Genomic DNA, 72,089 nt, shown 5'->3' with positions numbered 1-72,089 from the left:
CCCTAATCCCCTCTGTGAGTGGCCCAGAGAATACCTGGGTCTTCTCATCTCATCGTTGCTAATCAGAGCCAAGGAGAGCCAGACCCTAGGACATGGATGCTGTCCTAGAGCAAAGTGTACCTGTTTTCTACCCACAGCATCTCGCCTAACTTCCACTGAGAAGACAGGGCTACATAGCTTGGCAAACTTTCCAAGCATCATCATTGAGCGCCAGATGGGGTCTCTGGTTCTCTTTGTCTTCATTCTGCTCCATTAAAACCCAAAGTCAATCTTAGATAATTCTCGGCTCTTCATTCACCTTCAAAACCATGAGGATGAATGCAGGAGATTTTCACTGATTGAACCTGGGAGCGAATAAGGTCCCTTCTCCCTTCTCCATCCTCACGGAGGCCCCAAGGACACCAGTTCCAAGCCAAGAAGAGCTCCTCTAGTCCAAGCCACTCCTCAGGCATCTGGAGTGACAGCATCCTTAGAGGACTGAACACACCTAGGTTGGGACTGAAGCCAGGATGTCAGCCCAGTGCAGGTTCCACTATCCTGCATTCGGTGATTTTCAACACGGGGCAAGCATTTCAGAGGTGCTCACCAAATACTGTGAACCATTTAAAACTATGTTTAGAGAAAAAGGAACCCAGCCCTTAAGCCAGAGGTCCCAAAACAGCACTCCCCCGAAATTGAGGAAGTAGCCTCAGTTCTGCATGACCCATGAGGGCAGATAACAAGGGGTGCTCCTTTGTAGGTTCATTTGCTAGCTGAGGACTTGGATAAGTCAGCTCAGGGAGAAGTAGGTTTGTTAAGCAGTCCAACACAACCCCTTTCCTCACCCCCAACTTCTGGTCTCGCAGCTGCATGGACACTGCTTTGAACCTCAGTCTTCTCAGGCTTAAAATGGGAGTAATTATTCCCTCCATCTTTGCAGGATTGCTGTCATTACCAACTGTGACATAAATGACAAAGTGCCATGTAACTGTAGGGGTGATCAACAATATTACAAAAATAATCCCCACTCATTCAGAATTCCCTGATTATCTAGATTCTTTCCCCACTTGCTGTCTGAATTTCTGCCATATTTTAGGGATGAAACAGTCAGATATTAACCTGAGTTTTTTCTGCTTTCATCCAACTCCTTAGAATCATGGACTCAAAACATCACATTTCCCTGGCATCATTTCTGGTGAAACCCTTCTTTAAAAATCCATCAGAGTAGTATATGGCTAAGAATAATGTATAACTTCTCTCCAAACCCATCAGAATCATACATGCCTCTAGTGATAGATGAAAAAGGAAGTTGTAAAACAACATGCAGCATGACCTCCTCTTTGAAGGAAAAACATCATATGTTCTTATTTATGCATATCTGAAGGTTGTACATCAAACTGTTTAGTGGAATTGTTGGGAGTGGGATTTAAGGATTGAGGGGGCGGATGGTAAACGAACTTTCATTTATTTTTCTGTTGTTTGAATTTTTAAAAGAAGTTGTCCATATTTTATTTTGTTTTTAATATTTACATATTTATTTATTTTTTTGGCTGCATTGGGTCTTAGTTGCAGCACATGGGACCTTTGTTGCAACCTGCAGGCTTCACTCTAGCACATTTGTTTATAAAAGTGCCTCTCTACAGGTTCCCTGATGCGATCTTCAAGATTGCATTAAAAGTCATGGACAGAAGTTTTAAATTTGTAATCAATATACACTTATACATACGATTTGATTTTCAGTTCAGTTCAGTCACTCAGTCTTGTCTGACTCTTTGCGACCCCATGGACACACCAGACTTCCCTGTCCATCACCAACTCCCGGAGAGCTTGCTCAAACTCATGTCCATTGAGTCGGTGATGCCATCCAACCATCTCATCTTCTGTCATCCCCTTCTCCTCCTGCCTTCAATCTTTCCCAGCATCAGGGTCTTTTCCAATGAGTCAGTTCTTCACATCAGGTGGCCAAAGTATTGGAGTTTCAGCTTCAGCATCAGTCCTTTCAATGAATATTCAGGACTGATTTCCTTTAGGATTGACTGGTTGGATTTCCTTGCTGTCCAAGAGACTCTCAAGAGTCTTCTCCAACACTACAGTTCAAAAGCATCAATTCTTCGGTCCTCAACTTTCTTTATAGTCCAATTCTCACATCCATATATGACTGTTGGAAAAACCACAGCTTTGACTAGACGGACCTTTGTTTGGTCAATTTGATTTTAACATACTCAATATAGCATGTTATCTCTCTTTTTCCAATGCTGACCCCCATCACCCCCAAATGATAATGGCCTAGGTAGATCTTAGGGTGCACTGTCCTTTACGTAAATGACATCTGAATGAAACTGCTGCAACTTAAGAATCTGTTCTAAACTCTTTCTCAAAGATTTATCAAATCCTGTAATTCTGTAGACTTATACCACCGCCATGAAACATGAAGTCCACTGACATGGGTTCAATCCCTGGGTTGATAAGATCCTCTGGAGGAGGGCATGGTAACCCACTCCAGTATTCTTGCTTGGAGAATCTCATGGACAGAGGACCCTGGCGGGCTATAGTCCGTGCGGGTCACAAAGAGTCAGATACACTGAAGCGACTTAGCATGCACAGACTCCCAAGAGCCTCACCCTGACATATCACTAGGGACCAAAGGATAGCATCTAGTGAGTCTGTTTGTTTCCCCAGGACTCAGTTCTCAAAGGAGTCTTCAGACTGGAAACGGAAGGTTTCCATGTTGCTCCAGAGAGTGAAACTTACAAGTGACAGGAGGCAGTGTCTGGGAATGGAATTCCCAGTCTTAACAATAGGAGAAAGAATTTGGTAACTAAAACTAGAATTTGGTAACTAGAACTGACAATGGATGGGGTTGTCTTAGTAGTAAGTACTGAGATGACTGTCACAGGATTCAGGCAGAGGTGAGTGGAGCATCAGACTTGCTATAGAAGGAATTTTTGTATAAAAATAAATTTTGTGATTCTTAATTGTATATCTTTATTTATTATTGGTAAGATTAACATGTGGCTTTAGGGGAAAACATCCTTAAAGTGATAAACTCTGTGATCTCAATTCACTGTGTATTTATAGTGTTGGGTTCGGAAACTGGTTAGTCTCTGAAAGCCTGGATTTTAAAGACCATCAATCAATTGTTTGGTCTTAATTAATTTTCCTTGAGAATGTCTGACAATGTTAACAGAAGCAGCAATTAAAATTGAATGGTGGTGTAATCACCATCTCAAATATTTAAACAATGTGATTATATAATATCTATCAACACAGTGGAAAAAAATACTCCCAGGGAAATAGATGTGAACAGAAAAGAAGTATTGCTTCAGGGTTTAGAAAATGTTATTTCTTCTCCTTATGCCTCCCAGATCTTCAAGCTACAAGACAACTAGACAAGCTCTTGCTGGCCCCTCATGCTGACTTCTGACAGCAGTAAGCCCCCACAGGCCCCACACCTTGGGTAGCTGGAGCTAAAATATGCCCTCCAGTTGTCTGCTTCGATCATAATCAGACAAAAGATGTTCTGTGTTTCCCCTTCAAGTCAGTCTGTGTGGGTTCATTCTAATCAGCCAATGAGCCTGGGGCAGAAGTGTTGGTGTGAGGGGTTCTTATTCAGCCCAGGACTGATTTATTGAGGTCCTACTATGTGCCAACTTAACCTTCCAGATTGCCATTTACATCTTCACCTTATTTCCTAAAAACCTATACCTATCTATTCAGTGCTTGCAGACCCCTCTTCCTAGAAATTCCAGAGATTCTTCACATGTATGGTATCCCAAACTGAACTCAATGTCTTCCCTTCAAGCTACTCCTCCTGCCAAATTCTCTCTTCCGGTAATGTTCCTATCACCTGTTACCCAGATCAGAAACCTGGGATTCAGGTTTCATTTATTTGTTTTTGGCTCTGCTGGGTCTTTGTTGCTGCAAGCGGACTTTCTTTAGTTGCTGTGAGTGAGGGTTGCTCTTCATGGCAGTGCTCTGGTTTCTCACTGCGGTGGCTTCTCGTGTTGCAGAGCACAGGCTCTAGGGCGAGGACTCAGTAGCTGAGGTGCACGGGCTTAGCTGCCCTGCCGCATGTGGAATCCCAGTTCCCAGACCAGGGATCAAACCCGTGTCCCCTGCATTGGCAGGCAAATTCTTAAGCACTGGACCACCAGATGAGCCCACGCCTCCTCCTTTTGAGTCATCTGGCATCTTTGCAGTGAGCTGATCTCGTTATTTCTACCTCCATCCAGGGCTTATAGAAGGCACCAGCATGTCCACACCCATTTTTCAAAGATGGAAACCCTTCCAATTCAGGTGGTAAAGAGCCTCAGAGCCGCACTCCCCAAGTGTCCCTCTGTTGACTATAGCAGCTCCTCCCTCCAGAGCCTGCAGTCCTTCCCACAATCCAGCCAACCAAGGGGTGAGTTCTGGCACAGTGGAAGGCTGAGGAGCCTTCAGGAGCTTGCTCTGGTTTTGATTGTATGGTAGCTGGGTGGGACTAATCATTACTATCTGACCACCCTGTTCACAGTCCATGACTGTCTTATCAGTTACAGCCCAGTAAAAGTCATGCCTGGGGCCCCCCAAAAGGCTTAAATTAATTTTTTTTTAATCAGAAGAAAAAGAATGAATATAATAATGACTGTCTAATGATGAATCATGCCTGGATTTACACTGATAATCACACAGCCAGAAAGTTTAATTTTGCAGTATTTTTCATGGATGAACCCTACAAGCCAACCCAGAATGCAGTTCCATTCCCCACTTCCTCATCCTTCTCTTATTGCCAGAATTCCAGATGATATTTCCTCAGATCTTCCTTCATCCACTGCCTTCCTCTTTTACTCCTCATTTGTGGACCACCTACTGGGTACCAGTGGCTTCCATGGCAGCTCAGCTGGTAAAGAATCTACCTGCAATGCAGGAGACCCGGGTTTGATCCCTCAGTCAGGAAGATCCCCTGGAGAAGGAAATGGCAAATCACACCAGTATCCTTGCCTAGAAAAATCTCATGGACAGAGGAGCCTGGCGGGCTGCATTCCATGGCGTCCCGAAGAGTCAGGCATGACTGAGAGAATATCACTTTCACTTTCAACTTACCGGGTACCAGTTCTGAGCATCTGGAAATGAGCAAGCCACATTGCCGGCCCTCAAGTTGTTCACAGTCCAGAGATGATGAAGATGAAGAAACCCCCAACTGGAGTACCATGTGGTAGATGATCCAGCAGGAGACCCAGAGCTCAGAGAGAGAGAGGCTTCTCCACTCAGGCGAGTTGGGACAGACCTGATGCTTGAGCTCTGAGGAATTTCCCTCTCACCTCAGAAAGCAGGGCACAGAACAAGGACCATCTGGGGGTTTGAACGTCTCTCCCAGCTGCTGCCAGGGCTTACGACCCTCGTCCCAGTGCTTGTCCACGATGGTCCCATGCAGACTAAGCTTTCAGAGGGTTGGCGAGGCTATGCTTGTGGCTTATCAGCCTGGGCTGTGGACAGTGTTGGGTCTGGATGGAGTCCAGCACTACAATGAGTCATCGCTCTAGAGAACCACCACCACCCACCTTGGAGGAGGGATTCCACGCCTCTGATGTAAGGCTGGTCTCCTAGGGGGAGTGGGGTGGGTGCAGCCAGCTGACCAGGGGAGCCAGCGGTGGTGGTGTGTTCCTTGTCTGTGGGGCCAAGTCATCTACCTTGATCTTGGCTGCTCTCACCTCTTCCCGGGCATTTCCTGCACTGGCATTTTGACCTTGGTCGGAGGGAAGGCTGGGATACAGGTGGCTGGCCAGGCATGATGGTGGCGCTTCCTGAGATCACCTTCCTGACCTGTCCCCCACCCCCCAGGGCAGCCCCAAAGGCTAGTCCTTCTCCAGGCCTTCTCTGTGCTTCCACACCTCTCACCCACCCTTTCTCTAGCTCTAAAGCCTCACGTGGCCATCAAAATCCTGGAAGCTCTACAGTGAAAATTCAATTTCACTCCTCCAGTTGGAACTTCTCCCTGTGTTCCCAAAATATATGGCAAACTCGTAAAGGGGCGTAACAGTCCTTAGAAGCTTTGGCAGGACTTGAAGTTCATTGCACGCGTGTGTCTTACTCACTAGCTGCACCTCTTTGAGAGCCGTGATCAAGCGTGATCTTCGAGCCCACAGAGGCCAGCACAAGCCCATCAGTGACCCTTGTCTCAGCAGATGCTTGTTAACGACCCGCTCCCACTGGGACTCGGAAGTGCCACGGCTCCTGGATTAGCTACTTACTCCTCATTGGCTAGGTCTGCCTGTATTTTGGCTGTTCTTCCTTAGAACAAACCAGAAGATCAGAAGTATGACTGAACCACAGGTATCTGGGACAAGTGTGTCCTTCTCATAATATCCCATAATTTAATCAAAGGAAAGCTAGTTTGGAGGAGACCTCACAGGCTGTAGGGAAGAATAGCATGTCTCCATCAGAAGCAGGTGTCTCCATCAGAAGCAGGTGAACGAGGAAGCTTGCTCTCCCCTTCTTTGGGTGTGCTAAGTCGCTTCAGTCATATCTGACTCTATGAAATCCTATGGACTGTAGCCTGCCAGGCTCTTCTGTCCATGGGATTCTCCAGGCAAGAATACTGGAGTGGGTTACCAAGCCCTCCTCCAGGAGATCTTGCCGACCCAGGGATCAAACCCACATCTCCTATAGCTCTTGCATTGCAGGTGATTCTTTACTGCTGAACCCCTGGGGGAAGCCCTTCCCCTCCATCATGGCCTGACAATGATGCCTCTCCCAAGATGCCCATCACTTTCCTGCTGAGAAATTGCTGTTCTCTGGAAGATCCATTGCAGACCTCAGCTCCTCTCTGCAGCCATCTCCAGCCTTCTGAGAAAGAATCCGTTGTTGCTTCCTCGGGGGTCCCATGATACCACCCTCTCACCTCTGTTAAGCTGTTTGGCACATTTATTGAAACTAGCCCCTGGCCGATTTGGCTTTTTTCACTGAGCCAAATACTCACGGTGGTTAATTCTGGGAGCAGTGATTTAAAAGGAGACAGATTACAAAATACCCAGAAGAGAGCAGAACAAAGGGCCTGGAAATCTGTGCCCCATGAGGTAACCCCACAGAGAGGTCAGCCTGGGAGACTCAGAGTTTAGCCTGTCTTCTCTGTGCAGTCGTTATTAATAGCAACCACTCACTCCCAAAACTGTCTTGGTTTGGTCCACAAAATATTTATCGAGTCACCCTATTTGAGGAATAAGTAAAGAAAACAAAGGTGTTCAATTCGAGGGAGGCTTGAGGAAGCACAGTGCGGTCCTCAGATATCTGAAGAGCCCCCTTTGGGGTGGGCTAGGGTGTTCTGTGTGGCCCCGGGGGAAACCTGGGACCCGTGAGCCAGGAGCATGCCCTGTCAGCCTTCCCACTAGCTGTTTTGTTTATTGCCGGGCACCAGGACTTGGCAGTGTTCCTGGACTCTATGAATCCCTTGATAAATATTTGTGGGAGGGAGGCAAGAGAGGGAATTTCCAGCAGGAGCGCTGGAGTGCCCATCAGAGGCTGAAAGGCCCTTTGTTAGGGAGGCGGGAAAGGTGTTATAGGCTGAATTGTGCCCCACCTCCTCCAATAAAAAGGGTGTGTGGTGCTCAAACCCACAGAGTGTGACCTTACCTGGAGGCAGGGCTGTTGCTGATGTCACCAGAGTTAAAATGAGGTCATGCTGGAGTAGAGGGGCCCCCGCAGCCAAAAAGACCAGAGTCCTTAGAAGAAAGAAGCCAAGTGAAGGCAGAGTCACACGAGAAAGGCAGAGTCACACGAGAAAGGCAAAGGTTGGAACCATGGGGCTGCAAACCAAGGAATCCTCGAAATTGCCAAGGAAGCCCCAGAAGCTCGAAGAGACAGGACGTCTTCTCCCCACCGCCTTCGGAGGGAGTGTGGCCTCGTCACTGCATGATTTCAGAGTTCCAGACTCCAGAACCAGCAGAGAATATGTTTCTGTTGTTTGAAGTCATGCTCTTTGCGGTACCATGATAGCGGCCTCGGGAAACTAAGACAGAAGGAGCTGTGCGCTGGGAGAGAGGATGAGTGTGATCTGCAGTCCGCAGGGTCTCTCAGAGGGTCCAGCTGGACGTCCCTCCAGCTCAGCCAGGCTGGCCGTGATGAGTTGGCCTGATCTCACTCTGAGTCCCGCCGTGTGTCCACCTAGCTCTGGACAGGCGGTCTGCACCAGGGAGCAATCTCCTCCGGGCTGACCGCAGCATCTGTGCCCTCACACCTCCTCTCTCTGTCTAGCTGGCCACGGGAGCCAAGATCTTTGATTCCTAGAAGGTCAGAACTTGAGGACGTTCAGAAAGGCAATCAAATCCACCACCACTGGCAGCAGGCATTCTAGACCCCGCAAGGAGTGGGGGTGTGTGGACCTCTATCCCCTTCTCTCTTCACACACATCAAGTTTATCCCCACTGAGGGTTTTGTACTCAAGTTTGTTCCACCCTGATGCCTCCTACTTTCGTCCCTTTCTACCCCCGCCCCTCCTCTGAACACGTATTTCCAGAGTGTCACCATACCTGGCTGCTCCTGATTCTCTGCCCTGCTCTCCTGTTCTGAGAACTCATTGGTAACAGCAGTTCTGTTCATGAGTGCTTGTTTCTTGACTGTCTCCCTGCTGGAATGTCACAGCACACTGTTTCGGTGTAGTGAGCACTCAGTCAGCCCTGAATGGATGAAAAAATGAGTGAATGAAATGACCAGGTGAGTCAGCCTGATGGAGAATGTTCCTGACAGAAGGAAGAGCGTTGAAAATGCTCAGAGATAGGACTGCATTGTCAAGAAAAAGTTGGAGGGAAAAGGTGAGAACGGGTCCTGGAGAGGAAAGCAGAGCTCCTGCAGGCCAGGTGCAGCTTGGGCCTCAGCCTGGGTCGGTGCCTGTTAAAGCAAGGATTTGTACTTCTGTTTCCTGCATCTTGGAGATGACATACCCACCTCCAATGACACCTGAAGAACAAGGATTAAAGGGGACAGAATTCTTCTACTTTAGGCTCATTGCTGTATCAGCTGCCTCAAAATATTCTTTGAATAAGACGGGCAAATATAAACATACAATAGTCACACAATGATGCAGGAATAATTGTACATCTTTGAGAAGGAGAAGAGAGACATAAGATTTATTTCAACAGCAAGGGCCAGCTTCTCTATTGCTGCAATATCCTTTAATCCTCAGAACAATCTCTTTGATGCAAGGCATACTCAGTCCATTTTACAGAGGGTAACACTGAGGCCAGAAGGAGCCAAGCAACTCCCCCAAGGTCACTGAGCTAGTGACCACGATTCAAACCCAGCTCTTCTGCCTCCAAAGCCTGTCTTCCATCTACTAGAATACACTATCCCTCCCTCTCAGATTTCTGGCTGAGAGGCCACGGAGGTGGGGGACAAAAAGAGCAATGGACTTGAAGGAGGCCTTCACCTTGGTGCTTGAGGGTGATCCTAAGCAAGTCAGGTAGCTTTTCTAACGTCTTTTATCTGACTTCTTTTATCTAAAATGGGACTGGTGAATCCAGTCCTGCCAACTTTACTAGCAGGAAAAATGTCTCTGAAAAAGCTTTGAGGACTAAGTGAATACATCTAGGATTTGACATCAAACTGTGCCCAAAAAAAGATGGTGTTTTTTCCCTGCACTTCTTTGTTTGTCTCAAAATCCTGCAATGCAGGTGGCTCTGGGACCCTCCCTTCTGCCCCATCCTATCCTATCCTTGGCATCATCCCAATCCTAAAGGAAATCCCCTGAGGGCAGGGCTGGAAGAACTCAGAGCCAGTTCTGAGAAGATGGGAAACGCACCAGCTGAGCACAGCTTTCCTGCAACGGAGAGCAGAGGGCTCAGGGCCAAGAGGCAGCCCTTTCCTGGGCCCGGACTGCCTGTCCTGCCAGTAGAGGTTCTGCCAGGGTCTGGGCTGCTGTGGCAGTTCTAGAATGTTCTAGAGTTCTTGGAGGGTGAAGGACCTTCCTAAGAAGCCAATCCAGGTGTCAGAGTGTAGACAGGACAGATTGTTGAAGCAGGCAGAGTCCGGCAGAGAATGGCTGCCTCGCCTGCACCCCATGGATCGTCTAGTGACTCAGTTATTTCTTCAACAGGTATGTGTCAAGCTTCTTCACTTCGTTAGACTCCATGATAGATGGAAAACCCTTGAACATGAAAATTGAAGGCCCTTCTGCCTGGCTTGGTTCTACCACCGTCTTGATAGGGTAGCTTAACCTAGCTGAGCCTCCGTCTCCCCTTCTAGACAACTGGGGTAATTTTAGCATCCTTCTACCTGCTGCAGATGTAACAAGAATGTAATGTCTGCACAGGGCCTGGCCCCAAATAGGCAGTGAAGGGTGGTCATTACCATTCATAATTACCACCCTATGGGCCACTTTGTAGGTACTCAATAGAAATGTAAGGAATGAAAAATAAGCTCCTAGTACTCCCTTCAGTTCCCTTTTGAATTCCACCCAGAGCCGGGGGTGGGAAGAAATCCAGCAGATCGTGGTGGCTAGAAACGTGACATCCAAAAATGTCTGTTTTCAAGTCACATTTCTTTCTTTCCTGCAGCTGTCAGAGGCTAGAATTACTTTAGAAACTGTGGCCAGCTTTTTGGGAGGTGGGTCTGTGTAGGAGAGAGATCTGCTCAGATGAAGAAAAGATAACACACCACACAAGAGGCCCCGGCCAGTGATGATGTCATTTAGCCTGGCAGCCTGAGTGAGGAGGAATTTCCCTTGTACCTGACAATAACATTTTTTTCAAAATAAAATATGTTGAGGTTGAGAAGTTTATCTTGGCGGAGCATTGTACCATTAGCTCAAGATTAAATGCATCCTGTCCGAATTCTTTTGCTACTTGTAAGGGGCCTCAGGCTCTCAGCCTCCAGATGTTGATTGCATGGAGACCTCAGGGAAGGAAGCTAATTGTTCGTTGCATTAGAAGTGTCCAAAGTGGCCTGGGGTGGCTGTCCCCACATACTCCCCAGAACCCCCTTGGGGACCCAAGCCCTCATGCTCCCAGCTACTGACAATGTTGCCTACTGATAGCTCCCAGCTGAGTCCCTCCTGGACACGACCCTTGGCTGAAGGCCATTGCTACTTGCAAAGTTATGGCCCCCATCCCACGAGGCAGCTCAATTTGATTTGTTGATATAGAGGTACAAACCCACCAGGCCCCTGCTTCAACCTGGGGCAAGTCTGAAGAGCCACCCTCGTTCCAGATCACCCTGTGAAACTGGCTGAGGTTTGTTACAAAGATATTAGAGTTCAGCTCCTTCTGGCTAATTGTACTTCCTTCACTGTCCCTTGGGGGTTGATTCAGAGAGCTGTACCCAATATATTTACCTTACCCATGTCTCCCGCCCAGAGATTCTGCTGCCAGGATTGGTTTGAGGAAGCCAACCGTCTCTCCTTGAGACTTTGGAGTTCAATCACTCACTGGCCACTTGGCCAAGAGGACCCCATCACTTGTGGTGGAGCCCTGATCGCCGCAAGGCATGCTGTGAATTTTGTTGAGTTCCATAATGAACTTGGATGGAATACTGTATCCATGGAAAGGAATACACTGGTTTGCATGCTAAGTCACCTCAGTCTTATCTGACTCCTTGTGACCCCATGGACTGTAGCCCACAAGACGCTTCTGTCCATGGGATTCTCCAGGCAAGAATACTGGAGTGGGTTGCCATGCCCTCCTCCAGCAGATCTTCCTGACCCAGGGATCGAAGCCTCATCTCTTATGTCTCCTGCATTGGCAGGCAGATTCTTTATCAATGGTGCCACCCAGAAAGCCCACACTGGTGGGTACAGGATCTCAGATATTTGAGAGTCTGACAGAGAGGTGGAACAATGGAGTAGGGAGGCTATTACTGAGAATCACTGATGTGTTTGAGAAAGATGTGGGAGGCTGTGGATGATGGATCAAAAAGGTCAAGTGTGAAAGCCAGAGGACCTTTCTGATAGCATGTAAGGAGATCACCTGCAACCCGAAGGCAGAAGAAGCTGAGTGTCAGGTCTGGGACTTAATTAGGGTTGTGGAGCTCTAGAGATGGCTGAATCCTCAAGCCTGGCAAGTCTGCTATGCTAAGGTCAGAGTTCTTGTGCAAAGTAACCTGAGGCTGAAACACAGTTCAGTTCTTCCCTCTGACCAGTCCTACTGCCTTCACTTTTCACACGAGTTGTTCCCAAGAGCCCTCCGCAACAATGGTCCTAGACTTTAATCTCACTTTCAGAGTCAGCTTCCCAGGGAGCCCACACTCCAATAAAGAGTGTTCAGATCCCTGCTGGTGGGGTTTACCATGCTATTTGGAGTTAGATGACTTTTCTCAACCTTCATCTTATGGTCTTTGCCCTTCCTCTTCTCTGTACCTGAAACACTCTGCTCCTCTATCTTTCTCCACCTTATCATTCAGGGCTCAGCCCAAACCTTGATTCCTAGAGGTCTTCCCCGCCCACTTACTCTAAAACCCCCACCCCACGCTCACCCAGTTACAACTGCTTCACCGTGTTTTATTTGTGTCACAGTCCTAGTAAATATCTGCAACTGCTCTGTTCACTTATTTATTCTAGATCTGCCACTAGAATGTAAGTTCCATGAAGACCCAGACAGTAGTGTCATGCCTGGGTGCCATATAAATACTTTTGGAAGGAAAAAAAATGATGAAGGAAGGCTGGAAGGGAGACAGGGGCAAGGAAGAATGGAGGCATCTGCTTTCTAACCCTGACTTTGGGAACTTGGAAAGATTCTTTGACTTCTCTCAGCTTTTGATTCCTTTTCTGTCAAAAAGGGGATATAAATTATTGTTTGGAATTCAATGAGATCATTAGTGCAAAGGACCCATTTTTCTAGTTTTTTCCCCTGGAAACTTTAGGAAGTTCTCTTTAAAATAGCACTCAGCCACTTCTCACTTCCCTTCTCACTCACGTTGTCCCTCTTTAACCTCTCACTTCCCCTCCAAAGGAGAGAGGTCTGGACATTGGCGTTTCCAAGTGGGAGATGTTGTTGAGTTTAGGTTGTAGGCATGGGAAGGCAGCCCGTTAGTGATGGCAGGATTCTTTTAGAGTCTTTGATGGTGTATGTGTGTGTGTGACAGTGGTGGTGGTGGGGTGTAGTTGTTTGATGTGTAATATTTTTGGTGGTGGTGGTGTGTCTTGGTAATTGTGTTGCTGCTGATAGTACTGTATGTGAGGGTTGTATGTGGTGTGTGTGTGCTGGTGGTGTGTTGTGTGTGGTGGTACATGTGTATGTTGATGTAATGGGGTATGTGTGGTGGTAGATGTGATGTGTGTGTGCTGGTGGTGTGTGTGTGGTGGGATGTGTGTGTGTTGGTATGATGGGGTGTGTGTGGTAGTGTGTGCATGTATATGTGCTGGTGGTATATGTATATTGTTGATATGTGTGTGTGTGCTGGGGTGTGTATGATGTGTGTGTGGTGGGATGTGTGTGTGAAGTGGGATGTGTGTGGTGGGGGTGGGGGTGTGCTGGTGGGGCGTGTGTGTGTGTAGTGGGGTGTGCGTGTGTGGTGGGGTGTGTATATTTGCTGGTGGTGTGTGTGTGTGTGTGGTGTGTGTGTGTGTGTGTGTGTGCATGTGTGTGTGTGAGCGCTGCTGGTGGGGTGTGTGTGTGTTGGTGGTGGGGTGTGTGTGCGTGGTGGGGGGGTGTGGTGGTGTGTGTGTGTGTGTGTGTGTGTGTGGTGGGGTATGTATATTTGCTAGTGGTGGGGTGTTTGTGTGCATGGTGGGGTGTGTGTGTGTGTGGTGGGGGTGTGTGGTGGTGTGTGTGTGTGTATGTGTTCTGGTGGTGGGGTGTGTGCTGCTGGTGGGGTGTGTGTGTGTGTGCGTGTTAGTGGTGGGATGTGTGTGTGGTGGGGGGTGTGTGGTGGGGTGTGTGTGTGTGTGTGGTGGCGGGTGTGTGGTGGGACGTGTGTATGTGTGGTGGGGTGTGTATATTTGCTGGTGGTGTGGTGTTTGTGTGTGTGTGTTGTGGGGGGTGTATGGTGGTGTGTGTGTGTGTCTGTGTTGTGGGAGGTGTGTGGTGGGGTGTGTGTGTGTGTGTTGTGGGGGGTGTGTGGTGGGGTGTGTGTGTGTGTGGTGGGGTGTGTATATTTGCTGGTGGTGTGGTGTTTGTGTGTGTGTGTTGTGGGGGGTGTGTGGTGGGGTGTGTGTGTGTGGTGGGGGGTGTGTGGTGGGGTGTGTGTGTGTGTGGTGGGGTCTGTGTATTTGCTGGTGGTGGTGGTGGTGTGTGTGTGTGTGTGTTGGTGGTGTGGTGTTTGTGTGTGGTGGGGTGTGTGTGGGGGGGGGTGTGGTGGTGTGTGTGTGTGTGTGTGGTGGGTGTGTGTGTGTGTGTTGGTGGTGTGGTGTTTATGTGTGTGTGGTGGGGTGTGTGTGTGTGTGTGTGTGGTGTGTGTGTGTGGTGGGGTGTGTGGTGGTGTGTGTGTGGTGTGTGTGTGGTGTGTGTGTGTGTGTGTGTGGTGTTGCTGGTAGGCTGTGTGGATGTGAGGTGTGTGTGGATGCCTCAGAGGTCTAACCCTCACAGTAGTCAGCAGCAAGCGTCAGGCTCTCAGGAAGCCCGGCTTCCATCCTGGAACGATCCCGTGGTGATTTCCCCGGGAAGGCTGCTCCTGGGCACTGCTAATCAGGAGCATTGCCAGCTGCTCTGATTCTGGGATTTTCCATCTCGATTTCTACTTTCTTTTCAAAGTTTTTTTCTTTACCTTATTGAGCATTGTAAACAGGATGGGCTTTTTGTTCACTTGCATTTATTGACTCACTTATTTTATTTTTTTATGATAGCAATAAATAGGCTTGGGAAAACTCTGGGCAAGTATAAACAAGCAGAAAAAAATAGAGAGTCAAACCCACTGTATTCACAGTTATTGATATTCTCCCAACATTCTTTCCATACATCGTCTTAAATTTTATTTGGTCACAGAGAGATCTTTATATACAGCTTTAAAAGACAGAGAATATTGAGTTTTGATAACAATCGGCAGTCTACTGCCTCAGTCTTCTTCCCTACCCTGGTTCCTACTCCATAGAGGTAACTATTTTTATTTTCCCCAGCTTAAGTCTCTGTTATTTACCCCCACCTGTCTACAAAAAAATGCTAATATTACTATTTTTTCCCAGCTTTATTGAAATATAACTGGCATATAACATTGTATAAGTTTTAAGTTCTAAAATGTGATGATTTGACCAGGTATATATTGCAAAACGGTGACCGCAAGTAAGCTAGTTAACACCTTCATCATTTCACCAAACTATATTCTTTGTTGATGCTTTTAGATTTTTGTATTTTAACTTCTTGGCAGAGGAGTTGAGATTCTAGCCCTCTCACACACTCTCTCCCCAGCCACTCAGCTACATACCAATCCTACCCCTCTCCGTCCGTGTCTCCCACTACCATATATGAATCTGGCTGAATAAATAATCTTTACTTCCATGTTTATGCCACTATAAATATGTTTGGGACATCGATACTTTCTGTACCATCACTACATTTCCCGTGATGTACAACGTTTTTCAGTTCTTTGGAATTAATAATGGCCTCATTTTGTTTGCTCAGCTTTCTATGCATCTATCTCTAACTCACTCCAAACTCTTCAATAGAACGGAATTTCCTTAGTATTTTAACAGGTGCATTCAAACACACCACGTAAGCTCTGTCCTTAATTTTTGCTCCTTGGAAACATCCTTTCTGGGGCTTTCCATCTTCTTGCTCCAATCTGGATCGACAGTTCTCTCATGTCATGTGTCCTATGTCTTCTCTTACCAATTCCCTGGGCTTTCCCATCCCTTGTCTCTCGCGTTGGATCTGCAAAGTCCAATATACCCTGTATTTTTCTAAGGGCTTTAAAATTTTTTAACAGCTTTATTGAGGTGCAATTAATAAACAGTAAACTTCACATTAAAATGTACAACTTGATACGTGTTGACCTATGTATGCATTTACAAAACGATCACCACAATTGAAATGATGAAAATATCATATATCCATCATCCCCTAAAATGTCCTTGTGTCTCTTTGTAATCTCTGTCTTCTGTCCTTACCCCATCCACCTGCAACCACTGATCTGCTTTCTGTCCTATAGAGTGATTGGCACTTTTTAGAATTTTATACAAATGGCTTCATCTAGTATGCACATGTTTTTGTCTGACTTCATTTGCTCGGCATAATTATTTTGAGATTTATCTATGCTTTTGCCTGTATCAATAGTTCATTACTTTTGTTGGCTGAGTAGTATCTCACTATATAGTTGTTCCACAATTGTTCACCCATTCTCCTATTGAGAACATTTAGGTTATTTCTATTCTTTGGTTATCAAAGAGAACACTCTTACAAACATTCATGTTGACAAGTACAGACATGTGCTCTTATTTCTCTTGGGTAAAGAACTAAGAGAGGAATGACTGGGTCATACAGAGGTAGGTTTATTGCTGTTCTTGTTGTTTAGTAAACTGCCAAACTGTTTTCTAAAATGTTAGTACCACATTACCTTCCCATCAGCTGTGAATAACAGCTTCAGTTGCCCCACGTTCTGGCCAATACCTAGTAGAATCAGTCTTTTCAACTATAGACATTCTATCGAATGTTTAGTAGTATCTCTCTGTGGTTTTAATTTCTTGTAGTTAAGCTAGAGTTGGGTCTTTTTTTAACTCACTCTGACAATACCTGTCTTTAATTGATACATTTAGGCCATTGATATTCAAAGTGATTAATGATATGGATGGATTAAAATCTTGGATATATAACACCACTACAGCTGGAACCACACTTAATGCTATATTCTGTTTGTTACCTTTCTTTTTTCCTTTCCTTTTTTTTTTTTTTTTTTTGTCTTCCATTATTTTTCTGCCTCCTGGGGTTATAAAAAGCATTTTATATGATTGCTTGTTCTCTTCTTGTATAGGATATCAGTTATACTTTCTTTTTTTACTTAAGTCATTGCCCTAGAAATTGCAATATGCCTTTACAACTAATCCAAATTTACTTTCAAATAACACTAGTCCACTTCATGTGTAGTGTGATACTTTATAATAACCAAATAATCTTAGTTGTTGTCTCCAGTCCTTGTATCATTATACATAAATTTATATATAGATTTATATATAAATCATTTATATGTGGTTTATATATAAATGATTTATGTATATAAATTTATATATAAATATATAAATGATTTTAATATAAATCATTCCATTTATATATAAGCAAGCATCCATATATATACACATAAGCATATATAATCAAATACTGTTGCTATTATTATTATGAATAATCTGTTAAGTCAATCAATAATAAGAAAAAATAACATTTTTATTTTACCTTCACTCATTACTTCTTTGGTGAGACCCTTTCTCTATGCAGATCTGAGTTTTAATCTTTTTTGTTTTCATACCAGTTTTAGAATCTGCATGTCAATTCCTTCAGGGAAAAACCTTGCTGAGATTATTATTGGAAGTTTGTTGAGTCTGGAGAGATTTAGTGAGGTTTAGTGAAAGATTTAGTAGAGATTCTTAAAATGTCTCTTAAGAGTATAGAGTCATTGGATCCGTGAACCTGTGCCTCTCCGCGCATTTAGTCTTCCTCTCAGCAAGGTTTTGTATTTTAAATTTAAAAGTCTTGCATATCTTTTGTCAGATTTGTCCTTAAGTAGTTAATATTTTCAGTGCTACTATAAATTATATTTTTCAACTTCAGTTTCTGATTCTTTGTTTCCTGTCTATAGAAATACAATTATTTTTTTTTTTACAATTGATTTTTGTATATTGATCTTGTGTCTTACAACTTTGCTAGTCTCCTTTAATAGTTCAGAGGTTAAAGTGTCTGCCTACGTCTGCCTGCAATGCAGGAGACCTGGGTTCGATCCCTGGGTTGAGAACATCCCCTGGAGAAGGAAATGGCAACCCACTCCAGTATTCTTGCCTGGAGAATCCCATGGATGGAGGAGGTCCATGGGGTCACAAAGAGTTGGACTCGACTGAGCGACTTCACTTTCACTTTTTCATTTTCTTTAATAGTTCTAGAAGCTTTTCTGTGTATTCAAAAGAATTTTCTTTGTAGACCATCATGGAGACAGTTTTACTTCTTCTTTCGGTCCAGATGCCCTTCAATTCTTTTCCTTGCCTTTATGGAGTAGCTACCGCCTCCAGTGCAATGTTGCATAGAAATGATTAGAGAAGGCATCATTGCCTTGAACCTCCTCTTAGGAAGAAAGCATTTGGTCTTTGTGCAATGTTAATTTTAGGAGTTTTGTAGATGCTACTTATCTGATTGAAGAAGTTTCCCTTTATTTCTAGTTGGCTGAGAGTTCTTATCAGTAATAGATACTAGGTTTTGCAAATGCTTTTCCCCCTCACCTATTAGAAGTAATCATATCTGTTTTCTTGGTCTCATTTTGGACTTAGTCTGTTAATAGGGTAAATTATATTATTTGATTTTCCAATATAAAGCCAACTTTGTATTTCTGGGATAAACAGCATTGAGTCATGATGTATTATTTTTCTTTATATATTGTTGAGTTTAATTTGCTAAAATTTTATTAACAATTGTTGCACTTATGCTCATGAGGAATATTGGTCTAGTTTACTTGTAACACCTTTATCTGGTTTGGATATCAGTATAATACTAGTCTCATAGAATCTGTTGAGAAATACTATTTCCTTTTCAGCATAGAATCAGAATAGTTTCTTCCTTAAATGTTTACTAGATTTCATCATTAAAGCCACCTGGGCCAGGAATTTCCTTTGTGGTAAAGTTTTTTATTTATTTAAAAGACATAAGGTTATTCAGGTTATCCATTTCTTCTTGAGGAAACTTTGGTAATTTGTCTTTCTAGGAATTTGTCCATTCATCAGTTTGTCAAATTTATTGTCTAGAGTAGTTAGAAATATTTATTGTACCTTTCATAACTGAGAATCTGAAATGATTTTCTCACTACCTCACTCATTGCTGAAATTGGCTCTTTCTGGTTTTATCTATTTTTTCAGCCTGACTTGAAGTTTATCAGTTTAATTGATCTTAAAGAGGCAGCAATTGATTTCACTGATTGTTTATATATTTTCTCTTTTATTGATTACCTTTTATGTTCCTTTCTTCTACTTTTTTTGTTTCATTTGCTCTTTTCTTTTGAACTTCTTATGGTAGAGAATTAGGTCTTGATACATTTCTTCTGTTTTCTGATACAGTCATTTAGCACTGCAGATTTCCAAATAGTATCTTGGATGATATGTTGTGTTTTCATTTCTTTTTAGTGGAAAATACTTTTAGGCTTGCCTTGAGACTTTTTCTTTGAACCACAAATAATTCAGACTTGTGTTATTTAGGATTCAAATATTTTGGATTTTCTAGGTCTCTTCCTACTATTGATTTCTAAGTTTATTTCATTGTGGTCAAAGAACATACTTTGGAAGACTTGAACCCTTTTAAATTTATAGAGTTGCTTATCTTAGGGCCTAAGCTATATAGTCTCTTGGTAAATGTTTTGTGTGTCCTTGAGAAGAATGTATATTATGCTATTGGTAGTAATCTATAAATGCCTATTAAGTAAGTTGATAATGTTGTTCAAGCCCTCTGTAGCCTCACTAGTCTTATGTTTTCTTGTTTTATAATTTTTGAGAGAGGGTTGTTGAAATCTCAGACTACAACTGTGGATTTGTCTGTTTCTCCTTGCAGTTTTATTAATTTTTGCTTCATTTATTATAAAGTTCAGTTATTAAGCATATGATGTTTAAGATACTGTGTATTTTTGATGCATTGACCTGCTTTATCCCTGATAATGTTCTTTGCTTGAAATAGCTTAATATAGCCATTCTAGCTCTCTTTTGATCACATTAGCATAGCATATCTACCTCCCTCTTTTTGCTTTTAACCTATTTGTATCTATATATTTAGGGCTGGTTTCTTGTAAGCAGCATATAATTGGGTCTTGCTTCCCCCCCCCCTTTTTAGATTGTGGCAAAATATGCATAGGATAAAATTTATCATTTTAGCCATTTTTTCTCCATTATGTAAGTAGCTTTTTCTTTCTTATTTTGTTGAAATTTAGTTGATTTACAATATTGTGTTAATTTCAGGTATTCAGCAAAGTGATTCAGTTATACATATACATATATATATATACATTTTTATTCACTCCCATTAATGTTTATTGTAAGACTTTGAATATAGTTTCCTATGCTATACAGTAAATCCTTGCTCTTTATCTTACCATTTTAACCATTTTAAAGTATACAGTTCAGCAGCATCAAGTACATTTCCAACGTTGTGCAATCGTCACTGCTGTCCATTTCCAGAACTTATTCATCATTCCAAACAGAAATTCTGTACTCATTTAAACAATAAGTCCCATCACCAGTCACTGGTAACTCCTATTCTACTTTTTGCTTCTATCAACCTGTCTACTCCAGGTAGTTTGTATAACAGGAATCTCACATTTTTTTCCTTTTGTGTCTGATTTCTTTTATTTAGCATATCTTCAAGGTTTATCCATGCTGTTATGTATATCAGAATTTCATTCCTTTTAAAGGCTGAATAATATTTTATTGAGTGTATATACCTAATTTTGTTAGTCCATTCATCCATCAATGAACATTTGGGTTGTTTCTATCTTTTGGCTATTGTGAATAATGCTGCTAGGAACATTGGTGTGTAAGAATTTGAGTCCCTGCTCTCAGTTCTCTCAGGTATATACCCGGGAATGGAATTGCTGATTAATAGTAATTCTACTTTTACCTACTTGAGAAACCACCATACTATTTTCACAATGGTTATTCCATTTTATATTCCCACTCAGAAATGCATCAGAGTTCTAATGTCTTGCTATTATTGCCAACACTTGTTGTTTTCTATTTGTTATTGTTTTGTTTTTAAAATAATGGCCACCCTAATGGATGTGAAGTGCTGGATCTAATTTTTTTTTTTTTTGACCATCCCAAGTGGCATGCAGTTTCTTCATTCCCCAACCAGGGATTGAACCCATGCTCCCTGCAGTGGAGGCAAGGAGTCTTAACCACTGGACTGCCAGAGAAGTCCTGGGTCTTGTTTTTTTTAACCCAAACTAACAATAAGTTTTTTTTTTTTTATTAGGAATCTGTGTTTGTTTTATACCACTGTGTAACAAATTGTGCCCAAACTCAACAGTTTAAAGCACCAAACATTTTCTATCTCACCAGCTTCTGAGGATCAGAAAGCCTCAGATAGCTTAGCTGGGCAGTTTTGACTCAGCATCTCTCAGGGGGCAGCAGCAAAAGCAGTAGTCCCTGGAGACTGAGACTGAAGACTTCACTTTCAAGCTCACTCAGGAGGCTGCAGTTTGTCAGCATGTAGACCCCACTGTAGGACTGCTCATATCATAGTCTTCCCCACTGGAAAATCAGTGGGAAAACCTTACAATGGGAATAGCGGAAGTTGTGTCTCAGTGTTAGCCATCATGGAGATGGTCTAAACATCTCAAGGTTCACTTCAGTTCAGTTCTGTTGCTCAGTTGTGTCCGACTCTTTGCGACCCCATGACTGCAGCACACCAGGCCTCCCTGTCCATCACCAACTCCCAGAGTTTACTCAAATTCATGTCCATTGAGTCGGTGATACCATCCAATCATCTCATCCCCTGTCATCCCCTTCTCCTCTCACTTTCAATCTTTCCCAGCATCAGGGTCTTTTCCAATGAGTCAACTCTTTGCATCAGGTGGCCAAAGTATTGGAGTTTCAGCTTCAGCATCAGTCCCACCAGTGAACACCCAGGAATGATCTTTAGGATGGACTGGTTGGATCTCCTTGCAGTCCAAGTGACTCTCAAGAGTCTTCTCCAACACCACAGTTCAAAAGCATCAGTTCTGCACTCAACTTTCTTTATAGCCCAACTCTCACATCCATACATGACTACTGGAAAAATTGGACTTTTGTTGGCAAAGTAGTGTCTCTGCTTTCTAATATGCTCTGTAGGTTGGTCATCACTTCTTCCAAGGAGTAAGTGTCTTTCAATTTCATGGCTGCAATCACCATCTGCAGTGACTTTAGAGCCCCCCAAAATAAAGTCTGTCACTGTTTCCACTCTTCCCCCATCTATTTGCCATGAAGTGATGGGACCAGATGCTGTGATCTTAGTTTTTTGAATGTTGACTTTTAAGCCAACTTTTTCACTCTCCTCCTTCACTTTCATCAAGAGGCTCTTTAGTTCTTTACTTTCTGCCATAAGAGTGGTGTCATCAGTATATCTGAGGTTATTGATATTTCTCCTGGCAATCTTGATTCCAGCTTGTGCTTCTTCCAGCCCAGTGTTTCTCATGATGTACTCTGAATATAAGTTAATTAAGTAAGGTGACAATATACAGCCTTGACGTACTCCTTTTCCTATTTGGAACCAGTCTGTTGTTCCATGCCCAGTTCTAACTGTTGCTTCCCAACCTGCATACAGGTTTCTCAAGAGGCAGGTCAGGTGGTCTGGTATTCCCATCTCTTTCAGAATTTTCCACAGTTTATTGTGATCCACACAGTCAAAGGCTTTGGCATAGTCGATAAAGCAGAAATAGATGTTTTTCTGGAACTCTCTCACTTTTTTGATGACCCAGCAGATGTTGGCAATTTGATCCCTGGTTCTTCTGCCTTTTCTAAATCCAGCTTGAACATCTGGAAGTTCACGGTTCACGAACTGTTGAAGCCTGGCTTGAAGAATTTTGAGCATTACTTTACTAGCTTGTGAGATGAGTGCAATTGTGTGGTAGTTTGAACATTCTTTGACATTGCCTTTCTTTGGTATTGGAATAAAAACTGACCTTTTCCAGTCCCGTGGCCACTGCTGAGTTTTCCAAATTTGCTGGCATATTGAGTGCAGCACTTTCATAGCACCATCTTTTAGGATTTGAAATAGCTCAACTGGAATTCCATCACCTCCACTAGCTTTGTTCGCAGTGATGCTTCCTAAGGCCCACTTGACTTCGCATTCCAGGATGTCTGGCTCGAGGTGAATGATAATACCATTGTGGTCATCTGGGTCATAAAGCTCTTTTTGGTAAAGTTCTTCTGTGTATGCTTGCCACCTCTTCTTAATATCTTCTGCTTCTGTTAGGTCCATACCATTTCTGTCCATTATTGTGCCCATCTTTGTATGAAATGTTCCCTTGGTATCTAATTTTCTTGAAGAGATCTCTAGTCTTTCCCATTCTATTGTTTTCCTCTATTTCTTTGCATTGATCATTGAGGAAGGCTTTCTTATCTCACCTTGCTTTTCTTTGGAATTCTGCATTAGACCATTTCTATTTAATGCAATTATTCATGTCTTTGGGTTCAAATCTATCATCTTGCTATTTGTTTTCTATTTTTCCCATGTGTTCTTTGTTCTACATTACTCCCTTTCTGCATTCTTCTGAATTCACTGGAATTTTTTTTTTTTTTTTTTAGAATTCCATTTTAATCCCTTTGTTGATTTATTAGCTACAATTCTTTGTTACGTTACTTTAGTGGCTGATTTATAGTCTGTAGTATACATCTTTAAGTTTCTACAGCTACCTTCAAGTAATATTATACTATTTCATATATAAAAATCTTACAACAATATAGTTTTGGGAGTGACCTTTCAGCATTTTGCCAAAATGGATGTCTAGGATATAGTAGAGTACCTGGAGGTCTAACTGCCCTGTATGAAGACTTTGGGCTAATTCTCCAGGTTTTAGCCTCATTCTCAATCCTCTCCTTCAGAGAAATCTAGGGATCCCAAACGAACTTTTCCTTAGTTCTAGGGTTCATATCTGTTTCTTTCTAGTCTACTGAAGAAAGGTTAGATTCCCTTCTCTTCCTTGTCAGTTGGATACCATTATTCTGTTTTTATGCTTTTAGAACTTTGTCAACATCTCTTGCTTGCTACTGTCTCCTCTCTAGTTCACTTAACCTACTGGAGAAAGTTAAAAGATCCATCTCTCTGCCAAGTTAGTTACTACAAGTCCATCTGTTTTCCAGCTTCTGTAATTCTGTTTGCTGTCGCCTCCTCCCCTCTCCCCTTGTCCTTGTGGCCCATGCCTTTTGCATTCCTTTACTATCACTTTAGTGGGATTCCAGGAGGCAGTGGAGATAACGTGTATCCACGGGGCATTCACTGGAAAGAGAAGTCAGGGGTCCAGGCAACCAAACAGCCGAGTATGGAAAACAGTGGTGATTGGACAGATCAGAATTCACTCCCCTCTTGCCAGGGCTTGCTGACCTCCACTGACCTGTCAGTACTCATTCCAGGAGGAGCAAGGGACCGCAAACGTCCCACTGAAACACTGGATTATATGTCGTCTTAGACCCAGCTGTAGGGATTCCTTCAGTTCATTCCAGACGCCTAAATTGGCAGCTCCTTCATGCCAGTCCAGGCCAGCTGACTCTGAGCCCTTGATCTAAATCTATTTGATTTTCTCTAGGTCAAGAGAGATCAGAGAAGCCACTTTACCTGATACCTGTCCTTTTGAGATGTTACAGTGATTTCTCTCTTTGAGCTGCTCAAAGCCCAGTGGCCAAAGCCTCTGCATCCTGCCCGCATTAACAGAGGTTTGATATTAAGATTGATGGCGGCGGAACTACTAGCTAATCTAGGTTTTCTGGTGGTGACTCTAGGTGAACAATGGTCCTTTGATCTTCGGAAGCAGGCCATACAGTCCTGCCTGCTCGGGGCCTGGCACAGGCTGTGGAGGTCAGTCAGAGGCCCTAGAGAATCTAGTTTCTCTGGCTGCAGATTGGAGTGATTTGCATTTCAAAGACTCCAGATAAACTGCAAAGAAGTACATTGGGGAAAGATTACTTCTAATTCCTAAAGATATTGAAAGGCTTGGTCATCGCTGACCACCTAACTGAAGTCTGTCCAAGAGTGAGTTTTCAAGTGAAAGAAAGATGCAATCAAGCCCAGGGATGATGTCAGAGACATAGGGAAGGTGGAAACAAGGGGGAAGGGAAGCACTGAAATCTACAATCAGCGAGAAGGACATTTTAGCGGTCCACCTGCATTTCTCTCCGCTTCTTTCATTTCCTATGTAAGAGTAGGAAGGACCTTTCAGAACTATCTGGTTGACCCCCAGTTTCATGAGTGGAGGGATTCAGGTGCAGAAGGCCAGATATATTGTTTATTGCCCAAATAGGTGAGGGGTGAGTCAGGATTAGAAGCCTCACGTCCAGTCTCCCAGTCCTGTATCCTTTCCTCAAACAGGCTTGGCCAGTGTTGGCCTGGAACCCATTGCTTTGAGACACAGAGGAAGTGTACTATGGGGAAGAAATCTAGAACTGTATGATTGTCCCTTCAATTTCTCTCTTTGTGTTTACTTCGGAAGCTTTAGGATATTCACAGTGACTGTGATTGCAACACCTATCAACAGCCTTAACACTGTATATCTTTCTTTCTTATTTTTTTTAAATTTTTTGTTTTGTATTAGGGTAAAGCCAATTAACAACGTTGTGATAGTTTCGGGTGGATGACAAAGGGGCTCAGTCATACATATACAGGTACCCATTCTCCCCCAAACTCCCCTCTGGTTTAGGCTGCCATATAATGTTGAGTAGAGTTCTATGTGCCACACAGTAGGTCCTTGTTGGTTATCCACTTTAACATAGCAGTGTGTACATGTCCATCCCAAACTCTCCAACTATCCCTTCCCCCACCCTTGTCCCACAGCAACTATAAGTTCGTTCTCTAATTCTATGAGTCTCTTTCTGTTTTGTAAGTTCATTTGTATTATTTCTCTTTAGATTTCACGTATAAGGGATGCCATACAATGTTTATCCTTCTCTGTCTGACTTACCTCACTTGGTATGATAATCTCTAGGTCCCTCCATGGTGCTCTAAATGGCATTATTTCATTCTTTTTAATGACTGAGTAATATTCCATCGTATATATGTATCACATCGTCTTTATCCATTCCTCTGTAGAGAGAAATTTAGGCTGCTTCCATGTCATGGCTATTGTAAACAGTGCTGCAGTAAACACTGGGGTCCATGCCTCCTTTCAAATCATGTTTTTCTCCAGATATATGCCCAGGAACACTGTATATCCTTTAACCTAATAAATACATTTCCAGAAATCTTGTCTCCAAAAAATAATTTAGCTATGCACCAAAAGAATAATTATCTCAATCCTTTTTGTTTTTTTACAGCAAAAAATAGGAAAGAAACATCCCACCGCAGGAGTACAGTTAAGTAAATTCTGACACATCCATATGAAGGACTACCATATAGTTATTAAAGCAGTTGTACGGACTGTACTTAATAAAACAGAAACTTTGACATATCAACAGATAAAAAGTGTTACAGAAGAAAATGTAGCATGTGTGCTGTTTTGAGGTAAATAATATATACATGAATACAAACATAATTAGAAGTATATATCAAATTTTAGTAGTAGGTCACTTTGAGTGGGATTATTGTCTTTTTGTATCTGAGGTTTTTTTCACATTTTCTAGAATTAACATGTATTAGTTTTTGATGAAATTTTTTAAAAACTTTTATCTTTTACAGAGTCACAATAAGTTACTAACGAATAGAACAAGTCAATTTTTGACTTACTCTGCTAGTACAAAAGTGTGGTTCTTCTAAGGATCAACCCATAAATATCTCATAATAATTACTCCTTTTACCCATCCTGCCAGGTCAGCCATTTTGCTTGTGTTGGTCCTACACTTAGACTTTTTTTGTTTTTAATTATTGAACTGAATTGCTGCTTTTTTTTTTTTTTTTTTTAATTACAGGATAATACCTATCAGACCACAGATAAAAGAGCTTCTTTAAGCTTTGAAGCAGAAACAAACAAATCATTAGAGATCTGGGCTTGCAAATTTTAAGCAAAGATGCTTATAACTGTCCCCACTGAGTGACTTCAGAACAAAGCCTGCCATATCAATCTTGACAACCTTCAGATGGTTTTACCTTGTAGGTTTCAAACCAAACAGTAATAAGAATTTACAAGAGGCAGTTCTGACTGTGAGGTCCGAAGTCAACTGTTGTCAAAACAAAACCTGGTTAGTGCATTTGTAGGGTGAGCATATCATTCAAACCACGGCACTTCTGAACGTTTAAGGGGTACAGCTGTCATTCCATGGGGCAACAGGCAGGAACTGGGGTGGTCTGGGGCAAAATGAGACTTACAGACCTATGGATTTAGCTTCTTTTTAGACAGCTCTGGTTGAGGGTCTATGCAAGGTAATAGAATGTGGGACTTAGAAGAGCCCTTGGAAGCTAGCCACAGGATAGCCTGATGGGGAAGCTGAGGTGCAGACTGAGGAGCAACTAACCCCAGGCCAGAGGCAGCTCCTAACTAATGATCCAAGGCTAAATGCCTTTTGCTGATTTCTGTAAAAGGAACAAAATCCTTTTATCTAAGGCCATGCAGAGGGCGCTGAGGCATTCAAAGGAAAAGAGGCAGCACAAAGAACTAAAGACCTGCCAGAAAGATCTATCTGGCTTTAGATCCCACTCTTCTGGCTTTATCACTTTGGGGGCATTCACAGGGCCACTCTGAACCTCAGTTTCTTCATCTAATAAAATTGGAAGGATAACAACTACTTCTTATGGCTGTACTGAATACCTATTAGGTGTTCAAAAAAATGTTCCTTATTATTAGGGTTTTACCTTGCCTTTGTTATTTATTTATTTATTTTTTAATTATGATGATGATGATTTTTAGCTGTGCTGGGTCTTCACTGTGCACCGGCTTCTCTAGTTGTGGTGTGCAGGCTGAGTAGCTGCAGATTTTGTGTTTTAATTGTGGTAAAAGTATATGTAACATAAAATGCAAATGTAATTTACCACTGAACCATTTTAAACTGTACAACTCAGTGGCATTGAAGGTGTTCACACTGTTGTATAACCATCACCACCATCCATCTCCAAAACTTTGTCATCATCACAAAATTCATACCCATTAAACATAATTCTTCCTTTCCACCCCAGTCCCCAGCCCCAGGCAACCACCATTCTATTTTCCATTGGAATGAATTTGGTGACTTTAGATACGTCATGTAAGTGTAATCATACAATTTGAATCCTTTGGACTCTGGCCTATTTCATTTAGCATAATGTCTTCAAGGTTTATCAAAGTTGTAGCATGTGTGAGAGTTTCTTTCCTTTTTGTAAAGCTGAATGATACATATGTACATACCACATTTTGTTTATCCATTCATACCTCGATAGCTATTTGGGCTGTTTCCCCCTTTTGATTATTGAGAAGGATGCAGCTATGAACTTTGATGTACAAGTACCTGCTCAAGTCCCTGCTTTCAATTCTTTTGTGGGTATGCCCCAAAGTGGGATTACTGAACCATATGGTTGTATTTATACATCACTATAAAGTGATATTTGTATATATAACCTTGGACTAAAAAAAAAAAGTTACTAAACCTTTTGAACCTCACTGGAAATAATAACTTTCTCTCAGGCACTGCCATAAATGTAAGTTACCATAGGCATAGTGATGATACACAGTAATGCAGATTTTAAAAAATGTAGTTCGTTGCTTCGGGGCTGTGAACAGGTTGGGGTGACCCAAGGCATTTGTCCTCCTCAGGAGGCCTCCCTGAGAGCCTCCTGCATTTGCAAATTCCTTTAGTTCCAGAGATTTTACTTCCAGCCCAAACTGCCCCTTTCTTCCCTTCAGCAGATTTTGATCCTGGAAAGTTGTGTTTAGTAATATTTTAACCACTCATTATTCAAGGAACCCTGGGGTGGTTCCTTCTGGAAAAGCCAGACTCCATCGGTAGAGGAAATAACAAGCTCTAAATTACTGGTAATAAATTAGAGCTTTGATGTAAAGAGTTCGGACCTGTGTGGAGGACTTCACAGTTTACAGGAGGCTCTCACCTCTGCTAGTCTGAGTCATCTGGTGTTTATGGGGTGGAGCCATGTAGGGAGTCTTTTACACTGAGGAATTGAATATTGGGTTGAATATTGCCACAGAAGACAAGACTTTGGAAGCCAGCATTTCTGCCTTCAGACTCCATCTCTGCCACCAACTCTGCCACCTGAGCTAAGTTACTTCTCTCTGGATTTCAGTTTTCCTGGCTGGAGAATGGAAATGATACCTATCCCCTGGGATTGTTGAAGAGATTAAATAAGATAATGGATTTAACATCCAGTAGGGGCTATGTGTGTGTGTGCTCAGTCGAGTCCAACTCTTTGCCAACCCGTGGACTATAGTCCATCTGGCCAGCTCCTCTGTCTGTGGGATTTCCCAGGCAAGAATACTGGAGTGGGTTGCCATTTCCTTTCCTTCTCCAGAGGATCTTCCCTACCCAGGGATCAAACCCACATTTCATGTGTCTCCTGCTTCGGCAGGCAAATTCTTTGCCACTGTGCTACCGGGGTGTGCTGTGCTGTGCCTAGTCACTCAGTCGTGTCTGACTCTTTGTGACCTCAGAGACTGTAGCCCGCCAGGCTCCTCTGTCCATGGAGATTCTCCAGGCAAGAATACTGGAGTAGGTTGCCATGCCCTCCTCCAAGGGATCTTCCCAAGCCAGAGATCAAACCCAGGTCTCCTGCATTGCAGGCAGATTCTTTACCATCTGAACCATCAAAGAAACCCAAGAATGCTGGAGTGGGTAGCCTATCCCTTTTCCAGGGGATCTTCCTGACCCGGGAATCAAACCAGGGTCTCCCGCATTGCTGGCGGATTCTTTACCTGTTGAGCTACCAGGAAAGCCCACCATTTGGGTATACTTCAATTAAAAGAACCCAGTGGTTTCAAAAATCAAAAGAAAAAAAAAATCATGTTCTAAAAGTGACTGTTTTCATGGGGGCCTCAGCAAATTGACTTTTCCTACAGAAACGTTAGTAATAAAGGTCTTTTCACAATACATTTATAGCTTTCAAACCACCTCACTTAAGCAATCCCTGTGCCCGATGACATTCAGCTCTCACTAATCAGCTAGTGACCTCATTTTTCTCTCTCCATGGTGTGTCCTTATGCCTTTATCACCTGCTCTTTGGAACAAGAAAGCCAAGCAACAAGATTTTTAAAAAGGGAAGCTGTGATCAGCATAATGCAATTTGTGTTCCATAAGCAAAGGCTAAATATATGATCCCCAAGATAAAAACCAGAAGTGGTTTTCTATAGCAGGAGCTGTACCTGCCCCAACCAGTGCAAAGACAACCTCCTTTTCATCTGTTTGGTGCTTATGTAACCTTTACATTCTCGAGATTCCCCCCAGCCCACCAGATAGGCAGTATCCTACCATTGTCCCCATTTAGTCCAAAAACCTGAGTTCCAGAGAGGTGAGGTCAGTCACTCCGGGAGACTCAGCTGATAGGTGAATAAGACAGTGTCTCTTCTCTCCACACTACGTCTGTGGGCCACAGAGCTGGGGGTGTCCCTACCAGCTTCAGGTGGTGATGGGCTGAGGGTGGAGGGACCCCTCCAGAGGGCTGGAGGCTAAGGGATGGACAGGGGGGTCTTTTCTTAAGAGACCTGTTGGTGGAACCAAGCAGATCCTGAGCAAGTAATAACTTCTGGATGTTTCAGGGCCAATTGTACAGTGCCCGAGGAGGTCAGCCTGCTGTAAGTCTGAATGGAATTCCTTGGCTTATGAAATAGCCTAGAGATCAAAGCACCCTTATCTCTGGTGAGACAGCTAAGATTCTGAGGGCTCTGGCCCCTTTCTCTGGGCTTGGCTTGCCCTGCCCCTCTGGGGGTCACCATCTGAGCACAGAAGCCTGGAAGGGGCAGGCTTATAAACCAGTTGGTCCCCAAACCTGGCACATACTTGGTATCCCCTCAACACGAGTTGATTAAAAAAAGCAGGTTTTCCTCCAAGTCTCAGTGTTTTCCATCTGTGGAATGGGGATATTAACAATACTTAGTTCTACTGTGTATATCGAGTGAGAAATCAGCAAGCAGCCTAGGAATATGAAGGACATTCAGCAGGTTAGTAGCTATCATTATTTGGTCTGTGCTTAGTGGAGGAGAGAAACCTCTATCTCTTGAGGGTACCAAGAAGGCCTCCTGCTTCAGTGAACCTGGGACTGAGCCTCCAAGGAAGGTGGTCTAGGAACATTAAGAAGAGGAAACAACAGCATCCCAGATAGGGGAAACCATGGAGGCAAAGGCAGAGTAGATAGTGGGGCTGGGACTTCTTGGCGATCTAGTGGTTAAGACTCTGAGCTTCCAAATGCAGGAGGCATGGGTTTGATCCCTGGTCGGGGAACGAAGATCCCACATGCCGCAAGGCCAAAAAAATAAAAACAAAGTGGGGCCAGAGTAGGGGGCAGGAGCAGAGCTGTCCATGGGTGCTGGGCTCATGCTGGTTCCATATTCAGAACAGGAGGGCTCGGCCCCCAGCCCAGCTCCTTCAGAGGCCCAGTTCTCATCACAGAAGTGAAAGTGTACCCGCTCTTCTTGTCCTCTGCAAACTTCCTGCGACAGAGAGGCCAGGACAGGAGTCAGAGCTGCATGCCCCGTGCTCATCTGCTGTGTCCCAGGCTCTGGAAAAGATGCTGCAGGTCTGGGGTGGGCCTGAGAGTCTGCAGATCTCACAGCTCCCGTGGGTGCCCAGACTTCTGGTCCAGCTTCGAGGACCACACTTTGAGTAGCTGGGCTGGGGAGGCCCCTGGTGAGATTCCTGGAGCTCCTGGTTCCCTCCCCGAAGGACCCACAGCTGGGGGGACAGTGATTCAGCTGCCTTGTGTCTGTAAGCCCAGCTCTCGTGTGTGTGTGTGTGTGTGTGTGTGTGTGTGTGTGTTGGGGGGGGTGTGCGTGCGTGGGTGTGTGCGTGTGCACGCATGCACGTTCCAGTCCACATCTATGTATTTAACTCCACTCCTGCTTGTCCGAGTGTCTGACTCTCTGGTGCCATCCCTGGGGGTCTCTCACCTGAGTCTTCACGTGACTGCAGGGTGCTCAGGTCTAGAATGCTCCATGTCCATGCGTCCGCCTGTCAGAGAGCTCTGCTGGACTCCGGGTGGCGGGGGGAAGGAGGGGGGGGATGGTGGAAGCTGTCACGTGGCAGGGACAGGGCCCCGAGTGCTAACAACTGGCTGACAGCTGGGCACAGCTGGGGACAGCTTGGGCAGGCCTGGGCGTGGGAAAACACACTTCAGGCCGCAACAGCTGGGAGGGGACCACACTCAGAAGACGGGCCCACAGTGCCACACAGCGTGCAAAGGGCAGGGCCCGAGGCCTTGGGCCTGCCAGCCCGGCCACTGTCCTGAGGAACGAGGCCATCACACAGGATGGCCGACATTCCCCGCAGGCCCGGTCATGCAGGCTGTCCTGTCGGGGCCTCGCGCAGCTGCTCTGAATCCTGCTCACGCTGAATGTGGACTTTATTTGGTGGGTTCGTGAGGGTGAAGAAGGAAACATCTGTGCATCTCCACCAGGATGCTTTCTTGGAAGGTCTGAGTGTGCAGCCTCCAGGGGTGGCTGTGCTGGGGGCAGGGTGATTGCGACAGATAACCGACACTTCTAGAAGGCTCAGGGCCTATTGTGACAATCAAATAGGTGAATACAGGGCTGGCAAAAGGGAAAGAGCATGAAATATCAAGGCTGCTTATCATCATCATTATTGTTATTGCTGCTTTAAGCATGAACATGTTATTCTATTCATTTTGAACAGAAACTGTCCTAAGATATGCTACAAAGTCCCCATTTTATTAATCCAGGGACACGGAGCTGATTAAGCCAAGAGCAGACAGGAGGAGGAGGAGATGTCAGGGCTGCTGGCTCCACCACCCTGCTTGAAGTTCCCTGGGGTCCCCCCCTTATTCCAGGCTGTCGGTCTAGACTGCCTGTGGCCTCCCCCCAGTCACCCCCTATTAGCCTGCTGCTTACAGCTCAGCAAGCAGATGACCAGAATTGCCAGACCTGTGTGCAAAGTAAGAGGTAGACAGCAACCAGGCCTAGGAGGCTTTGGGGACAATAAAGGTTGTGGCAACTGGGTGTCCACATGGTGACCTTGACTTTGATTTTTCAGAAGCTCCTTATTTCTTACTCACCTTCCTCTGGCTGATACCATGTGTGTGTGAGAGAGAGAAAGACAGACAGACAGACAGAGAGACAGGGATATTGGCAGAGAAAGATCACTCCCAGTAACTAATAGCATCATGATACCTGTACCTGTAACCCAGCCTGACGCTGGAGTTTATTTCCCAGACAGAGGCTGCCCTGTATGAGACACGACTTAGCATCTTCAGAGATGTATCATCTAATGCCTGCCAAGGACCTGGGAACGTATGTGCTCACACCAGCGCCCCCCCCCTCCCGCCCCCACCCCCGGCAACCATGCTCTCCTCTCTCAGGCATAGCTGCAAACGGAGACCAAGGAGGTATTAGGCAAACTCTGGAGAATTATCCTGATGTGCTTAAGCCCCTGAGGGCTCCCTACAGCTTTGAGAGGGAAATGCAAACAGCTTTCTGTGGCCTGCCCCTTCTCACTTCTTCAGCTCCCAACCCTGCCTGCCCTGGCAAACTAGACCCAGGCACACTGGTCACCTTCCATTTCCCTGAACGTTCCAAGCTCTTTCCACTCACGGGCCTTCGAATTTGTAGTGCCAGCACCTGGAATGTTCAACCCCTGGCCCCACCCCTCCCAAGGCCGACCCATTTCTGTGTCACTTCCTCAGAGAGGGCTTTGCTAACTGTCCTTCTCAAGAAGGTCTCCCGCTGCTGTTCGCCACCTCCACTGGATGTATTTCCTTCCATAGTGTTTGTTTATCACGATGGGGAATAACTTTGCATTCTTTTTCATTTGTAATCTGCTTCCCTTAACTCCCAACTAAACTGTAAGCACCATGAGGGCAATGGCCTGGTCTGACTGGCTCACTATTTCATCTCATCTCCAGCCCCTCTGACCCACGAGGCATTTAATAAATGCTTGTTGACAGATGAATGATTAAAAAAACCTTGCACATCTCAGAGGTGCTGAGCTCAAAGCGCATAGAGGCATTCCAAAGTGCCTGCAAGAGGGATTGAGTGTCCCCCCAAAAACACTGCTGAGTCCCCTGCTCAGCTTGCTAAGGACAAGCCTTCCCCTTCAAGGGATCTACCTTCCCAGGTGGCTCTAGTGATAAAGAACCCACCTGCCAATGCAGGAGACTCAAGAGGCTTGGGTTCGATCCCTGGATTGGGAAGATCTCCTGGAGGAGGGCATGGCAATCCATTCCAGTATTCATGCCCGGAGAATGCCGTAGACAGAGGAGCCTGGTGGGCTACAGTTCTAGGGACTGCAAAGAGTCGGACACGACTGAGCAACTAAATCCTTACTTTTACAGTGCAGTGGGGGAATGTCCCTGCCCCTGTGGATACACCAGATGGTACCCCAAAACTTAGTGGCATAAAGCAACCATCCACTGTGCTCACCGGTTCTGTGGGCTGGGAATCTAGAGAGGACACAGTGGGGCTGCCTTGCCTCTGCTCTGGGGTGTCAACTGGGAGGCTCAACGTATGGGCACTGGGATGATCGAAAGGTTGGTTCCCTTGCAAGTCTGATGTGTGATGCTGGTTCTGGCCAGGGGTGGGGAGCTCAGTTCCTCTCCCTGGGCTTCTCCGTGTGCACTCTGCTTGTGGTCTAGTTTGGGCTCCCTCACAACATGGCGGCTTATTTCAAAGACAAGCATCCCCAGAGAGTCTGGGAGACTCTGAATTGCCCCTGTGAACTCACCTCAGGAATCATGCAACATCTCTGCCACTATATTCTGGTCAACAGGGGATCACAGTGCCCCATCCACGGTCCACTGTATTCCATTCAATAAGGCGGTCACAGTGCCCCATCCACGGTCAAGGAGATATCAATCCTTCCTCTTGATAGGGAGTGGCAAGATTCTGGAAGACCATGTGGAATTGAAAATATGGTGTGCCATTTTTGGAAAATACAGTTGTCCACCAGAAGATAATATTAGTAATATAGGCTGAGAAAGCACACTAATCCAAGACTTCACATCGTGAGGGTGGGCTTGGGATGAAATAATAATCATGGTAGGAATAACAGGGAGCCAGGGGAAGAAAGTTTAGGTTGACCACTTACTTACATGGGGCTTCTCTCTTAGCTCAGTCGGTAAAGAATCTGGCTGCAATGAAGGAGACCCGGGTTCAATACCTGGGTCCGAAAGACCCCCTGGAGAATGAAATGGCAACCCACTCCAGTATTCTTGCCTGGAAAATCCCATGGACAGAGAAGCCTGGTGGGCTACAGTCCATGGGATCGCAGAGAGTTGGAAATGACTTAGTGACTAACCCACCACCATCACCTACTTACATTACAGGCCCTGGGTGGATATTTAACATGGATTATATGCTCAGAAGCTCAGTTGTGTCTGACCATTTGCAACCCCATGGACTGCAGCCCACCAAGCTCCTTTGTCCATGGGATTTCCCAGGCAAGAATCCTGGAGTGGGTTGCCACTTCCTTCTCCATTACATGTATTATCTCACTTAGTGAGATCACATTCGGTGAGGTTTTCACAGCATATAAATCATTTTCACACACGATATTGTAAAAGCTTCAGTGCAAACCTCCCAGCCGGGAAGTCTCAGCTCTACCCATGAGAAAACTGAAGCTCAGAGCAAGCAAGGGGGCACTGCCTTCGTTCCCAAAGCCTGGAAACAGAAGATTCTGTGCCACGGCCCTCCAGTCCCACGGCAGATCTAATGACAGACTCAGATAGGATTTCACATCCTTTAGAGCAGGGGAATGGAGTTGACAATCTAATATCATTTTGCACTTTGCAGCTGGTGTGAAAACGGACATTCTGCCCTGGGAGTTTTCTGTGATTTCTTCCCACAATCACCCTGTGGTCCCCCAAGCGGCCTCTCCTCTGCCTGTGGGTGATGCAACCATTCCAGATCAATCCCCAGATCGAATCACGATGAAGCCCTGTCCCAGCCAGAGAGGCAGCCTCACGTTCTCACGCATTATGGTGTCCAGAAGCCACACGCCAAGTGCTGGGGTACCTGTGAGCATGTTGGAGTCAGCACAACTCTGCCGCTCTCTGGTCAAGTGAAAACAGTGAGGACAAGTCCCTTTGCCTGCATGAGTTTCATGCTTCTGCTCTGTGGAGAGGGAACAAGGCCATCTACACTGCTTGCCCGCACCCCACCCCAGTTAGCGGAAGAGTTAAGTGAAGAGGTAGGAGAAATGGTGGGGTCTGAACCATCAAGTCCCGTGCACATTGTCTGGGGCTGGCTGATGCAGGAACCCAGCAGGAAAACCCACTCTCTTCTCTTGGGGTTCAAGTTTTGAATGTGTCTCTGTTGGAAAACCTGCACCTATGACTTTGGGCAAAGCTAGGTACTCTAAAAAATTACGCCAAACAAGGTACAGTGCCTCAAATCAAGTAGAAGTGCTTGAGACCTTGTTCTCATCCTTGGATGGGAAGGACCAGCCAACCCTTCTCTACCTCCATCTGCAAATGGAGGGGGACCTTGTGGAAATGCTTTACCCAGCCTTCGTCCCCCAAAGGAATAAACACATCTTAAGACTAATTTGGCTTTGGGTTCTGGACTGCTGTTGCATAATTTCACATCATGTGGCTACACAATAATCTACACAACCCTCTCTGAGGTGGATTCTGTTTTTGTTGTCTTTGATGTCATTTTAAGTGACAAGTTATGCTATGAATATGATTTTTAAAGGCATTTTATGTTATTTTAGTGAGATCTTGAGATGGAGAGGATTTAAACATGTGTGACTAGTCTGAGTTTTGACCCAGAGCTCTGCAGGTTTCTTTATATACCTTTTTGCTATAGAAAACTTGAAACTTGGCCACTCCATCATAAAAACCCAGTGTCAACATTATCAACGTTTTACTAATCTCTCATCTCTCTAGACTTTTTAAAAAAAAATTATTGAAGTATAATTGAATTACAATGTTGTATTAATTTCTGTGACTCGTTATACATACGTATTTCTTCTTTTCCATATTCTTTTCCTTTATGTTTTATCACAGGATATTGAGTATAGTTCCCTCTGCTTTACAGTAGGACCTTGTTGTTTATCCATTCTATATATAATAGTTTGCATCTGCTGTCTAGACTTTTATTTTCTAACTTGCTAGAGGGTTTTGAAGTAAGTTATAAACATCATTTACTTTGACATGAATAAAGCAATGTTAAAAACTTGACAGTTTAGAATCAGATACTTTATTTCCTTGACTTAAAGTGTAAATTTTTCACCTACTTAGTTCTTTTCTCAGAGGCAATCAATGTTATCTGGTTCTTGCATATCCCATTCAGAATATATTATGCATCTTCTTACTTTTTGCACCCAAATGGCAGGATGTTATAAGTACTGTTCTGAACCTCTTTTTTTTTTTCCCCATCAAATAGCATACCAATGATTTTCCCATGTGTCTCATGCAGAGCTCCCTCACTCTTTTTAAATGACAGTAAACTATTCTATCAAAGGAATATACTGTAATTTATTTAATCAATTTCTTCTTATACCATTTCCCTTCTCTTGCTGTTACAAGCAACACCAAAGTATACTCCATTGTCTTTATCACTCGTTCCATTATTTTCAAAGTCCCCTGCATACCCGTCCACAATCTCACCCCTTTTCTTTCCATCACAGAGTTTTCTACTACCCTATATTTAAGTTTCATTATTTTCTTGCTCTTCTTTAGAGCTCTGCCACATATGTTTGTATCCTTACACAATACCTTGCTTAGATTTGCATGATTTTGAACTTCATGTAAGCAGAAATATACTCTACGTATTCTTCTGCAATTTGCTTCATTTCTTTAACATTAAGTTCTTGAAATTTATCTGCAGTGGGAGCAGAGAGATAAATTGGGAATTGGGGATTAAGAGATACATGCTACTATATATAAAATAGACAAACAGCAAAGACCTATTGCACTGCACCGGGAACTGTATTTAACATCTTGTAATAGCCTACAATGAAAAAGAATCTGAAAAAGAATATATACATATATGTATATGTATATATATATAACTGAATCACTTTGCTGTACACCTGAATAATTGTAAATCAACTATATTTAAATTTTTTTAAAATATATATATATATTCATGATCTTTCATGTAGCTGCAATGCGTTTATTTTCCTTTCTGTATGCTATTCTGTTATACTAGTATATCATAAATTTAAGTATTCATTATTGGTGGGCTTTTGGACTGTTTCCAGTTTTCCTATTATAAATGTACTAACTTGAAAATTTTTATAGCGTCTCTTCCTAAGCACAGGCGGAAGAGTTTTTCTAGGGTATTCACTAAGGAGTAGAATTGTCAGATTCCATACAAATATTTATCATAGGATGCCAAATTATTTTCCAAAGGGATTATATCAATTCATACTCCCATCATCAGTGTATAAATATTCTGGTTGCTCCAACCTCACCAAAAGTTGATATTTTCAGACTTTTTCATTGTCACCACTATGATGTTAAAATATATTTTGTTATGATTTAAAATTGCATTTTCTTAATTGGTAATTAAGTTGAGCACCTTTTCACATGTTTTTTGATTATAAAAGACTCTTGCTACATAAAGTGTTTCTTCAAATCTTTCACCAAGTTTTCCATGAAGTTTGTTTTGTCATATGAATAATAATGCTTTGTCCACTACGTATATTAGAAATAAATTTTCCAAGCTTACGGGCATTTTCATCCCCAGTGTTTGCAAGTCTTTGCATTCTCTTTATGGTATCCTTTGAATAGGAGTGTTACATTTTAATGAAGTCAACTTTACCTTTTTCTTTATGATTTGGGCACTTTGTTATTTGTACATCTTGTGACTTGTTCGAGAAATTCTTTCTTTCCTGAGGTCAAAAACAATCTTTTATGCTTCATTCTAAGTCTTTCATAGTCTTATTACTTCTGTTTACATCTTTAATTCACTTGGAATTGGTTTTCGCGTATGGTGTGATGGTGGTGGTGGTTTAGTCACTAAGTCGTGTCCAACTCTTGAAACCCCATGGACTGTAGCCCTCCAGGCTCCTCTGTCCATGGGATTCTCCAGGCAAGAACACTGGAGTGGGTTGCCAATTCCTTCTCCAGGGGATCTTCCCGACCCAGGAATTGAACCCAGGTCTCCTGCATGGGAGGCAGATTCTCTACCGACTGAGCTACAAGGGAAGCCACTGTACGGTGTAAGGTAGAAGTCAAATATCACATTTGCCATACAGATAACCAATTGTGCCAACACCACTGATTAAAATTCCATTCTTTTCCCTCTGATTTGCAATGCCTGCTCAATCATAAATCCAGTTCCATGTGTGTGGAAGTCTGGTCCAGGCTCACCAGTCAGCTCTTGTTTATCCGCCCAATAGTTAAACTGATTATCTCTGAACTGATGCTGAATTGTCTTCATTATTATAGTTTTACAACACTTCTTGATGCCTGATTAAGATCTGCAAAATTCGTCACTTTGTTCGTCATCTTTGAAACACTGTTCTTCAAAGTGCTATTTTGGCCTATGCTTTTGTATATACATTTTTTACATGCATTTGTTTACTTTTGGCTGTTTTGGATTTTCACTGCTGTGCAGGCTTTCTCTAGTTGCAGCAAGCAGAGGCTACCCTCTAGGTGCCGTGCCGTGGGCTTCTCATTACAGTGGCTTCTCTTGTTGTGGGTCATGGGCTCTAGAGCCCCCAGCCTTTAGTAGTTGCATCATGTGGGTTCAGCAGTTAACGTACGAGGGCTTAGTTGCCCGCAGCATGTGGAATCTTCCCAGACCAGGGATCGAACTGGTGTCCCCTACATTGGCAGGCAGATTCTTAACCACTAGACCATCAGGGAAGTCCCTGGTATATTTATTTCAGAGTCAAATATTGCTCTAAAATGAGTGCAGTTTCTACTTCTAGTGATGTGTGAGGATTTAATCAAATGATAAATGGGAAGCATCTACCATAATTAATAGGTGCTTGGTAAATGATTGGGAAAACAAGCTGGCAGAGTAACCTTGGGGAAGTATTCTTGGTGTTGGGGTCTGCTGCCCGTAGTGACGTCAGTGGTAGGTGACGTGGTGTGACAGTCTCACTCTGCCCAGCGTATCAGAGAACTGATGTAGTAGTGGGAATGAGAGAAGAGATGTGAGAACACTGCCAACTGCAAGTTGTCTGCTACTTTGTATTCCTTCTATGGGGATTATCAACTGGCTATTGATATGATTGCAAAGTCCTTGGATGGATGATAATTGACTCCAAGGGTGTCACCAAAAATCATGCAAGCTTGTGGAATTTTAATGGTCTCATTCCTTTTCAGAAACACTTTCTAGTTTCACTGATACCATGAAGGTCTTTACAGGGATGTGTTTTTTATTCTGATGGTACACATGTGCTTATCTCTCCAAAGGGGTTTTGCCAAGGGGTTTTTCTCAGGTGCTCAGCTATGACAAATGAAACTTTGGTATCAGAAAAATTATATATTATGGTACGGTTGACTTTGCTTCTATAGGGGAAGATAAATTTGCCTCTGTTCTCTTAGGTTCTGTGACTGGGTCTTAGAATGAAATGGCCATAAGACAGCTTAGCAGGAGAAAAGTTTACAAATTTTATTTCAGATTTGCACAATTACACAGAAGTCTTCAAAAGGAAAATGAAGGCCTGAAGAGGTTGTTAAGCCGAAAAGCTTATATACTTTTTACACAAAGGACAATAAATTGTGGGGATGTGACAGGACAAAAGGGCTTGGGCTAGGGGGAAGTAAATTGTGCGACAGTGACCAGGAAATATATGTAGAAAACTAATAGACCACGTGGGTTATTTCAGAAGGTTTGTTTGTACAGGTCCATTCTGGTGTTGACGAGTCTCCAGCGATAAGAATGCTCTTCTCTTTCTGGTACAGGGGAGGCACCTTTCTCAACGGAAATTTTAGATCCTGCTTTTAGGGAGAGAAGGGAAGGTCAGAGAGCCTGCCTACCTAACTCCTGCTTCCCGAGTGCCTTCATGCCAAAGCCCCATATTCTGGGTGGCACGTCAGGGTCCCTTCACGCCCCAACTCCCAGATGCCCTTAAAGTGCTTCCAAGCCTGAGCAGCAGCATGTGAGCCCATCACTCATCACGAGGCACCTGCCTGGCCCTTGGGCAACAGCCTGGACTCTGCCCCTGGCCTGCAGAGCCCCTGAGGACATGGCCGGGCTCACAACAGCCCAGGCAGACCTGAGACAACTCCGGATGAAGAATGTGGGGCTGCCAACCTGGATTCACGACCTGTACTGACCCCTCCTGGGTTCTGTGACTCGGGGCCTATGATGTCCACCCCCTGCAATTTCCCTAATGAAATGTGGGCATCACATCACTTACCTCTGGGAGAATGAGTGTAGGACACTGAACACCCAGTGGGCACTAGGGGGTCATTTTGGCCATGTGCGTACTCAGTCCCTCGGTCGGGTCGGACTTTTGTGACCCCATGAACTGTAGCCCTCCAGGATCCTGTGTCCAAGAGTTTCCCAGGCAAGAATACTGGAGTGGGTTGCCATTTCCTCCTCCAGGGGATCTTCCCGAGCCAGGGATTGAACCTGCATCTCCTGCTTTGCAGGCAGATTCTTTATGGCTGAGCTGCCTGGGAAGCCCACAGACTCAGTAAATGCTGATTGGAGAGCTGGGGGAGCAGAATATGGGGGGTATAACAATGGTGGAGTGACGTAACGGTTCACTGGTGGAGTGAACACTGGGGATGTTGTGTATAAGGGGGGTAGGGGATTAAGCAGGAAAGGAATATTGGTGTCAAATCGGGAGATTCAAATGTTCAGGCTTAAACATTTAAGATTTATCCTGTGGTGCTGGACTCAATTTAACTAACACTTTGCCACCACTTTGCTTCTTGCAGGTGTCTGCAACCTGGTCCAAGGATCTCAAGTCTGTCTGCCACTCCTGGCCCTTCCATTTTCTCCTGGAGTTTTACTAGTTCTTATCTCATTGAAGGGGTTCCCTGGTGGCTCAGACGGTAAAGCGTCTGCCTGCAATGTGGGAGACCCGGATTCGATCCCCGGATTGGAAAGATCCCCTGGAGAAAGAAATGGCAGCCCACTCCAGTACTCTTGCCTAGAAAGCTCCATGGATGGAGGAGCCTGGTGGGCTACAGTCTATGGGGTCGCAAAGAGTGGACACTAATGAGTAACTTCACTTTCACTTCTTATCTTATTGAAAGTGAAAGTGTTAGTTGCTCAGTCATGTCCAACTCTGTGAGCCCATGGACTATAGCCCATCGATCTCCTCTGTCCAAGGAATTCTCCAGGCGAGAATACCAGCGTGGGTAGCCATTCCCTTCTCTGGGAATCTTCCAGACCCAGGAATCAAACCCAGGTCTCCTCATTGCAGGCAGCTTCTTTACCATCTGAGCCACGAGGGAAATCTTGCTTCCTATAAGTGTCTGCAAACTGGTTCAAGGATCTTAAGAATCTGTCTGCCACTCCTGGCTCTCCCAGCTTCTCCTGGAGTTTTACTGGTTCCTATCTTAGTGCTTTCCATGTAGAGATTCTTCTAGTAAACTCCCCATTGCGTATTCTGCCTGGCTTTCCATTTTCATCACTCTTGAGTTATTCTCTCAGGGCTTATCAGCAAAGCAAGAGGCATGCTGTGCTTTCTCCAAGTCCACTCTGTCTCCTGGGTCCCAGCCGCCCAAGAGCTGAGGCTCCTTTCCTGTTTGGGAGGGTAGGTGGTGCATTGGCACTGGGGAGCTGATGAAGAATTCTCAGATAGGTAATTATCCAGTCAGACCAGGGACATCACCTGGGGGAATCAGAGGAGTGAACAGTCTACCCAGGCTCCTAGGAAGAAATCAATCAGTTGAACTGATTGGTATGGGGGAGGGGAGGTAGCTCTGGAGAAGGTGTGTGTCACATGTAGCTTTATAGGCTAAATACCATAGTCATCAAGCACGGTGGGAGAGGAATGACTTGTCTAGCCTGGCCCTCTAATTACTAGAATCTTCACTGCTGTTGTCCAGGGGTGCACCTGGCCCCAATATCTTAACATCTGGAGATAGAGGCCTTGGAGGAGGTATGACAAGGGCTAGACTCTGGACTTATAGTTCACGGTACAATATATCCGTCTCTACCTAGAGAGGTTCTTCAAATCAGAAGTTTGTAAAAACAACCAAGAATGACTTGGTTATGCTCTTGAATGGAATTAACCTGGAGAGACTAATACCTAGTTGAAAGGTATTGGGCAGGACATTGGAAAGAGTAAGAGGTAAAAAATATAAGTATTAATGGAGAGGGCTTTGGATTAACTAATACATTATTAGTTAACCAGCTAGTTAACACAGAGACTCTGTAGCATAGAGATTAAGAGGTTTTGGTGTGAGACTGTCCTGTATAAATTTGCGCGGAACTAGTTCTTTGACCCTGAGAAAACTGCTGAAACTTTCTCGCAATGTTGTTAACAAACACGAAGAGAGACAGAGACAAAAAGAAGTCTCTTGATGTATAGCAAAATAAATATGTTTAGAGTGAACACCTGTATACCCATCATTTCCCAGGTCAAGGACTAGACTCATCACCCTAGCCTCATCCCTGCCCCCAACCCCACGCTCCCTCCTAGCTCACACTCCCTTCCCTAGTTCCTGAACATAACTACTCTTCTGAATTTTACAGTAGACACTTGGCCGTTTTTCTTCACAGTTTTACCACCTATGTGTGTATCTCTAAACAATGTGATTTAGCTCTGTCTGGTTTTGAACATTCTATTAATGGACTCATACTTTCTATACACTTTCTTCTCTCACTCAGTATGCTTTTAAGATGGATCTATGATCTTGCATTTAGCAAGATTTCATTAATTTTCATTGTGACATAGTCATACATTAGATGAAGACCTACTCGTTATTTATCCATTCTATTGTTTATGAATATTCTCGTCTTCCCATTTTTTTCCCCCACAAACAATGCAGCCATGAACGTCCTTACCCTGAGTCTTTGTATACCTGCAAGTGTTTTTTGTTTGTTTGTTTTACCTTTTATTTATTATTGGAGTATAGCTGATTAACAATGTTGTGATAGTTTCAGGCGGTCAGCAAAAGGACTCAGCCATACACATAGCTGTTTTCATTCTCCCCCAAACTCCTCTCCCACCCAGGCTGCCACAAAACATTGATCAGAGTTCCCTGTACTACACAGTAGGTCCTTGACGATTACCTATTTTAAATATGTACCTGTCCTTCCCAAATTCCCTAACTATCCCTTCCTTTTTTTAAATTCCAGGAATAGAATTTCCCAGCTACACCTCGTGTATGGGTTTCAACTGTCACTTATCATGCTAAATTGTTTTCCCAAGTGGTTACATGTATTAGCATTCCCATCAGCTCTATATGAGAGTTCTTCTTACCACATGCCCTCACTGAGATCTGTTGTCGGAAATTTTTTTTTTTCCTGATGGAAAAGTAATATCATGATTTCATTTTCTCGATGATGAGTAAGATTGAAATCTGTTTCTGCAATTGTGTTTTTCCCCCTATGAAATATGTAATAGTCTTTTCATCATTTTTCTATGCTATTGACAATCTTTCTTATTGATGTGTTAGAGTTTTTTTAAAAAAAAATATTTTGGATAAAAGCCCTTTATGGGTTATATATGTTGCCAATCTTCCCTCATCCTTTGACTTGTGTTTTTCACATTCTTAATGATGCCTTTTACCCAAGCTGATTTAACTTTAACAAAATCATATTTATATTTTTTTCTTTACAGATGACATTTTTTAATCTACCTGAGTGATTTTTCTCTACCAAGAAGCCATAAAATATTCACTTACATAATTTTAATTTGAGATCATAAGCTTCTTAGCACATTTTATTATTTATCTTAGCACAATTTTAATCTTCTGTCCTTTGTTTGGTTTTATTGTTGCTGTTGTGAAGACAGGTACCAATTTCATTTCCTCTCTTTTGAAGGTAATCTCTTTTTTTTTCTGGTTCATCTACTGCAACATTCTGCCTCTGTGTGTGTCTATGTGTGTGTGTGTGTGTCTGTGTGTGTGAACATTTTTAAATATTCAGAAAAGTTAAAAGAACAGAGCAATGAACATCATACACCTATCCCAAGGTTCAACCACTGTTAATATTTTTTCTGGCTGCTATTAAGACCTTCTGTTTGTCTTTGATGTTCTGACTTTCACTGTGATGTGTTTTGTTTTGAATTTCTTTCATTTTTTTTCTGTTTGGGATTCACTGGACTTCTGGAATCTTTGGACTGGTGTCTACCATCAGTTCTGGAAGTTTCCTATTTCAGTTTTCTATTGCTGCATAATCATTTAGTGATTTAAAACAATCACACCAATTTATTTTGTTCACATGTGTAGGAGCCAGAGTGGGAAAGCTTGTGTTTGCTCGACATGGTGTCATTGGGGGCAGCTCAAGAAATCATTTCTAAGATAACTCTCTCACTTGGCTGACAAATACATGTTGATGCTGAGTACAGCCTGCTTTATCACAACAGAAACTCAGAGATCCAAAAGATCTTTTTTATTTTGTCCTGTCTGTCTTGCAGTCCAAAGTGATATAATTTCTTCAAAAACATTGTGGTTTCTTATTAATCTATTTACATATCCACCACATTAGACAAAAGCCACACCCAGCTATTTCTTGGAGATAAGCTTTTCTCCACATGGGGCCTTTTGTGAGATTTTTAATTTTTATTTATTTTTTAAAAATAAAACTTGCCATGTAATGGTTTATTTTTAGATTTTATTATGTATTTATTATTTTATTTTGGGTTGCGCTGGGTTTTTGTTGCTGGGCACAGGTCTCTAGTTGCAGTGAGCAGGGACTCTTCATTGTGGTTCATGGTGGTGGATTAGTCACTAAATCTTATCTGACTCTTGCGACCCCATAAACTGTAGCCCACTGGGTTTCTCAGTCCATGGGATTCTCCAGGCAAGAACACTGGCATGGGTTGCCATTTCTTTCTCCAGGTCATTGTCGTTCAAGGGATTCTCATTGTGGTGGTTTCTCTTGTTATGGAGCACAGGCTCTAGGGCTCGAGGGCTTCAGTAGTTGCAGCTCACAGTCTTGGTAGTTGCAGCTAAAGGGCTCAGTAGTTGAGGCAAACAGACTTAGTTGCCCTGAGGCATGCGAGATCTTCCCTGACCAGGGATCGAACCCATATCTCTTTCATCAGAAGACAGATTCTTAACCACTGGACCACCAGGGAAGTCCCCCTTTGTGAGATTTTTAGAAGCTCAATTGTCCTAGACTAGAGAATGTCTATAAGCATTGTTGACTCAATGAACATGAATCTGAGCAAACTCTAGGAGACAGTGAAGGACAGAGGAGCCTGGTGTGCTGCAGTCCATGGGGTTGCAAAGAGCCAGACATGACTCAGCGACTGAACAACAACGTAAGGTGCTCCATGAAAGCGGTTTGAAGGCCTTTATTGTGTTTGAAAGAGTTCATGTCGTTTGAGAGTCATGGCCTTGTCTTCATCTTTAGAACACTGTGATGGTTAACTTTATGTGTGAAGTTAACTGGGCTAAGGGATGCCCAGATACCTGGTAAAACATTATTTCTGTGAGTGAGTGTGAGTGTTTCTAGAAGAGATTAGCATTTGAATCGGTAGGCTGAGTAAAGAAGATTGCTATTGTCAGGGCAAGTGGGCATTAATCCCACTGAGGACCTGAATAGAACAAAAAGGATGGAGGAAGGGCAAATTTACTCTTTGCTTGAGCTGGAATATCCATGTTCTGTCTTCAGTGTCATCTGCACTTCCTGGTTTCCCAGACTTCAGACTTGGATTGAAACTGACATTAATGTTCCCCAATTCCTGGGCTTCTGAACCTCCTCTGAGACCCACACTATCAGTTCTCCTGGCTCTCAGACCTTCAGACTCAGACTAAACTACATTTCTGATTGTTTTAGTTCTCACATATGCAGAAAGCAGTTTGTGGGACTTCTTGGCTTCCATAGTTGTGTGAGCCAATTTTTATGGTCAATTTCCTCTTATATATTTATAAATAGAGCCTATGGATTCTGTTTTTCTGGAGAACCCTGACTAACACAACCTTATTTTCCTGAAAGTACACTGGATTTGATCTTTGCTTGGAAGTCATTCTTCATTTGAGAATCACTTACCACACGGATAGACAGAGTAGAGAAACGTTTTTACTTTCAAACACAGTAAATCCTGCCCTCTGCGTTTTTGTTGTGGTTTTTTTAATTAATAAACTTTTCCAGGAGCAGTTTTATGTTCACAGCAAAGTTGAATGGAAAATACTAATTTCCCACAGACGCCTTTCCTCACCAAACACACACAACCTCCTCACCTTCAACGTCCAACATCGTGGGGGTACATTTGCGACAAATGATGAACCAGATATATCATCATCCGCCAAAGTTCCTAGTTCCCATGGGGGTTCACGTTTTGTGTTGTACATTCTTTGAGTTTTGACATATGTATAATGATACATGTGTGCGTCCGAGCTCACTCACATTCAACTGTTTGCAACCCTATGGATAACCTGCCAGGCTCCTCTGCCCATGGGATTATCTCAGCAAGAATACTGGAGTGGATTGACATTTCCTTCTCCAAGAGACTTTCCTGACCCAGGGATCAAACCTGCATCTCCTGCATTGGCATATGGATTCTTTACACTGAGCTACCTGGAAAGCCACATATAATGATACATATTGGCCGTTAAATTATCACAGAGAAGAGAATAGTTTCACTGCCCTAAAAATCCCCTGTACTCCACCTATTCATTTTTCCCTCCTCCCAAACCCCTGGCAATCACTCATCCTTTTACTGTCTCCATAGTTTATTTTTTCCAGAATGTCATATAGTTGGAATCATAGAGTATGGGGTCTTTTCACACTGGCTTCTTTCACTTGAAAATGTGCATTTAAGTTTACTGTATGTCTTTCCATGGCTTGGTAACTCATTTCTTTTTATTGCTGAGTAATATTCCAAGCCTTCCTCAGTGATCAATGCAAAGAAATAGAGGAAAACAACAGAATGGGAAAGACTAGAGATCTCTTCAAGAAAATTGAGATACCAAGGGAACATTTCGCAGAGATGGGCTCAATAAAGGACAGAAATGGTATGGACCTAACAGAAGCAGAAGATATTAAGAAAAGGTGGCAAGAATACACAGAAGAACTGTACAAAAAAGATCTTTATGACCCAGATAATCACGATGGTGTGATCACTCACTTAGAGCCAGACATCCTGGATGTGAAGTCAAGTGGGCCTTAGAAAGCATCACTATGAACAAAGCTAGTAGAGGTGATGGAATTCCAGTTGAGCTATTTCAAATCTTGAAAGATGATGCTGTGAAAGTGCTGCACTCAATATGTCAGCAAATTTGGAAAACTCAGGAGTGGCCACAGGACTGGAAAAGGTCAGTTTTCATTCCAATCCCAAAGAAAGGCAATGCCAAAGAACGCTCAAACTACCACACAATTGCACTCATCTCACACACCAGTAAAGTAATGCTCAAAATTCTCCAAGCCAGGCTTCAGCAGTACGTGAACCATGAACTTCCAGATGTTCAAACTGGTTTTAGAAAAGGCAAAGGAACCAGAGCTCAAATTGCCAACATCTGCTGGATCATCAAAAAAGCAAGAGAGTTCCAGAAAAACACCTATTTCTGCTTATTGACTATGCCAAAGCTTTCGACTATGTGAATCACAATAAACTGTGGGAAATTCTGAAAGAGATGGGCATACCAGGCCACCTGACCTGTCTCTTGAGAAACCTGTATGCAGGTCAGGAAGCAACAGTTATAACTGGACATGGACCAACAGACTGGTTCCAAATAGGAAAGGGAGTATCTCAAGGCTGTATATTGTCACCCTGCTTATTTAACTTACATGCAGAGTACATCATGAGAAATGCTGGTCTGGAAGAAGCACAAGCTGGAATCAAGATTGCTGGGAGAAATATCAATAACTTCAGATATGCAGATGACACCACCCTTAAGGCAGAAAGTGAAGAGGAACTAAAAAGCCTTTTGATGAAGGTGAAGGAGGAGAGTGAAAAAGTTGGCTTGAAGCTCAGCATTCAGAAAACTAAGATCATGGCATCTGGTCCCATCACTTCATGGGAAATAGGTGGGGAAACAGTGGACGCAGTGTCAGACTTTATTTTCTGGGGCTCCAAAATCACTGCAGGTGGTGATTGCAGCCATGAAATTAAAAGACTCTTACTCCTTGGAAGGAAAGTTATGACCAACCTAGATAGCATATTTAAAAGCAGAGACAATACTTTGCCAACAAATGTCCGTCCAGTCAAGGCTATGGTTTTTCCAGTGGTCATATATGGATGTGAGAGTTGGACGGTGAAGAAAGCTGAGCGCCAAAGAATTGATGCTTTTTTTTTTTTTTTTTAATTTTTTTTATTAGTTGGAGGCTAATTACTTCACAACATTGCAGTGGGTTTTGTCATACATTGGTATGAATCAGCCATAGAGTTACACGTATTCCCCAGCCTGATCCCCCCTCCCACCTCCCTCTCCACCCGATTTCTCTGGGTCTTCCCAGTGCACCAGGCCCGAGCACTTGTCTCATGCATCCCACCTGGGCTGGTGATCTGTTTCACCATAGATAATATACATGCTGTTCTTTCGAAACATCCCACCCTCACCTTCTCCCACAGAGTCCAAAAGTCTGTTCTGTATTTCTGTGTCTCTTTTTCTGTTTTGCATATAGGGTTATCGTTACCATCTTTCTAAATTCCATATATATGTGTTAGTATGCTGTAATGTTCTTTATCTTTCTGGCTTACTTCACTCTCTATAATGGGCTCCAGTTTCATCTATCTCATTAGAACTGATTCAAATGAATTCTTTTTAACGGCTGAGTAATATTCCATGGTGTATATGTACCACAGCTTCCTTATCCATTCATCTGCTGATGGGCATCTAGGTTGCTTCCATGTCCTGGCTATTATAAACAGTGCTGTGATGAACATTGGGGTGCACGTGTCTCTTTCAGATCTGGTTTCCTCAGTGTGTATGCCCAGAAGTGGGATTGCTGGGTCATATGGCAGTTCTATTTCCAGTTTTTTAAGAAATCTCCACACTGTTTTCCATAGCGGCTGTACTAGTTTGCATTCCCACCAACAGTGTAAGAGGGTTCCCTTTTCTCCACACCCTCTCCAGCATTTATTACTTGTAGACTTTTGGATAGCAGCCATCCTGACTGGCGTGTAATGGTATCTCATTGTGGTTTTGATTTGCATTTCTCTGATAATGAGTGATGTTGAATTGATGCTTTTGAACTGTGGTGTTGGAGAAGACTCTTGAGAGTCCCTTGGACTGCAAGAAGTTCCAACCAGTCCATCCTAAAGGAGATCAGTCCTGGCTGTTCATTGGAAAGACTGATGTTGAAGCTGAAACTCCAATCCTTTGGCCACCTGATGCGAAGAGCTGACTCATTGGAAAAGACCCTGATGCTGGCAAAGATTGAGAGCAGGAGGGGAAGGGGACGACAGAGGATGAGATGGCTGGATGGCATCATCGACTCGATGGACATGGGTTTGAGAGTTGGTGGTGGACAGAGAGGCCTGGCGTGCTGTGATTCATGGGGTCACAAAGAGTCAGATACAACTGAGCGACTGAACTGAATATTCCAATGTGTATTTATATATCTATTGAGTTTATTGGTTAATTTGCCTTTGGAAGGATGTCTTGGTTGCTTCTAAGTCTTGAAAGTTATGAATACAGTTGTTAGAAACATTTATCTGTGAGTTTTTGTGTAGACAAAATTTTCAATTCATGCGGGTTGCTTTTTTACATTTAAAGAGCCATTCATCAATTTACTTCTCTGCTCTCTAATTTTATTAGTAGCAACTTAGAGGAGCCAGGCAGCACCACTCTGCCTGGAAATTTCCTTAACTAGATTGTCAGTTCATTGGGTACATTTTCTCATTTACATGTTACTAAGGGTGATAATGCTGTTAAATGCTATCTTCCCGCATGCAAGTTCTTCTGGTCTCTGATTATACCTTCCTCAAGCTCACGTCTTCACCAACAGTCTCCTCAGGGCCCTTCAGCTCCTATCATGTCTGGTGCCAAAGCTAATACTGCATCTTGCAGGTTTTTTGTTATAGCAACAGCAGACTCCTAGTACCAAAACATATCCCAGTTATCAACAGTTTGATTTAAAAAAAAGAAAAACTACCGCACAGTTAGCAGCTTACAACAATAGGAGGGCTTAATTTTGCTGTGAATCTGCAGTTCGGGCTGTGTGGTGAGGGGAGCTCTTCTTTGCTCCTCGTAGCATCAGTTAAGGGCTGTCTCACTCTATTAATAGAGCTCTAATTTTAATATGTCAGTACTTCTTGCCCTATCCTTCCTGTCTCTTAATCTTTCTTCCTTCATCTAGGTTATTTATTTACATCTGATTTTACCAAATTTCCCTTTTGGTTCTAATCTCCATTTGAATCCATCTATTAAGTTTTAAATTTCAATCTGAACTCTTTTCTTTTCAAAATAGGTCTCGACTTTAAGTGCAATTTGCAAGTAATAAAATGCATATATTTTAAGTAAATAGCTTGCTAAGTTTTGGTAAATATATACTCGTGTATGGGCTTCCCTGGTGGCTCAGTGGTAAAGAACTCGACTACCAATGCAAAAGACACAAGTTTGATCATTGGGTCTGGAAATCCCCTGGAGAAGGAAATATTAGTAGCAATCCACTCCAGTATTCTTGCCTGGGAAATCCATGGACAGAGGAGCCTGATGGGCTACAGTCCATGGAGTCACAAAGAGTTGGACACAACTTAGCTACTTGTGCTTAGTCATTCAGTAGTGACCGACTGCCTTTGCGACCCCTGGACTGTAGCCTCCAGGACCTCTGTCTGTCCAGGGGATTCTCCAGGCAAGAATACTGGAGGAGTTGCCATTTCTTCCTCCAGGGGATCTTCCAGACCCAGGGATTGTATCCGAGTCTTCAGTGTCTCCTGCGTTGCAGGGGGATTCTTTAGCTACTAAGTCATCGGGGAAGCCCCAGCTTAGCGACTAAACAGCAATAAACATACACCTTTATAGTATGACCCCAATTAAAGCACAGAATATATCCATCACTCCCAAAAGATCCTTTATTGCCTTTGAAGTCACAATACTCCCTTCGCTTCATTCTGAAGCCACCATTGATCTGGCTTCTACCCCTCTAGGTGAGTTTTACCTGCTCTAGAACTTCATATAAATGGTACCAGACAGTCTGGACTTTTTTGTGTCAGGCTTCTTTCCTCCTCAGCATAAAGATTCCTCAATGTTTGTTGCAAATTACCTAGGGGTAATTACCTAGGTATGGAATTGCTCGGCCATAGGATTAGTTTACATTAATTTTACAAGAAAAAGCCAAGCTATTTTCCAAAGTGCTTGCCCCCAATTTACGTTCTCATTAGCCATAACGAAAATTTCATGCCTCACACACTTGCCAATGTTTGGTATTTTAAGTCTTTAAGAAATGTTTCCTCTTCCTAATTTCCCCTTTTCTAATTTACATTTTCCTGTGACTAAAGATATTGAACATCTTTTTATACGCCTATTGGCCACTTCCATATCTTCCTTTTGAAATATCTTTTGTTGTCAACCTATTTTAAAATTGTGTTTTTGTCTCATTTTTGAGTTGAAAAGCTAGTTTCTAGATATAAGTGTTAGCTGCATCTGTTGCAAATATTTTTCCATGTCCTTTCACTTAAAAACACCAATAACCATGCTTTTAAAGAGGTTCTCTCACTATGTCTTTTCCCTTCTCTGTTTTTCTTTATGGTCTTTCATCATCTGACATGTTAAAACTTATTTACTGGTTGTTTCTGTCTTCCCTCAGTTCAGTTCAGTAGCTCAGTCGTGTCCGACTCTTTGCGACCCCATGGACTGCAGCACACCAGGCTTCCCTGTCCATTACCAACTCCCGGAGCTTACGCAAACACAAGTCCATCGAGTCAGTGATGCCGTCCAACCATCTCATCCTCTGTCGTCCCCTTCTCCTTCCACCTTCAATCATTCCCAGCATCAGGGTCTTTTCAAATGAGTCACTTCTTTGTATAAAGTGGCCAAAGGATTGGAGTTTCAACTTCAGCATCAGTCCTCTCAATCTGTCTTCCCAACTAGAATGTAAATTCCATAAATGTAGGGTTTTTCCCTCTTTGTTCAGAGCTGAATCTTCAGCACCTAGAACACTGTCTGGCACATAATAAGCTCTGAATAACTATTTCTGAAAGTGAATGGCTAAAGTCCAATCCTGTTTTTTTTCAGTGGAATAACAATGACTAACCTGAACATTTATTTTGAATAAATGGACCTTTACTTTGTCAGTTGATATCCAAAATAAAATATTGTAATACCAACCTAGTTAAAAAGGATTTGAAAGAATTACCTGGGCAGAAGCAACACTGGAGTCTTACAAGGTTAAAGAAGATGCTTCTGAAAAAGCATGCCCCTTTAGATAGACCTTAATATCTATTGTCTTCAATCTTTTTTTTTTTCATTTTCTTCTTTTTTTTCCTAGCCTGTTGAGCTTTTAAAAAGAAGTTGAGACCAGTTCCTCACCAGGAGTTATACAATGAATGAACAGCTATTATCTGTATGTGCAGAGTCTGAAAATTGCAGCCTTGGGTAATGACATTCATTGAGAGAAGTTTCTGAGACCCAAGAGAGGCTGCCATAACAAAATATATTTGTAGAGTTCTCTTGTCTTGACTTAGAATAATTTGACATCAGAATAAAACTCTTAGGCACTAACCCTTTGGTCATAACATCATGTTTTTTATTTTTTTCTTGAAGCTATTGGACAAAATGCCAAGTATTCTAATACGTAATCTCTTAATTTATAAATTCTCAGTGTCTATGAGTTACATGGCAGGACATTGTAATACAGTTTTACACAGGGTAGACCTTGGCTGACCCACACAAGGTTTTACTAACTCAATGAGATCTTAGTAACTGAATTGTCCAACCAGGAAATACACCTATCATGTCTATCCAGTTAAGGTTTCTGTCCCTGATGGTACCTGATTGTGTCTGACTCTTTGCTACCCCATGGACTGTAGTCCCCCAGGCTCCTCTGTCTATGGGATTTTCCAGGAAAGAATACAGGAGTGTGTTGCCAATTGCTTCCCCATCCAGGGATCCAACCAGCGTCTCCTGCTTGGCAGGCAGATTCTTTACCATTGAGCCACCTGGGAAGCCTGTATCTTTACATACTCATGTAAAATAGGCCAAAGAGAATAACATATATGTATAACTGTGAAATGTTCTGGTGTAAATTAAATACTGACACCCAAAAGTAGAGCCTTGGTAAACTCAGAACCTGAATCACTGCCTGTACAAGATTGCTGTCTACATAATGGCGCCCCCTGGAGTCTATAACGTGAATTGTGGGCAATCAAGCTGAGCAACCTGGAGGCCTTGCGGGTCATCTCTCTGGATGCCATTTTTTTCATCTTTTTTTGACCAACAAATTCCCATATCAGGGCTTACAAGCTCCCTGTGGAGTGCTATCAGACTCTCCATTTGCAAAATGCTGAGAGATCAATCTTTAAAAAACAGATACTTTCTAAGCAATGGAGTATAGTAGCTCTCTTTATCCCATTTCTTTGCGGATATTCTAAGTTGGTGATGGACAGGGAAGCCTGGCATGCTGCATTCCAAGGGGTCACAAAGAGTCGGACACAACTGAGCGAGCGACTGAACTGATTATAAGCACGCTAAGATCTGTGAGGTCTGTGAAAGTCCAGATGAGGTCTGTGAAAGTCCAGATGAACTTCCTCTCATTGCTCTTCTACTAGTTATTATATGGTGACGTGTGGCTCCAAGTGCAAAGAAACTTCTAGACTTCACATTGTACCTGGAAGATATTTTTCTAATTTTTAGTTACTATTGCATATTGGCTATTTCCAATATTTTGCTACAGAAATAAGTCTTCTGGCCACTGTGCGTATGTGCCAAGTTGCTTCAGTTATGTTCATCTCTGTGTGACCCTATGGACTATAGCCTGCCAAGCTCCTCTCTCTGTGGGATTCTCCAGGCAAGAATAGTGGAATGAGTTGCCGTGCTCTCCTCCAGGGGGTCTTTCCAACCCAGGAATCAAACTTGGGTCTCTTATGTTTAATCTGCATTGGCAGGTGGGTCCTTTACCTCTAGCGCCACCTGAGAAGCCCTCTGGGCACTAGCTACAGTTGTGTTAAGCTTTTACAGGTATTTAGCAAGTGAGTTATATTTACAAACCAAGCTAATTTATAAACCAGACATGCTTCTCTTACTATTGTACCTTTAGGATCCAGCTCAGTGCTTGGCACAAGCTCATTTCAACTGAATCAAATTGAAATTTTATAAGCTGGGTAATGAAATAGGTCTTGGCTTGTTTGAATCGGATTTTCATAGAAAATAATAGATTGACACACATTGATTCAAAAGACTGGATCATTTATCTTTTCTGGGTTGATTTTAGAAACTAAAAACACAATCTATGAGTCTGCACTTAATAGAAATCTCTAGGAAATTGATAGAAGTCTTATTTTTATTTTCTTTATGTCTAATAGGGCCAATAGATATTAGAAGAGTTCCCTGAATTGTGAAAATAAACTTTGGAAAATTTTCAGAAGAGGTAATTAGCATTCTTAGAGTGATTGGGCTGCTATCTTAAGTGACATTGGTAAAAATTATAAATTAATAACATACAATTACAATAATTGATTTGAATGGCACATGTAAGTTCAACATGTGTCATCATATAAAGTATAGTATATCCACATCAATCTCAAAACTGTGAGGATTATTTTTATTCCCATCTTGGATTTTTTTGTTTTGTTTATTTTGGCTGAGCCTCTTGGCTTGCAGGATCTTAGTTTCCCAACTAGGGATTAAACTCAGGCCCCAGCAGTGAAAGTGTCAAGTCCTAACCACTGGACCTCTAGGGAATTTCTTTTCTATTCCCACTTTGAAGACAAGCAAAACTGAGGCTCAAAAGGACTTAATAATTGGTCCAGATTGACCCAGCTGGCAAGTGTTTTAATTCTAAAGCAATATTTTTTTCCACAACAACCCAATACCATGAAATTATTCATATTAATAGCCTGTTAATTAACATTTCAAGTGTTGTACTAGATATTTAAGGACCAGGGGTACAAAGTAGAATAAAATCTCCCTCAAGGAACTGCAGTCTCCCTAAGGGATACTGGTGGTAGAAATCCAGTTACTGTGTCCTGTGACGAATGCCTTGGTGGAAGGATGCCCAGGTGCTGTGTGAACAGGACAAGGAGCTTCCCAAGGGCAGGACCAACCACATCACATCCCTCTTCTGATCCCCTTAGAGTCTTTGGCACATACTGTGTGCTCAGAAAATATTTATCAGATGAATTGACAGCTGCATTGTTGTAAGGAAGAATGAGTGAGTTGACTTCTGGATCCCAAAATAAGTAGAAAATTTCCAGGACATTCTAGGTTAAGGAAGTAGTGAGGGCCCTGTGTTTTAGAGGTCACCTATTTTAAAGTTCAGTCCCATGGGTTAAAGAAATGTCTTTGTTTACCGAGACAATTCGAGGTGGTTTCTTTGTACATCCTTCTGTGGTTAAGTGGAGCCCAGAGCGTTTTCTGCAGCCCTGACCTTGTGACTGTGGAATGGCTGTTAACTGGGGCAGTAAGGGGTCCACTTCCATGAGTAAAAAATTCGGAGGTTGTTATTTTCTTTCCTTTTTCCCTCCATTGCCTCAAAACTGCACTACCTTTCTGTTCACATCAAGTGCCGCTCTTGAGAGAAAGATCTCTGTTTGAGTGATTCGTTGAGAACATTGAGTGCCAGACCACATGCTAATTAAGGCTTGTCACATACCATAATGGCACCTTAGTAATACACCAATTAACAGTTACTCTAATTACACCACTTACATGAAATTAATGAAGAGTCTAGCTGATGAGAAATAAGAACCTGTATATTAGAGCAACACAGAACGTTCATCAAGTTTCTGATGAAACAGCCTTTGAGAAATCTGTTCCTCCCCATTGCCTAGTTAAAGAAATATTTTCAGAGGGTGGGGGAATGGCTTTTTGTAAAATGAACTGGCAAGAAATGGAGAAAATGTACTGATTCTTGCTGCTAAAAGGGCTGAATGCTCAGGCTTTAAAGTCTGAAAGGCTGGGTTTTCCAACTGTGCTCTTGGTAAACTAGGAATAGAAGAGAACTCCCTTAACCTGTAAAAGACATCTACACAGCATCTACATTTTACTTAATGGTAAAAGACTCGATGCTTTCCTCCTAAAATCAGGCATGTGACAAGGATGCCCCCTCCCACCACTTTACACTGCAGCCTGGCACATTAGTTTACAGCTGGTGCAATGAGAAAGGGGGGAAAAAGCCATCCAATTAAAAAGTAAGCAAAACTTTATTTGCGGATGACAGGATCACCTACACAGAAAAGCCAATGACATCTACAAAAAAAGTCATTAGAATTAATAGGTGAGTTTTACAAGTACACAAAAAAATCTATTGTACTGCTATATACTTGAGTGACTTTTTCTCCCTTCTGGCTCAGTTTTCTTGTCTGTAAAATGGCAACAAATTTACTTTATAGAATTGCATTGAGGGTTAAGAAAATGTAGATTCCTAGACAGGGTTCAATAAATGTTGGTTTACTCCCATTTTTAGAGGACAGCAAATGAAACCTTCAGTGGGTCTCAAGACTAGTATGAAAAAAAAAAAAATGATGCATTTCAGGAAAAGCCACTCCATCCTGGAGTAACATCCAAGGAAACATTTACAGCTGGGAATCATTCAGATGGAGCAATTGATAAGAGAAGTTCTTATCTTACAGCCCAAGCCACCCAAATCTGCTCTTCTCATCCATACCCTCCCCCCATTTTCTCACCCATTCCCATTTTCTTAGTTTATGCCTGAAATTTTATCACAACCTCCTAAACAGTTTTCCTACTTTTAATCTTCATACCGACCCCCACCCCCAAATCCAATCTTTCCATGGCAGCCAGAGCAATCTCTTTAAAATGCAAATCTGATCACCTCACTGTGTTATTTAAACCCACTTGTGGTTCCCTGTTGAACTCAGAGTTAAGCCAGAGCTTCTTAGCCTAGCTTCTGAAAATACACTGCTGCTGCTAAGTCACTGAACCACTTACATTTTCCCCCAAACACCAAGCATTTCCTTGTTTCCCAGCCTTTCTGCTTCTCAAAATGTCTCACCTTTCCTCTCCACATCTATCAAGTCGAACCAACTGCTGCCCAACAATCCTTGACATGTTCCTTTTGCTCTGTCCAGGCCTGACAAATCCTACATGTCAGGATGGCTCTCATTCCTTCCATTTCATCCTCTCTTCAAGAACTCTGGCCTAGCTGGAATACGGGCCATTTAAGGAGTTCCTCCCAGGGTTTCTTCTCCCCTGGGTTCTTGGTGCCAATTTAGCTGTCTGGGTAGCCCAGGATAGCTTCCTGGTTTGCAATCTTTGCTCTGCCTTCTTCTCCTAACTCTGTGTTTGTTTGTTTGGTTTTTTTCCCAGCCTTATCTGATGTGATGAATCTATCTCCCAAATACACAGATTCCTGAGCCTCTCCCTGGGTGAACTGGTTCCTTGGGTCTGAGTTGGACCCAGGATTGGAGACAAGACCTGAGTGATTCTTGTCATCAGTCAGACTTGAGAAATGCCGCCAGCCTCCGAATGGCGTGGGCACCCTCAGTCCGGGAAGGTTGGGATGGGGGCTGGTTGGTCAGGGTCTCCTCCCCTTTCCTCCAAGCAGTGTCCTGGTTGTGTAGTTTATACCCTTCAGGAACTCAGGTTTCTCCATTTCTGAAATGAGCAGGGGTTGAGCGCTCACAGCTTCAGTGCTTCATCTTCTCTTTCTGGCTGGCTCTAGGGGTGTCAAAAATATAGTGGGGGAGGAACTGACTCGACCTGGGAAGATGGGGAACTCGAAGGGAAGCCCCTCTCATGCCAGATGCTACCTGGAAGACAAGTGAATGTGAACAGTTAGGGAAAAAGAAAAACCCACCCACACCAAAGAGAGAGAAAGGTGGGGAAAAACTAGTCATATGCCTTTTCAAAACATCATACTACAAGGTAAGGACCTAGCGTCAATAGAAACCTGTGGACCAATGAAGCAGATTCTAGCCCATTCCATCCAATCTGAGTATGTGCTGCCATCAGCCTCAAAACCAGGTAGGATCATTCAGGAGGTTATTCAAGGACAGTCTGAAAGCTGTCAAAAAAAAAAAACAAACCCAAACCTTTAGCTTCTTATTTTATATTACACAGTTTCAGGTAGACTAAAGAATTATATATAAAAACATAAAACTATAACCTCAGATTGGCAGATGATACCACCCTAATCGCAGAAAATGAAGAGGAACTAAAGAGCCTCTTAATGAAAGTGAAAGAGGAGAGTGAAAAAGCTGCTTCAAAACTCAGCATTCATAAAATTAAGATCATGGCGTCTGGTGCCATCACTTCATGGGAGCTAGATGGGGAAAAATGAAAACAGTGACAGACTTCATTTTCTTGGGCTCCAAAATCACTGTGGACAGTGGCTGCAGCCATGAAACTAAAAGATGTTTGCTCCTTGGAAAAAAGCTATGACCGATCTAGACAGAGTATTAAAAAGCAGAGACATCACTTTGCCGACAAAGGTCCACATAGTCAAAACTGTGGTTTTTCCAGTAGTCATATATGGATGTGAGAGTTGGACTATAAAGAAGGTTGAGCACCAAAGAATTGATACTTTTGCACTGTGGTGCTGGAGAAGACTCTTGAGAGTCCCTTGGACAGCAAGGAGATCCAACCAGTCCATCCTAAAGGAAATTGGTCCTGAATATTCATCGGAAGGACTGATGCTAAAGCTGAAACTCCAATATTTTGGCCACCTGATGCAAAGAGCAGACACTGGAAACGACCCTGATCCTGGAAAAGATTGAGGATGGGAGGAGAGGGCGACAGAAGATGAGATGGTTGGATGGCGTCACCAACTCAGTGGACATGAGTTTGAGCAAACTCTAGGAGATAGTGAAGGACAGGGAAGTCTGGTGTGCTGCAGTCCATGGGGTCACAGAGTCGGACATGACTGAATGGCTGAACAACAACAGGCGGCACTAGTGATAAAAAAACCCACCTGCCAATGCAGGAGACATGAGATGTGGGTTTGATCCCTGGGTCGGGAAGATCCCCTGGAGGAGAGCCTGGCAACCACTCCAATATTCTTGCCTGGAGAATCCGTTGGAAAGAGGAGCCTGGTGTGCTAAGGTCCATAGGGTCGCAAAGAGTCGGACACGACTGAAGCGGCTTAGCATGCACACACACACAGCCTCTGCAATACATGGATTAGTGCTGGCTGCATACGACAGTGTCCTCAGTCTTAAAAATCATTCCATCCTCTCGGGGAGGCAGGACACTCCAGGGGACTCATGACACCGGCAGCTGGGCAGCTGGACGGGGATGCCCTGATTGTGGGCACAGCAGCGGTGCAGGGGAGAGGGGCCTGGCTCCCCTGGTGAGGTCTGCCCCTCCCCCCACCGTGAGATGGCCCCCGAGGCTCCTAGACGTGCTGTTTTGCCGCCAGCTCCAGGGCGCTTTCCAGCAGGACAACTGGGAGACAATTATCGTCAGGGCTGTGCTGGGGGAGCTCGCTGTGGTTGGATCTGGTGCGCTTCTCCCTCCAGGGCTGGCAGGCTGCCACCGTACCATCTTCTGTCCCACTTGCTTAGCTTGGGTGAAAAACAACAGCAAATGCTTTCTCGCTGGGCACGCTCATCTCTGCATGCCACCGTCTCTCCCCTCATCCTTCCTGCGCCTCTGGTTTCTCAGGAGAGAGAACATCCCCAAGAGAAGGCAGAAATCTGTGTGAGCAGCTCTCCTGCTCCGGTGCCCCCCTTCCTGCATCCTGACCACCCTTCAAAGCCAGGCTGGCACTGCCTCAGCTCCGAGACACTAAGGTGCCACAGGTCACCTGCCTCCCAGCAGGATTAGGGCCTCCATCCTGTGTGTTCCATGGCATATGTCCAAATCTCTCTGAGCGAGGTGATGAAGAGGTGGTTAAGAATCTGCCTTAAGAAATGCTGTGTCCCTTCTCCTGGGAGGGCCAGTGAATTACTGACAAAAAGAATTCAGTGGAATTAGTTGGGATGAGACTTTAGGTAAACCTGGGATCTCTGTCTGTTAATTGTAGCCCCCTACTTACATGGGACCTATAGTCGAGAGCCGTTGCATAGAACAGGGATCTGAAAGGCTGGGTTTCGGCCAGAGTAAAACTGCTGGAGAATGTTCCCATGATCAGGTGAAGGGCTCCTGTTATCACTGAGAAAGCTGAAGGGCAGAGCAGGGGATGTCTTTTCCTTGTCAAGAACTTTCTAGGCTTCTTCCTTGAATGACTATATCTTTTCAGGGGAAATAGTACTACTTTATCCCAAGAGTAATTTTTGATATGAAAGTCTGTATTTGAAAGAATAAACTGTGACAAAATAAAAAGTATCTGCCATGAGACACAAGAAACCCGGGTTTGATCCCTGAGTCAAGAAGATCCCCTGGAGTTGGAAATGGCAACCCACTCCAGTATTCTTGCCTGGAGAATCCCACAGACAGAGGAGCCTGGTGGGGTACAGTCTATGGGGCCGCAAAGAATCGAACACTACTGAGCGTGCATGCACTCTGAGCCTTGGGTTCACCATCCTGCACTCGTCGGTTGGCCTGTTTGCACCCCGACAGGACTGTGAATATCTTTCCTGAATTTCTGCATCCGTGGCACATAGCACATGCCGTCTACTCGAAAGACCCCCTACTAAGTGCCGTTGACTGTTGTGCGAGGTCTGGAAGGCACCAGTGCCGGACACTCTCCTGGTGCCGACTCTGAGTCAAGAGATTAACATGCAGGAGCTTTGCAGCAGAGTGAGGGAAGCAGGACTGGGTCGCAGGAGAGTCAAGGTGGGACACGGTGAGGACAGAGCCCCGGAGCCGAGCTGGTCCCGCAGAGCTGGGGCCGGGGGCAAGAGACTGGGCCCTCGGCTCCCAGTTTTCCTTGACCAGTCAGTGGGTGACAGTTGTGCTGGGAAGAGGATGGGACCCTGGCCATGGGTGTGTCTGCAGAGAGCTGTCAGCCCTCCACACTCTCAGAGCCTGAAAACGGTCTGGGGGGCCCCCTTCCAGCCCTTAGCGCCCTTTCAGGGCCTGGGTTCATCATCCAGGGGCTGTGTTTCCCCCAGCGTGGGTTGCACACTCCTGCATCACAGACCCCCTGCCAGAGCCCAGGAATCACCACCAGCGACGGGGGTGATTCCGATGTGCTGGAAAGGTTAAGAGAATCTGAGGCTACAAGGGGGAGTGGCTTATCTGAGGTTCCCAGCAGATTGGAGGAAAGATCCAGATGAACTTCCAGGTGCCTAAGGTTCAGACGAGGGTCCTAAGGTGCAGACAAGGGTCCTGGGCCGAGGCGCCTAAGAGCCTGAGCAGGGGACGGGGATGGCGGTGTGCAGGAAGCCGTGGTCCATCCTCATCCAGGGCAGAGGGCAGAGGGCAGAGGGCGGCAGCCTCCTGAAGAACCCGCTCCCAGGGCCCAGGACCAACACAACGCACTTGTAATAAACACAGGTCTCGCCCCATCCCCTACCCTCCAACTGTCCCAAGAGACCACCCACCTGGGAAGGAGGGCCCTGGTTTCTTGAGGATCTGTGAGATCCTCCTAGGAGCCACTGGAGTTGTTTCAGGCCAGAGGGATCTCTGTGTCTCTGACCACCAGTGTGACAGGTCTTTTCATTAACAAGAGTGGGGGTCAAGGGATGGGACCTCCATTCATAAGAGCAAATGGTCACTATTACATATTCACAGCTTGGAGTCATTATTCCTAAGGATCCTACTTGTATGAACTCGATCCTTCCAGCAATCTCCAGAGGGAAAGGCTGTGCTACCTACCTCTTACAGCGAGAAAACACAGACACAAGAGAGGCTATGTTTCTCCCGTGACAAGTAGCTCAGCCTTTAGCTCTGCCACGCGTGGGGGTTTTAACATATATTTTCTCAGCAGGCGTTATCATTCCATTTTACGAAGTAAGAGATTGAGGCTTAGAAACAGTTAGCAGTGTCTTGAAACAATTAAAAATGAAGAGACATATATACACGCACATATTCTGGGGGGCTTCCCTGGTGACTCAGACAGTAAAGAATCTGCCTGCAATGTGGGAGACCCAGCTTCGATTCCTGGGTGGGAAAGTTCCCCTGGAGAAGGGAATGGCTACCCACACCAGTATTCTTGCCTGGACAATTCCATGGACAGAGGAGCCTGGTGGGCTACAGTCCATGGGGTTGCAAAGAGTCAGACACGACTGAGGGACTAACACACACACACATTCTGGGGGCCAGGGGGGTGGTAAGCCACACCTCCAAACACAGGGGACGGGGACCAGCAGCACGTGGTGCAGTGAAGGGTGGAGCAGGTGCAAGGAGAGGAGGGAGGTATTGGAGACCCAGCTAGAGATCTAAGTCTCCCCCAAGAGCCGCAGAGCCCCAGAGAGGTGTCAGAGCTGGGGTGGGAGGGGGTGGCTGGGTGGGGGTGGCTGGAGCGGGGTGGGCCAGGGTGGGACAGGCAAGTCATCTCTGCATCCAGAGCCCGCTGTGAATACACACGTGACTCTTCCTGGGTAACATGGCGCCTGCTTCCTGCAGATTTAATTCAATGTCAGCTGCAAAGCTCTATTAACTAAATTGGCCATCAACCTGCTTGTCTGTTTCATATAATGGGATTTTGCACAAAACGAGTTTTGCACCGCGTTAAAAAGTGTCATGTTTGAATCAAAACTTATTCCAACGTTCGGGCTAATGAAAGCCTCAAGTGAGAGTTGATCAATGGGTCTGGAGGTGTTTCCATGGAAACAGGAGGAGGGAGGCAAGTCTAATCCTAAGCCAAGTGCACCAAGGTGATGCTCTGAGTCTGAGGTGCTCATCGGTGGGACCCTCACTCAGCTCCACTGGCAAGTGCTGGGGGCAACAGAGACCTGGAGCCAGAGCCAGTGCAGGATGGGCAGAGGGGGGGCCTCCCTGGGAGCTGGAGCCTCTGGGTCTGAGTTTAGCACACTTGCTGTGGCAGCCAAACCAGTTTTTAAGGATTTATTTGTGCGTTTTTTGCAGGCCTTTGATGCCTCAGCAAGAAGACTCCCCAAACTAACCTCTCACGTGTGCTGGTCCTGCTACCACAGTCGTGGCCAGTTCTAGCACAGCGGGGGCCAGGCCGCCAGGTTGGGGGTCAAGCTTTAAGGTGGGTGCTCAGGCAGACCCTGGGGAGTCACTTTCCCTTTCTGGTCATGATTCCTTACCTCTGAAATAGAGACTAGAATAAAGCTGCTGTATTTGGGACTGGGAGATGTGCATTTCAGATATCCCCCTCTGCCTCTGATGTGGGGAGATCCTTCACCTGTCCAAAGAGTAGCTTCTTCATCCATAAGTCTGCGAGTGGTGTCTGGAAAGTGAAAAGTGAAAGTGAAGTTGCTTGGTCATGTCCGACTCTTTGAGACCCCATGGACTATAACCTACCAGGCTTCTGCATCCTTGGGATTTTCCAGGCAAGAGTACCAGAGAGGGTTGCCATTTCCTTCTCCAGGGGATCTTCCTGACCCAGCGATTGAACCCAGGTCTCCTGCATTACAGGCAGACGCTTTACCCTCTGAGCCACCAGGGAAGTGGTGTCTTGGGTCCCTCTCAAAAGATGTCGGAGGATATGGTATCTGACAGACCACAGGCTAGCCACACAGATAGCGAGGTGTCAGGCTGACACTCGCCGCTGGCCAAGAGGAGGGACCACGTGGCCGGTGCTTCTGCCCGGGACTGCAGATCCCCGCTGCAGACAGAACAAGGGCCGCCATCCACCGCATAGAAGCCACAGGCTAACACGAAGCCCTTCTGGGCACGTTCCTCATCTCATGTCATCCTTACAGTGGTCCTGACAGGATCGCTGTTCGGTCCCACGGGAGACCACACACTGGGGAGGGTGAGCAGTCTTCCTCAGCCCCTCTGGCCCTTCGATGACGTGGCTGGGACCACAGCCGCCTCTGGGATGCAATGTGCTGACTGCACCCCGGGTCTCCGGCCTCTCCTTTCACCCGCGACCCCCAGGCTCACCCAACCCGCACTGACGGTTGGCCGGCGACCTGTCCCTGAGACCAGGCTTGGCCCCACGGCGCTTCTTCTGAGCTGGCCTGCACAGGCTGCCATGAGGCTGGCCACCGGCCACACGTCCTGCCAGTTTCCCCACCCCACCATATGGCCCCGGGGTCTGTTTTGCTAGGGGGACGGCGGGGCCAGTGAATGGGCTGTTCTGTGCCAGGGACCAGGGCCTGATTCAATTTAAACCTGTCTGTCCAGGGACCTGCCTGGGGGGAATAAAGACTGCTCTCTCTGGAAGATGCAGGCAGGCTGCAGCCAGAGACACCCGGTTAATCAGGTTTGCTGGGGCGGGCCTCGGCCTTGGCCCGGCAACATGTCCCATTACCGCAGCCTCCGAGGGGTCAGTGTGGTGGCACGCCTGCCCTGTGGCTTCACAAGGCTCCTCTTTCCCCCTTAATCGAATCAGGCTTCAGCCCGCCATTCCCCTGGCCTGAGGTCATCGCCATGGGGGTGGGGGAGGAGCTGGGGGTTGGGGGCAGAGATGGCCGGGGGCCAGACGGGACGCAAGAAGTCACCCAGAGCTCACCCACCATGGACGCAGGGGTTGAAGCCAGCGAGGGGCAGACTTATCCTTACTGTGGTCGTGGTGGGGATGGGGGGGCCTTGCAGAGTGGGGAGCAGAAGGCCCAGACCCCAGGACCCTCAGAGACAAGGAATTCATTCTCCCTACCACCTACCAAAAATCTGAAAGTTGAAATGAGAATGAGCCCATCACTCCCAACGTCGATGGCCCTCACAATACAGATGAACTAAGACAAAATAAACACAGAAGGAAGCTCAACACAGTAAGAAGAGAGAGTGAATAAGGAAATGAAAATCGCTCAGTCATGCCCGACTCTGCAACCCCATGGACTGCAGCCTGTCAGGCTCCTCTGTCCATGGGATTCTCAGGAAAGGATACTGGAGTGGGTTGCCATTTCCTTCTCCAAAGAAGAGAGAAAGCAGATACAAAGAGTACGTGCTGTTTGGTTGCATCCTTAGGAAGGTCAGGGGTGAGAACACACACTGGCTCTCGAAGTCAGATGTGGGAGAGGGGATGGGGCTCATTAGGGGCTGGGAAGTCGATCCTTGAGCCAGTGACACAAGTTTTCACATGTGAAAATTGATGGAGTCACGCACTTGGGGTTTGTCTGTCTCTCCCTGTGTGTGATACTCAAAAAAACGCTTTAAAAAGCTGAAAGCTCAGAGAGGCGGTGTCTTTACAGAAACAGCAGCTGAACACCTGCCTTGGTCCTTTGCTGGGGACCCAGAGAAAAAAGACACAACCCTTTACAGGAAGGAGTTGAGGTCACAGTCAGTAGCTAGTCTTCAGCGCTCCGACAGAGGGACCCGCACGTGGCTGGGGGATAGACTGGGCGTCAGAGAAGGGAGGCTCTGGGAGAGGGTATAACCTGGACCACCACGTCTGATGTGTTTGTAGGAGTAAAGGAGGGGGCAGGTCCCAGTGCCAGAGGTACAAGCCACGAGGCCAGGGATGCCTCAAGCTGGGCATCCTCAGGAGTCACCCAGAGAGCTTCCTGGGCTCGAGAACTCGAGATCAGAATCTCTGCCGGTGTCAGAACAGGAGCAGAAGCCTCCCCAGAAAAATCATTGATGAAGTTTTAGCAGGAGAGTCATTGGATGAAGGTGAGCTTTGTAGACAGAGGGTCTCATCCCTGTTTCGGGTAGGGGAGTGTGGGAGCCTCCATCCAGGTGAGAGTTTCCAGCTGCCTGAGCTAACACAGTGCTGAATGGAGAGACGCGGTGAGGTTCCAGACATGCAGTGACAGAAGACGTGGGGAGCCGATGTGAGAGGAGTGACCTTGGATCTGGAGATCCTGTAGAGGGAGCATCGGTGATGGTGGGCCCTGGGCAGGGTGATGGATGACCACTGCGTGGAGACAGTGGTTTGGGAGTCACTCGAGTGTAGATGGTAGATGACGCCTCCTGGGTGACAGCACCTGTTAGGAAGGATGCACTGATGCAAGACATGTATGAACCCCTCAAGAGCAGGTGGGTGGTTTGAGTTAAAACTTTGTGTGCCTATTGAGAGAGCAGTCAACCAACCCCATAAAGGTTGCTTATCTCACAGTAGCTGGGAGAAGAATTTAAATAACTCAGTTACCAGCACCGAGCCCGTGGCAACTCTCACATCACCCTGCCCTTGACTCAACAACAGTGGCACATCTCTTTTACAAAGGCATTTCTTGGCTTTTCCAGGCCATGCAGACTTTGGCCATCACCTAAAAATCTTGGAACAGTCCAAGGCATTCTCTCCCAGGAAGGAGCTTGAAGATGGAGACAGATCTGTCTACTGGGGCTTGTCACCGCCTTCAGTACCAGATTTAGCTCCAGTATTCTTGCCTGGAGAATCCCATGGATGGAGGAGCCTGGTGGGCTACAGTCCATGGGGTCGCAAAGAGTCGGATACGACTGAGCAACTTCACTAGTCCGCTCAACTTCATTAAGACTGGAAATCCATAAGCACTGACTCCCTTCCATCCGCCAATCTCAGCTATGCATCTGAGATCCATCAAATAAATGCCAAGTACCAGCTCTGTGGCTGGCACTCTGGAAGAAAGGGGGGACCAGGTGGTGCTCATAGCCCAGGGTGTGGACGAGTAGACCGTGGGATCCTGTTCAATTCAATTCAGCCCAAGACCCTTGAAAACCAGGTGCCTGCAAGATGCCATCTGGCCGAGGGGCGCAGAGGACGACCCTGCCCTGGGGTGTCCTAGCTTGGTGCTTGTATGTGTGGTGGTATCTAGTCACATGCACACTCATGACATCGTGAGGCTGGATGGTGGCAGACAGGAGCAAGCCTTCCTTTCCTGGTCCATGGGTGTATTAGCATTTATCAGCCCATCCAAATCATTCTAAACCTGTAAAGGGCATGGTCCTTGTGAGCCAACAGCCAGTGCATCTTTGTGGCAGGACCTTGAGCTGGTTTTGACAGCAGAGGCCACAGGGAGTGGAGGAGGGGGCACGGTGAGCTTGTTTCAGGGCAGTGAGATCTAACAGCAGTGCTGACAAGATGCATAGGAAGCGAGAGCTGTCCCTTGGAGTTATTCTGCACAGGCTGAAGCTGAAGCTCCAATACTTTGGCCGCCTGATGTGGAAGGCTGACTTATTGGAAAAGACCTTAAGCCTGGGAAGGATTGAGGGCAGGGGGAGAAGGGGGTGGCAGAGGATGAAATGGTTGGATGGTATCACCGACTCAATAGACATGAATTTGAGCAAACCCCAGAAGATAGCGAAGAACAGGGAAGCCTGTAGCGCTGCAGTCTGTGGGGTCACAAAGAGTCAGACACGACTTAGCAACTGAACAAAAACAAATGTTTGGTGTCCCTTTGTGTTGAGGAGCAGTCTCTGTGGAACAGGATGCAGTTGGCCCCCTTTAGGTTCAACCTCAGGTGGAGAGGGACTCTTCTTGGCAGTCAGACTCCGCCAGCCCTCCCTTCTCATCCTTACCCTCATTATACCCACCATGAACACATTTCTCCAGCCTCATGGGACTGTGTCCAGCCTGGCACATATACCCCAAAGCTGGCGAATCCATCTTGCCCATCCTCACCTCAGCACTGGAGTGCCCTTCTTTCTCCAAAACTGCCTCATGAAATCCACACGCCCTTCAAGATCCCACCAAATCCCACTCCCCCTAGAAGCCTCTCCAGATCTGTCTGCCCAGGCTCCCACAGGCTCTGAGCAGAAATCCGCCCTGTGCCAGGGCTTTTTTTAAAGAAAAAATTGTGATAAATACACATAACATACAGTTTACCATTTTAACATTTTTAAGTGTGAATTTAGAAACATTAAGTACATTTGTGGGCAACCATCACCACTATTCATTTCCAGGAATTTTTCAGCATTCCAAACTGAAACTCTGTACCCATTATACAATAAATCCCTGCCCCCCTGTCTCCCCAGCCCCTGGGAACCTTTATTCTACTTTCTGTCTCTGTGAATTTACCTATTCTAGATAGGGCTTTCCTGGTGGCTCAGATGGTAAAGAATCTGCCTGCAGTGCGGGAGACCCAGGTTGGATCCCTAGGTCAGGAAGATCCCCTGGAGAAGGAAATGGCAACCCACTCCAGTATTCTTGCCTGGGAAATCCCATGGACAGAGAAGCCTGGCAGGCTACAGTGCGTGGGGTCACAAAGAGACACAACTGAGCGACTAACACCCTAACACCCAGGTACCTACTCTAGGCTTCATTGGTGGCTCAGTGGTAAAGAATCTGCCTGCAATGCAGGGGAATTGTAGGAGATTCAAGTTCGATCCCTGGGTCAGGAAGATCCCTTGGAGGAGGAGGAAATGGCAATCCTCCACTCCAGTATTCTTGCCTGGAAAATTCTATGGACAAATGAGCCTAGCAGGCTACAGTCCTTGGGGTCACAAGGAGTCTGAAACGACTGAGCATGGATGAAGGTACCTACTCTAGAAGTGGAGTCATACCATATTTGTCCCTTTGTGTCTGGATTATTTTCCTTGGTACAGTGTTTTCAAGGTTCTTTGGAGAGGTAGCATGTGTCAGAATTTCACCTCTTTCTCTATGGCTGAATACTACTCCACTGTATGTATTTTGTCTTTCTACTCATCTGTTGAACATTTGGGTTGTTTCCACCTTGTAAATCTTCTGAATAAAGCGTCTACAAATGTGGGTGTAAAAGTGTCTGTTTAAGCCCTTGCTTTCCAATTCTTTGAGGTGTCTACCTAGGCGTGGAATTGCTGGGTCATATGGTAATTCTATGTTTGATTTTTTGAGGAGCTATGTCAAGAATTTCTATGCTCACCTGCACACGAACCCAGGACCGTAAGGACAGCAGAGCCCAGGCTGCATTCATTTGCACTTATCAAACTCTAAAGGGGTCTTTGGGGCCGGACAATCCCAGGTTCAAATCCTAGCTCTGCTTCCCAATAGCTGAGCTTCCATTTTCCTGTTTTTGAAGCAGACGATAACACTTACCTCACAGGGTTGCTGCAAATGTGAAATGGACTCATAATGTGAAATGCCTGGCACTCTGCAGGTGTTCAATAAATATTCGTCCTGCCTCCCCTCACCCACTTCTGTTTCCTCATCTGTAAAGAAGGATCTTATTTACTAAATGCTTCATAAACCCCAAATGCTTTCAGGACAACTGGGTGGAAATGTTCAGAGGCAACTTTCTTTAGAAAACATGCCCCCCTTTCAAAAAGGAGCCCATAATTCCTCCACATGCTTCCCCATCTGTTCCCCCAAATGTGATAATTAGGAAATGATGCTGTCACTTTCCAACGTGAGAAGTCGGCCCCTCCCACCGCATCTCTGAGCCATGCAGCAGAAGGATAAGCAGATAGCTCTTAGAGCTCACAGCCGGCCACTTCCCCAGTGCCCTGGGTTTAGTGGGGTTCAAAAACCAGATCAGTCTCCACTAGGAGGCAATGCAAAGTGCGGAGATAAAATACCAGTCTCAGGATATGTGTGGAAGGGGCTTATAGACCACCTCAGACACCCTCGCCATCTATGGTTCTTTTTTCATTTACCACTGTCTAGAGTAGTGAGATGGACTAGTAACATTTCAGATTCATGAACGAGGCCCAGGGAGGCAAGTGAACTTCTGAATACAGCGAGTCGGGAGGAAAGCCAAGACAGACGTCCAATCTCCTCCCACCCTGCTGCTGGAGATGGGGGCGACATGGCACCCGGCCCGTCAAGTAGACTAAGACGACTGGCTTAGTCTTCCCAAGGCAGCACCTAAATCTGGAACTCTGTCTGCTGATAGTCCTCAGACTTTCATGTCAACCAGTTCTGTCCCCCATTCCCCTTCTGAAGTTTTCACATTCCAGCTTCTAAACCTTTTTACATGAAGTCCCTAGGCTCAGTTTGAATTTTCTCCAATGCGGAACCTGAGACAAGGATTTGGGTGCCCGTTTTTCAATTGAGAAATGATCCTGGGATGAGGAGGAGACAGGTTTGGAGGGGAAGTCAGGAAGGGGTGCGTTGTGGAGTTGGTTTCACTACAGTAACAGTGAGCAGTCCCACGGGAACCCTCTGAATCTTGGTGTAGAATTGTCCCTCCGGGTATCACAGGCTGAGGCATGCATTCCTGTCCCCTACTGGTTAAGAGTTGTCTTCATGGTCTATTGCCGAGCAGCAATAATTTGATGGCCCCGCATTTACAGGTTTCAAACAACATACATTTACTGTCTCTTAGTTTGTCTGGGTGAGGAATCTGGGAGCCACGTAGCTGATGGGTTCTGGTTCAGGGTCTCTCATGAGGCCACAGTCAGGGTGTTCACCGGGCTGCAGTCTCTGAAGGCTTAACTGAGGCTGAAGGATCCACTCCCGAGATGGCTCAGTCATATGGCCTTTGGCAGGAAGCCTCAGTTCCTGGCCTTGTGGGCCTCTCCACAGGGCTTCTCCCAACATAACTTCATCCTGAGAACGAAGAAGGGCAGGTAGGATGAAAACTGAACGCTTGTTATCCCATCGCGGGGGCGACACGCTGTTACTTCTGTTGTATACCGTCCACCATGTGATCAACTCTGGCACAAAATGGGGCACAGTACAAGGAGGTGGGGGTCCCCCTGGAGGCTGGTTACCCCCAGGTAAGCATTGATCTTGGAAGCATTAATCCTCCCCCACCAAGCATAAACACACACTTCCAGGCTGCACCCACCCATGGGATGAATGGGCTCACAGTCAGGGGCCTCAGAGACGTAGATGGTGCTTGGATGGGAAGCTGTCAGCATACATGAGAACCTCTCAAGCAGACTGAGTGTGACCCATTCAAAGGCATCCTCTAGTTCTGAAACCCTCCTTGACTGCCAGCCTCCCAGCCCTTCACCTGGGCTTGCTTTGGGGTTTGCATTTGCACAAACACTGTCAGGAACAGGCAAAGAGCTGAAGTGTTCCTCACTGGGTCCCCCGCAGGCCTGCAGGCCTTAGAAAAGCCCAAAGGTAGGGTGTACGGTGAACGGGGCGGTTTAAAGCGTCACCGGCGTCCAGTGTGGCTCTGTCTCTCCGCTCGGCCCCTCTGGGGGTCAGCCTTAGCCTTGCCTAGTCCTCCTTGTGCTCTGGAGATGGCAGCTGCCCTTCCAACCAAGATATCCTGACACAACAAGGCCCCCAGACAGAAGAGAAGCGTGTGTTCTCCGTGTCTCCTTTTGAAAGCAAGGAACAACTTGCTTGAATGCTCCCAGCGGACTTCCCTTTCC

Source organism: Cervus elaphus, chromosome 11 (assembly GCF_910594005.1).
Source record: "Cervus elaphus chromosome 11, mCerEla1.1, whole genome shotgun sequence".
In the NCBI taxonomy this organism is placed as follows: Eukaryota; Metazoa; Chordata; class Mammalia; order Artiodactyla; family Cervidae; genus Cervus; species Cervus elaphus.
Note: the sequence above shows the minus strand (reverse complement) of the source record.